The sequence below is a fragment of the Synchiropus splendidus genome, chromosome 5 (assembly GCF_027744825.2).
Source record: "Synchiropus splendidus isolate RoL2022-P1 chromosome 5, RoL_Sspl_1.0, whole genome shotgun sequence".
NCBI lineage: Eukaryota > Metazoa > Chordata > Actinopteri > Syngnathiformes > Callionymidae > Synchiropus > Synchiropus splendidus.
Window position 1 is genome coordinate 24,711,924 of NC_071338.1, and position 65,083 is coordinate 24,777,006.

The window sequence follows — 65,083 nt, forward strand, 5'->3', positions numbered from 1 at the left end:
TTTGGGCACTTTTGAAAACTACACAAGTTTATTTGATGGATATTTTGGTCTGGTTTTATTTTTGTCAACAATTCAACACTAGTCATACATTATAATGTGATTTAATTTGACTTTAATGCATATTTCATTATGAATATTCTCAGCTTTCCAAGCGCCCTCCTGTAGAAACGTGAATCTCCCAGCACTCACACCAGCTGCGTGTCTCAGAAGAGTATCTGATGCGGCGAGTAAACCATTACTCGCTGGTATTCAGGTATGACATTGTGTCCGTTGAGCTGCTGTGATTCCACGTTGAGCTTCTGTGATCTCCGGCTATGAATGGCATGTCGGTCTGGCTGTGAACACATGGTGGGACGACCACCCGGTGACAGCTGCCTGTTCTTTAAAAAAAAAAAGCCTCTCAGCAGCACCGGGATCCGGCCAGACCACCACTGAGGTTGGGAGCATGACTCATATATGAAGCAGAATCTGCGCTGGGTCCAGAAGCTTTTCCAGCTCCTCAGAGAGCTCCTCTGGTTCTTCGTTCCTTTGAGGGACTTGTGGTCAGTTCCTGCCACAAAGGGACCAAAATAGTGGAGGAAATCCAGCACCCTTATTCTGAGAAGGTGGGAGGGGGTGATGGGGTCCAGCAGGTGGTCTTCAAGTGGAGGACTCCCAAAAATAGAGAAGAATAAGAGAAGAGAGGAGGAGTAGCTCGCTGGATGATGTGGTGTGAGTGGACTGGAGTTTGCGTTGTAGAGGAACACAAATGAACGTAGTGGTCGGAGACCTTAGTGAGCTGGTGGGAAAAAGTCAGAGACTCGGAGCAGATCCAGTGTGACTGAGATCGAGTGTGAGGATGTTTGGGGAAGAAAGTTGCTGCTGTGAATGTGTTTGTGAACCTTGTATCGCTGTACTTGTGAAGTCCCTTTGATTTTGTGGGGACAGTTAGCTGGACCCCACAAGTTTAAGTCTCAATTAGGGGATAAAAACCTCAAAATAACTTTTAGAATTACCTTTATTTTGAGGGTGAGAGACTCGGGAAAGCGTTATGTAAATGAGCGGTCCCCACAAAGATGAAGATAACAACACGTGTGTGTTTTAGTGCACATGCTTAACTGCAATTGTGTGTACTTGTCTGCATGTATGTGAGGATGTGTTTCAAAGAAGCACGCTTAAGGGTTGGAATGCCAGTGCTACTGGATCTCTGCGCACGCACACACACACACACGGATGAGGATCTCAGTTTCGGGCATTAGCAGCGCGAGGGTCGAACAAGGCTGATGAGCTCATCACAGACACACAGATGACTGAAGCCTGGACATGAAACTGTGAGGATGACATGATCCCTGGAAGACGGACGTGTCCCTCGGAGTCGTGTCCTCGGGGAACTTTCACGCGGGATTATCCAATCAGATATTTATTCCTCCGCAGTGAAGGCCTGGATTACACAAGGGGGCTGTAATAGCCTGCTGACCTCCGGTGACCTCTGTCACTGCCGTGCTTCAACAGCTTGTTGAAGAAACTTACTAACAATATACTGGTTACAATAAAGTTTCAGACTCCAGTTTTCAAAATACATTGATGTTGAGTGAAACATAAAAATTATGTTTGTCAGTTGAATTGCAGAGTTGCATTTTCTCAACAAAATTATAAAATAAAAGGAAAAATAAAACTGATGTTTTTGTGTCAGTGTTCTCTCAAGTGGTTCTTGAAAATCACGTTTTCTCATACATCGAAGAAAATTATTTAAATAAACTTTGTGCTTCGTTGCCGGAAATATTGATTTAAAACTGACTATTTTCTGAACTTTGACGTAAAAAAATAAATCATAACTGAAATTTAAGCTTTTTAAATTTTTATTTAACAAGTTGCCATTTTTCAATTTAGAAACAAGTGGAAAAACCTTGAAAGTAGGTAGAAATCTGAAATATTTTAGACCGAATACTGCTTTAAATATTTTTCTTTCTCGGTGATAGAACCATTAGTCCGATCCCAACCAAAACGTCACAATTACACTGTTGAAACGGCATAAATACACCTTTTTGTGAAATTGTGCATGTCACAGCCGCAAATATTTCTAAAGAATTGAAGCGTAATATTAGTTTAGTTCCGCTCGCTTCAGGACTTAAGTGGGTCATTCGATCCTCAGTGTTGGGAGCCCACTCCTCAGCTCCTCCGACGGGGGGTGACTCTTGTCTTGACACTTCCTCCTGAGACTTGAAGGGTGTTAGAAATAGGAGAGGACGCTGTGGTGTCGGGGGTGTGTCCTCCTGTCCCCCATCTTTAGTCACTGAAGTGGTCAAATGTCGCGTGGCAGCGAATCACTGGCGACTTTCAGGAAAAAGAAAGGCCCCGCGTTGGCGAGCGGCAGCTGTTGTGTCCAAAAAAGTATTGGGTGTCCAGTGACTGAGGGGCCAAAATACATATTTGACTGAGTGGAGGCGCAGCGAGCTCGCACTCCAGCTTGGTGATCAGTGTGGTTCAGACGCTCCGGTCCCCGCAGCCCCCTTTCTCTGTTTTGATTTCTCCTGTGTGCGGACACTCACCGACACTAAGCAGCCATGGATGCCATCAAGAAGAAGATGCAGATGCTCAAGCTCGACAAGGAAAACGCCTTGGACAGAGCTGAGCAGGCCGAGTCAGACAAGAAGGCAGCTGAGGACAGAAGCAAGCAGGTCTGCCTCGTGCGCTTTTACGCGCCGGTGCCAAACGGCGCCGCTCTCTTCCGCCGCTTTCTCAGCTTTACCAGACTCTTTATTGTTGCCGTTTGGATTGTACACGGATGCAGATTGTTGTTTAATATTGAAATACGCAAAGGATATTTTCATCTTGATTCAATTTTTCCATTTATTCCAGTTAAAAATTTGATCGATTAGAGAACACTAGATTTTTGTCACCGTTATTTAAGGGTATTACACACATCGTGCTGCTTAATAAAATGTTTTCAATACTTACGATTACTAGTATATATTCAGAACAAGAACTGGAAACATTTTTGTTTTGCTTTTCACTTAATAATAATCAACAGAAACAATAAAATAGAGAACTTCAATCTATTCCTCTGCTAAATTTAATGATGAAATTGAACGAGATGAGTTATTAATAAATAAAATGTAAAAGTTACATAATGATGATAAAACATTATCGTAATGATGTTGACACAATATCTCATGAGATAATTGAGATGAAGTGCCTCAGGATTCCGTGCGGCTGAACACGTCTTCATCTCCCTCCCGCAGCTTGAGGATGACCTGGTGGCTCTGCAGAAGAAGCTGAAGGCCACTGAGGATGAGTTGGACAAGTACTCTGAAGCCCTGAAGGATGCCCAGGAGAAGCTGGAGCTGGCTGAGAAGAAGGCTACTGATGTGAGTGTGTGGGCAGAGGGGCCCCCAAGTGTGGGTCCAAGGAACTAATAGTCACATGACGCATTAATCAATCACATCCGCCCGGAGGGTGGCAGAGTGTGGAACGTTAAAATTAGCTCTCGTGCTGTATATGGCAAGGTCACAGCTCACTGGCTTCATGGTGCATTCCGGGACAAATCTGAGGGCAAGTGTTGGGTTTCACTCCCACAATTTACAAGCATATTGGCCCTGTAAAGCTCCTTGACAGGTTAGTGGGCCTGAAGGTGTCCGGCTTCACCCGGCAACACGGATGAGGTGGCGCTTTTTATTGACTTTATGAAGAAATCATCAACACCTTCAGACACAGTCATGACAGGAACAATGTTTCTGAAGAATGACTAGGTCTCACACTCATGAAGTGGACTACCAGCCATGTTTATTGAGCTTAGAACTCAGAGACAGATGTTGTAAAACTAAGGTTCTAAAAAAATATATGTCCATATGAAAAAAACATATATAAAACAACATGCCTTTGACTGATAATTGTATACGTAGCAAAAATGGCAGTTAACTTAAATTAATGTCAATCATGTTAATATAAAATTCAGGGAGGATTCTAGCATCACAGGTTTAATGTTATATTTCATATGTTTTAATGCAATGCTGAGCTGTCTTTTCCAATTATTCTGACTATTTATTTATTTGAGACTCAGACCAAACCATTAGATGTGGAAAAATAATATTGAATAAAACAAGAAATTATATATTTTTTTTTCTAGGTAGAAAAAACACTTCAGATTTTATTACTCAAAATTGGAGACGTATTTATTTATTTACTCAAACGTAATATCCAATCCACCAACAAGCTCGAAAAATGTCAACATCATTGAAAGTACACAGTACCATGAAAGTACTGTAGTGAACAGCCACCGTACTCTGAGCGCAGTAGTGGTGTAAGTACCCAGACTGGTTATATTCTGCCGTTCAAACGACAGTCCAGGGTCCATTTTTTCTCTTGCAAGATGTGGCTTGTGGGCCACATCTGGTCCTCAGCCTGTGTTTATCCGGCCCTCATGAGGTCAGAGTGGAAGTGAACATGCAGAGGTTCCATAGTTTTATATTCTTAACAGGTTCCGCTGTGCTATTGATAACTGTCCACCTCATGTTTTTTTCTGACTTCTATTGTTATTTGATTTATTATCAATCTACAGACTGTTGATACCCATTTAAAACTAATTTAATATTTATCTAAATATGTTTATTTGACTTCTGTTTTAATTACTTTTGTTATTTAAATATTTAAAATAAATAAACCTTTTCTAATGTTCTACTTAAATATACATTTGACAATTACTATTACTATTATAACTGATTTGTAATTAAAGTATTATGTTTAATAGAGCTTTATATGTAGTTACTTCTTCGTTTTCTGATCATATTAAAACATACTGCATATTTTCTTCGTAAATCCCTTTCATATGTATCTATTTAAAAAAGGATATACTGTGTTTAATGTCTTTAACCTTTTATGTTCATTTCAAAATAATTTCCTATCGCACTTTTTTCCACAGTATTGACAGACAGTGTTTAGGCGTTGCATGTCACCAGTAGGGGGTGCTCTTCTTAACAAAACGCTCTTTATGCCTTTATATATTTTTTGAGATTTTAGTATTCTATGATCCAGAATTGACCGGCAGCAGCTTATTCGTTTGTGTGAATCATTTTCGCCTTGTTTAAAAAATGAATGCAGCGAGGTGAGCGGAGGCACTTCCGGTGAGGCGAGGCTCGTCATCGGCAGCTTGATTACCGGCGGGTGGGGGCGGAGATCAATCGAGCGGCATCGTCAAGTTGGACGTCGTCGCTGCGGCCCGCTGCTCTCGCTCGCTGCACACGGACCACTAGCTTAGCGGAGACGACTGTTGCGCGCGACCATGGCCGGTGTGAACTCTCTGGAAGCGGTGAAGAAGAAGATCAAGTCGCTGCAGGAGCAGGCGGATGTGGCGGAGGAGCGCGCGGCGGCGCTGCAGCGCGAGCTGAACCTGGAGCGGAGCGCGAGGGAAGCCGTAAGCCGCTGCTAATGGTTTAAGGCAATTAGGAGTCAGTCCGGCTGCCGACGGCATTAGCCGCAAATCTGCTCAGAAAGCGCGCTGTGTTTGGCCAGACGGCTCGGAATCAGGGCCCATGTTGTGGGGACGGAGCCCACGGTGGGATGGAGGATGGAGGAGAGGACCCACCCTGCAGGAGTAAACAAACACAGGCCACTACGGACGACAGAAGTCGCCTCCCCCGAGTCTGCTGCGGAAGTGTCCGCCGAGCCGAGACAGGACACCTGTAGTTAACGGTGCTGCACGGCAGAACACCTGCGAGGGCGACAGGACCTTTAACATGAAATCACTGTCGTATGTCTGTGCTTAACTGCATCACAGTCAAGCGCCTGTCAGCCATTCAATCCTCGTTTCTACTGTCCTTTAAAGTACTTTTTAGTCCTGGTCAAACCATAAAAAAGGTGTTTTCAAGTGGAGTTTGCTGAGCTAGTTCCAGTTCTGATCCAAAGCAAGAGGGAATCTTTAGAGCGCGCCGTGCTTCTGTGTCACTTTTGTCCTCGAGTTCTGTTGCTCTCTTGTTCGGTTTGTGCAAATGAACAGAGCTCAGTGTTGGCAGCGCAAGTGCTCAGCAGCTCTTTGTCTTCTTAAGCCTCTGTCAGGGCCGATATCTAGTTTTCAGCCGTCGATAACACTGGTCAGTAGGTTGGTGACCTCAACTGCCCTCCGTTCCTGCCGTCTTGATCAGTGTTGACACTGATGCTTGAGAACGTTGGCACTTCTGATGAATATTTTGTCCTCTGTACAGTATGACAGAATGTAAAAAAGGTTTAGAATCAGTTCACATATGTTATAATATTAGCAGTTTAGATGAAAATATTAATGTATTTTCATTGGTGATTTGAAGCCCACATGTATGTTATCAGTACCTTAATGAAAAGTAGTATTTCTCAGGCAAAAAAAAAAAAAAAAACGCAAAAATTATTCTTCACTAACTTAATATAGTACTTTAAAAATCCTGTTCAAATAAGTCAAACTATACAGAGACCCATGCAATTGTGACAACAACAAAAACACTAAACTGAGCTGCCATGTTTGTTTAGTTTTATACATTTCAATCTTCATGATAGAAATGTTTCCTGTTGATACGTTGCATTTCACAAACATTCTACTGTGTCATGTCTGATATTTGCGCTTATTCCTTGTGTGAAACCTGTTTTGAGAAATAACTTGAGTCTCGAGGTTGAGCAATATTGATCTTGTCTGCCTCCCTCGCAGGCTGAGGGCGATGTGGCCTCCCTGAACAGACGTATCCAGCTGGTTGAGGAGGAGTTGGACCGTGCTCAGGAGCGTCTGGCCACAGCCCTGACCAAGCTGGAGGAGGCTGAGAAGGCTGCTGATGAGAGCGAGAGGTGGGGTTGCAGGAAATATCTCTTTAAAAATTCATGCTTTACTGAGGCCTTTAGTTAATGGTGAGATGGACGGTGTTAGTGACCCGGCCACTCCCATCTGTCTGCTCAAGGCCGCCCCTACTGGCCTCAGGGGGAATTGCTGCTCTGTAGCGTGATACTCGACGTGATGACGGAGAAATATTTTTCACTGATGTCTATTTGTATAAGAGCTTGAGCGAGTTATTCAGCAACTGTAACTGACTAAAGGGCTGTGGAATTTATCTGCTCATGATATCAACTCTCTCTCTCCTCAGAGGCATGAAGGTTATTGAGAACAGAGCGATGAAGGATGAGGAGAAGATGGAGTTGCAGGAGATCCAGCTGAAAGAGGCCAAGCACATTGCTGAGGAGGCTGACCGCAAGTATGAGGAGGTGAGTGTGTTTCTGTGACCAGGCCGCCTCCACTTGACTGTAGCACTGACGCTGCTTTTGGCTGCAGGTGGCTCGTAAACTGGTGATCATTGAGAGTGACCTGGAACGTACAGAGGAGCGCGCTGAGCTGTCTGAGAGGTGACTACTTCCTACCTCCCTTGCTTCCTGTCTTCATGTCTCCTTTGATCTGGAGCTGACAAAATGGCCTATGATGGAGCCAAAAAAAAACACAGGCTTCTTCTTGCAATTGTAACTACAGTTCATCTTGTGTCTATATCACATGTGTATTTTAGGAGAAAATACACACGGAGAAAACTATGAGACAGAATAGAATGATCATGTTATTAGTTTATATTTTTTATAAATAATCACTTTTATTCATTTTAGTCATGACCTGTCGGCCATCAGAGGCCATTTTGCTCTTAGGATTGCTGGGATGCTCAAACCCTCCCTGATTTTAAGTATAAAAATATGTTTATTGATTTAGGTTTTGAGTGTGAGATGTCAAGTTCTCTTGTGATGTGAGGTCCAGACGTCTCTCATATCTGTCTCCTCTCTAAAACCTCAGCAAGTGCTCAGAGCTGGAGGAGGAGCTGAAGACCGTGCAGAACAACCTGAAGTCTCTGGAGGCTCAGGCTGAGAAGGTAAACCCCTCAACAGATGTCTCATCCAGAGGGTCAATGGTTGGACGGTGTGTGACCTTGGTCTCTGTCTGCACCCACAGTACTCACAGAAGGAGGACAAGTACGAGGAGGAGATCAAGGTTCTGACAGACAAGCTGAAGGAGGTGAGGCCCTTTCTTTTCATTCTCTCTTTATCTGGTGATGATAATGAGGCTTCATGAAGCGGTGTCCTCTTTAAAGTTCAATAGGTGGCACTCTCGGTTTAAAATGATTTGAGGTTTAATTTAAATAGTTGTTCTAATCCAAAGACTCTAGGGCAGAGAGTGCCTTCTAGACGGAGGACACTGTTTCATGAAGCCTCATAAGCCAGGCCATCAAGTACTGTGACCACATGGTTATGTTTTATTGTGCTTATTTTGACCTGCCAAATACAAATATACTTGTCTTACGTGTCACACTGAGTCACAGATATATGTGACCATGCATGAGTGTGACTCGGAATGGTCTCCTTTTAGCTGTCACTGCTGCTTTGTATTCTCTTTGAAAAAGATTTGAAAAAAAACATTTGGGTGTTTTTACACTGGTTTTATTGCACATGAAGACATATTTTACATGAACATTCAACACATGAATACAAAGACACACACAGAGGAAATAAATCAAATAAAATAATGTAAGTTGAGTTACAGTAATCTGACAAGTTATAATCAGCAGAAATGAAATGAAGTACTGTAAATACTCCACACTCTATTCTTCTTATAAAAAAGTTAAGAATAAATATGTATTTATTTGTGCAAGGACCACCATTAAATATAAATCACGGTGTGATGTTTGATTAACTTGATACGTTTTTTTATGAATGTGTTGCGTTATTCAACATTTGTCTCCTTCCTCGACTGGTGGTGATGAATAAAGTTAGACTTCCGTTCCTTCAAACATGGTGATGTGATGACCAACACCTATGGAGTAGTTAGCTGCTTTGTCTGGTTCATAAGCATGACATCTTCATCATCATCATCATCATCATCATCATTGATAATGTTGAGAACAGCTCTGTTGACTGCAACGTGAAACCTCATCTGCAGTGTCTGCACTGATACAGTTGCCAGTTTAAGGACTGTCTCAGTCATTGTTTTAGTGCGATGCTGACCTGCGACTGTCTCTCTCCTCTCAGGCTGAGACCCGTGCTGAGTTCGCTGAGAGATCAGTGGCCAAGCTTGAGAAGACCATCGACGACCTGGAGGGTATGAATCTGTTTTTTTTTTTCATTCTGATTTTCAGCATCATCGGGTGCATCTATCGGCTCTGTATAAGCCCAGCGGGCCTCAACAATCCCCGCAGTCATCCTCCTCTGAGGGCTGCGTGATTGTTATTCACGCCGGCAGCGGTGTTTCTCACCTCGCCGCTGCGTGGCATTCCAGCGAGCCGCCAGCTGGTTCGGAGCTTCCCGAGGGTCACGGAACATGTTCCTCAGTGACTCCTGCGGAATCTGCCGGGACCACAGCAGCTGTCACAAACGCCTATTTCTGTCCTGCCTCTTTTCTTGACGTGTCTTTTCCTTTCTGCCTGCGCTGTCTGACGTGTCCTCTCCTCCCCCTCCACCTGTTGCTGCACAATAACCGCCACACTCTAGACGAGCTGTACGCCCAGAAACTCAAGTACAAGGCCATCAGCGAGGAGCTGGACCACGCCCTCAACGACATGACCTCCATGTAAATCACCGCAGCCTTGGGTTTGCAGTGTGCTAGCGCCTTAAAGTAGAATAGCGCCCTCTGGTGCCACGTTTCATTAATACATTAAAATAAGTTTCAGCAGATCCCCACTAACACCCTTCAAAAATAACCTCCCCCTCTTTATTGCTCCCCATCCAGTGTTTTTTTTTTTGTTCATCCTTCTTATTTTCTGTTCAACAGCTAAACGTTTCACACCCCTTCACCTCCAACGCCACCCGCTGGTCCAGCGCCATCACCTCCTCTCCTGTGCAGCAGCGCGGCCTGATCTTTTTCCCGTCTTTCCTCTCTCTGTGCTTCCTCGCTGCCTCCGCTGTTCCTCAGGCCGCTGCTGCTGCTGCCGCCGCCGTCCCTTTCTTCATCTCTCCTTCAGATTGAGCCATGTTGCTGTCTGTCTAATAAACATTCTTCCATCCATGCCAGCCCACCCCCCCTTCTCCTGCCATCTTTCTTCATTTCCATCTTTATTTTTATTTTTATTTTCCTCTATGTCTTAACTTATTTTGTTCAGTAGTTTTGAATAAACTCTGAAGCTCCCTTCCCTTCGCCGTTCCCTTCATTGACAGGGAGGTCAGTCAGCGGTCCCGGCTTCTCTCGGAACAATGCAGCCGAGTGAAGCCCAGGACCTTCAAGTAAACTCTTAATCCATTCACAATGACAAAGTAAAGTTAAGAGATTACGAGTAATCTCGTTAGTAATGATGTCAAGTGATTTTCATTGTGTCTGTGTAGCTTTGCAATAGAACTGTTCAGGTGTCAGGGGTTTAGTTCGGCGGCCAGAATTTTATGATCACAGTTCTGGTGTCCAGTTGTCCCATGAGAAGAACAAATACCACTCACTCATTTAGATCCACACAGTGATGACCTTTTAGCCCAATGGCAAAACTGTCCGCCAAACGGCTTCATATATTTCGCGTGCAATTATACCAGACGGCCAGCAGATGGCAGTATTGCTCTGGTGCTGCCTCCCTATGTTAACTGACTCTTTATTGAAAGAATTCCTGAATCATTTGTTCCTTGAGCCATTTCACACATTTGCTGAAAATCTCAACCAATTTCGTCCATCAAGGAAAAATAACCCCCTCGCGGCAGTAATAACTCACCCAAATATTAGACATATCTTTTAGTTGTAAATGCTTGGGTGAACAGAGGTGCTGTAGGTCAACTTCCATGTGACTACTGTGCAACATACAAACCAAAACCTAGCAAAACATGAAAGTAACAAGCAGAAAATGTTTACTGTACCATTTTGAGAGTGATGTAGTTCATTAGGAATTGTGGTCTACTGTGCCACTCAGCCGCCATTGTGTTGAGGATCTCAGCTGCAGAGGCGGATACAGGAAGAGGAGTCTCTTCCTAGTGGCCGATGTCATAACTTCAACCTGTTTTCATTTGTCTCTTCTCATTTTCTACTACCAGTCATTTTGCGTTTTAAAAATGTTGTAGCAGATAGAGGAAAGGCGTGGAAAGGCTAAATAAAATGCACGTTTTGTTTAGTGTAAGGAATGAAATAATGGCTGGAAGCGAGACACTCGCCGAGCAGGAACAGAGATGCTGGTTTCATGATGATAACAGGATCATGCAGTCAAAAGAGGTGCACATCGTCACAAGGTATTAATGAGGTTAATATTCAATTCGTCTATTATATTACACAACTGGACCCTCGATTTCTTGGGCAGCTCCCATCTCATGCTTCTTTTTCTTCCTGATTCCCCCACTGGATATGTGTATTTACTATTCTCTCTTGGAAATGTTTATCCCTTTATATTCAGGAATTTTTACTCAGGCTTTTTGTGTCCCGCACTAAATGCTTTTCGCGGTGCAGTCATTATTCTTCTTCTTCTTATTAACTTAACATTTGGTTTGGGTTCTCATGTTTGCTCTGTTTTTCATTTACATGGCTGGTTAAAAACACCTGCCACTCCCAGACCGGCAAAACTGGTTTGGATGAATTGCTTTCGGTCTGGCACTTGGCAACCAGACCTGTTGACATCAGTGCCAGTCTTTGTTTGAAGTGTAGGCTTGTTCGTTTCATTTCTGAGTGAAGATATTGACATTTTATCATCACTAGAAATCAAGTGACACAAACCAGAGCCAGTTCTTGACACTGTGGGAACATATGCACTAAATATCCACACGGCTGCTACGAAGCTAAATGCAGTTGGTGGTTGTTCTCATGAAGTATGTGGAGCTTCCTGTCTGACTGGTGAAGGAGTGAGTCATCAGACTAGGCTTCAAGTCAGCTCATAAATCTGAGCAGAATGATCTTCTCCATGTCTCAACACTGGCTGGGCTGATGTCATCTGGACCTCTCTCACTCTGAGGACCTTCTTGTGGAACTAAATGCTCCTGTGTCTTTGTCCTCTTTACTAACACTTGTCTCTTCTTTTCCCTTCCCTGGCCTCCGACTGTCCAGACCATCTTTACAAGCAGCTTGAGAAAAACCGCCTCCTCACCAACGAGCTCAGAGTAGCCCTAAACGAGGCCTGAGTCGCCGACACTTGTTGTCCGACCTGTCGCCTACCGTGAAGACGACTGTCTGACTCGGAACCAAAACCTTTTTACCATCAGGGACATGCATGTCGAGAGAAGTCACCAGGTCTGCGGGTGGATTTTAGGGTTAAAACGTTTGGCCGTCAAGGTCGGGGCTGTTATGACTGTTGTGCTCAGCTGAAGATTCCATCCTGTAGACCTTCTGTAGCTCTTCATCTGAAACTGTTGGTGTGGTGTGCGATCACGCTGCCTTCAACTCACTCTTCTGTTCTCCATTAAACCACCTGGTGTGACTGAAAGTTTCCCATGCGGCCACCGACTGTGAGTGAAGAGTTTGAACCCTCTGTAGTGTCTGGAGTCCACACAGACTCATGAGTGACTGCAGACATGTAGAAAGTGAAGCGTAGCCATGTCCGTATTTAGCATGTCGTTCACCCTCTGCTCCTCTTTGGTTTGACTTGTAACGTCTGCGCTGCTGTATTAACAGATGAACTCACTCGTCTTAAAGCGGAGAACCTGAGCGTAAAGCAGATGCTGGATCAGACGCTCATGGAGATGTGTAACATTTGATCTGACGCCGCCCGCTGGCGCCGTCTCGCCCTGAAGAAGACACAAGGTCCAGCTCACGTCGAAGCACTGGGAGCTGTTGCTCACTAACTTGACAGGAACTCTGCGGCTCTTTTTCTGTTGGGAGAATTTGCACTTTTCTTGGGATGTACGGAGCATCATGAATAAAACATTGTTTTGTACTTTGTGCAAAATTTGTCTTGATTTTTAAACTACAGTCTCGTCATTGCAGCTCTGCGCTTTTTCTTTAACACAAATTGTTGCTCTGGTTTTAACTTGAATATGTAAAATAAATGAGTCATAATATAACTTTGTTTCAGTTTTATTTGTGTGTTCTCTACAAACGTTACCCACCGATGGACGTGAGGGGCTTGACATTGTCAGTGTTTATAATTATATACGCTATACAGAAACCTATGCTTCTTTTTCTTATTTGTCTTCTCTCTAGAAAAAGTTTGACCCTTTCAACTGATGATTGTTACTTGTTCTTGTCTAAATGGGGCAGTGTGCATGTATCTTTTGTTCATCGTGTTTCATATCCTAATATTTCCAGTTATTTCTAAAAAGAGTATCACAAAAATTAAATTGTATCTTAGCAAAAGTAAGAAGTTACTACCCATCAAAGGACGCCTCGTATAAATATCCTGAAACTGATAAAGACTGAAAGAAGACTTGCTGGGTGTGTTCATGGAGAAGTCTACTTTCAGTCTGTACCTGTTTAATCAATACCAACCTCTGGGGTTTGGCAGAAAGGCATCATTCTTTGAACCTGAATTTCAATATGAGAAGGCATGTCCATCTTAACCGTCATTTTTGACTGGGTGATATAACAGCAGAGATCAGAGGCCCAACAAAAGGCTGGATGCAAGCACTGTTTCCTCCTGCTCAGTACATAGATAATGTTAAATCAAGTAAGAGGCAGACAGAATGTGGAGTGCCTCAGGGTTCAGTGCTAGGACCCAAATAGTTTACACTGTATGTTAATAGCTGTGAGATGTCGGAACAAATTAACCACACGCTGTCTGTAGACGACACTAAACAGCAGAGTGGATCATGAAAATGCATGAAAGATTACATGAGAAGATACTTCAATGATCAGCACACAACATACAACATGAAGGGCCTCACACAGACATGCAGAGCCACTGTCCGAGGAATAAAGAGGCAGAAATTATAACCACTGTTCTGCACTCTGACCTTGTCAATCTCTGTATCATAACCCTGTCTGTCATGTTCATTTCTCCTCACAGAAACATGCTCAAGCCAATAATGCAGGATGCAATGGTCATATTTGGTGAGGTGGTGGCTCTTGAGCAAAAAAAAAAAAGAGCCTTTAAAAAGCATTTTCCCTTCATATTAAAAAAAAAAAAAAGCATCAAACAGTAGGTTCCTTGCAATCAAATACAGAGGGGGACCACCTGGATGTTAAGGTGATGCTGCTGATCACTGTCAAGTTCAGTGCTGACCTCCACCACGCGCCCCTGAGGGGAGTCAAGCTGAAAGCAAAAGTAGGGACGGAAACACGAGAATAAATATGATGAGGCTGATCTGGTGCTCAGTCTTCAGCTCGAGGCATCAACGTCACTGGCATCACGCTAGCCCGCGATCTACAAATACCCATCTCGCCAGCCCACAAAAAAAAAACATGCGCGTCTATTTGTGCCGATACGGTAGCGACTCCGTAAGCGCCAGTAAAGGGTAGTTGTGTGTTACGGAGATGATAAATATTATTAAATATTATATAAAATATATTATATAAATAAATATGATTAAGAACACATATTACAAAAACCACAAGAGGTGAGTTTGGAGTGTTTTTACTGTAGAATTCTGAAATAAATTGACTTTATGTACTGTAATAACATGTATATTATAAAAAAATATTTATAAAAAAAACTACAAGAGGTTAGTGAAATCTTTCACTGGATTCCTGTTCAGGGAGCTCTACTCTACTATCTCTGTGAGTTTGAAGAGTTTTTACTGTAGTATTATGAAATAAATTGACTTTATGTACTGTAATAACATGTATATTATAAAAGAAATTATATAAAATAAACCAAAAGAGGTTAGTGAAATCTTTCACAGCATTCCTGTTCAGGGTGGTCTACTTTACTATCCCTGTGAGTTTGGAGTGTTTTTACTGTAGAATTCTGAAATAAATTGACTTTATGTACTGTAATAACATGTATATTATAAAAGAAATTATATAAAATAAACCAAAAGAGGTTAGTGAAATCTTTCACTGGATTCCTGTTCAGGGAGCTTTACTATTCCTGTGAGTTTGAAGAGTTTTTACTGTAGAATTATAAAATAAATCCACTTTATGTACTGTAATAACAAGTATATTATGAAAAAATTATATTTAAAAAACTCCAAGAGGTTAGTGAAATCTTTCACTGGATTCCTGTTCAGGGAGCTCTGCTCTACTATCCCTGTGAGTTTGGAGTGTTTTTACTGTAGAATTCTGAAATAAATTGACTTTATGTACTGTATTAACATGTATATTATAAAAAAAATTTATAAAAAAAACTACAAGAGGTTAGTGAAATCTTTCACTGGATTCCTGTTCATGGTGGTCTACTCTACTATCCCTGTGAGTTTGAAGAGTTTTTACTGTAGAATTATGAAATAAATTAACTATGTATTGCAATAACAAGTATATTATGAAAAAATTATATAAAAAAAAACTACATGAGGTTAGTGAAATCTTTCACCGGATTCCTGTTCAGGGAGCTCTACTCTACTATCCCTGTGAGTTTGGAGCGTTTTAATTTGTAATTACAAAATAATTACACCTTATGTCATAATAACACGTGCATAAAAAAAGGGCCTAGTGAAATGTCACTGGATTCGTAAGTGAGAGGTAAGTTGTGTTTGGGAGTAGTCATTTTTCCGTTTTTTGGAACCAACAGTGAAAACAATTAAAAAAAGTCACTGCAAGAATTGCAAAGTAAAAAGTACACAAATTCCGTGGGCGAGTAGCCAAGCACTTCCTAAACATGAATCCAGTGAAAAAAAATTGACTTGCCTCTTGTGGTTTTCTTAAATGACTTTCTTTAGTGACTCTGGTTTTCTTAAATGACTCCTAATGTGCATGTTGCTACATGACATAATGTGTTTTACAAACTCTTGAAACTCACAGGGAAAGTAGAGAATAGCACCTTGAACACGAATCCAGTGACATTTCACTAAGCCCTTTTTTATGCACGTGTTATTATGACATAAGGTGTAATTATTTTGTAATTACAAATTAAAACGCTCCAAACTCACAGGGATAGTAGAGTAGACCACCATGAACAGGAATCCAGTGAAAGATTTCACTAACCTCTTGTAGTTTTTTTAATATAATTTTTTCATTGTATACATGTTATTACAGTACATAAAGTCAATTTATTTCATAATTCTACAGTAAAAACACTCCAAACTCACAGGAATAGTTGAGTAAAGCTCCCTGAACAGGAATCCAGTGAAAGATTTCACTAACCTCTTTTGGTTTATTTTATATAATTTCTTTTATAATATACATGTTATTACAGTACATAAAGTAAATTTATTTCATAATACTACAGTAAAAACTCTTCAAACTCACAGGGATAGTAGAGTAGAGCTCCCTGATCAGGAATCCGGTGAAAGATTTCACTAACCTCTTTTAGTTTATTTTATATATATTTTTTTTCATAATATACTTGTTATTACAATACATAAAGTCAATTTATTTTATAATTCTACAGTAAAAACTCTTCAAACTCACAGGGATAGTAGAGTAGACCACCATGAACAGGAATCCAGTGAAAGATTTCACTAACCTCTTGTAGTTTTTTTAATATAATTTTTTCATTGTATACATGTTATTACAGTACATAAAGTCAATTTATTTCATAATTCTACAGTAAAAACACTCCAAACTCACAGGAATAGTTGAGTAAAGCTCCCTGAACAGGAATCCAGTGAAAGATTTCACTAACCTCTTTTGGTTTATTTTATATAATTTCTTTTATAATATACATGTTATTACAGTACATAAAGTAAATTTATTTCATAATACTACAGTAAAAACTCTTCAAACTCACAGGGATAGTAGAGTAGAGCTCCCTGAACAGGAATGCAGTGAAAGATTTCACTAACCTCTTGTGGTCTTTTTTTAATAATATCCATATTTTTACAGTGTTTAAGCTGTATTTTTGTTTTAAAAAACGTTGAAGACACTTTCTTGAAATACATAACGTCTATTTATCATCTCCGTAACACACAACTACTCTTTACTGGAGCTTACGGAGTCGCTACCGTAACGGCACAAATAGACGCTCATACTTTTTTTTGAGTGGGCTGGCGAGATGGGTATTTGTAGCTCGCGGGCTAGCGTGATGCCAGTATCAACGTCTGGGTTGAGCAAAGACGGCTCCACTTCATGGGCGGGTTTTAATTCATCTGATCTTCCTCCGTTCTCCCCGGAGGAGCGTGTGAGCAAGTTAGTTTCGTTTCTCGTCTACTGAGTTCAGTCGTCATCGTTAAGATCTACGATGGGACTCTTCCTTATTTTGGCTCTTTTGGGGATTAATGGCGCAGATGCAGGTAAAAGTCAGTTTCTGACCTCAACCCGCTGACGCTCGTATTTAATTCTCGCCTCTTCGAAATCGAATTGTCATGAACTACAACGTTAAAATGATTACAAATTGTGACAGATGTGTTGTAATCCACACGCCACGGGTGAGCGAAACGACAACACCGTGGAATAATAATATAATCATGTCATAAGAAAACACGGTATTTCTCCCGATCACTTCTTGAATCATTCAAATGCCAATTCTTTACTAAAAGCGTTTTGATATATAAAACTATGATGTTGGTTTGCTGCATATTCATGTTGTTTTCGAACTCGCTCTGTGGATGATCTGCTCCTCCTCCTTCCGCTGCTGCGACACAATTGAAGTCAAACTGAAAACCATGGCCCTGTTGAATTATATTTTCTCTCACAAGAAAACCTTATGTTCTCAGTTGGTGATGTGAATGTGTGTGTTTGGAACTATATCCTGCGGTAAATTCATGAACTATATGATTTGTTAAAATACATAGAGCACTCGCATTCAGATAAAATAATAATAATAACAGTAATAAAAAACTATCCCCCCTAGGACTCGCACACAAGTTTAAAAGTTTTACTCATGGTATTACTTATTATTACAGCACAAGAGACTGAGAGGCACAGTACCACAATAGGGAACTGAATGCTAATTTCATTTTTTTTTCCAGACTAGATATTAAGAAATATGGAAAATAGTCTTGTTTACTTTTCGTGTATAAAAGTGAAGTGCTGTTGAACAGTGTGGAGCTGAGGGAGGACGCAACAAAACATTTTTGTTTACACTTTCCACAACACTGCATCACGGGGCCGAACAACAAGAATCAGTGAGAATGAAACAACAAGATATTTTTACAACATTGAACAATTCATTGTCATAAAAAATATAAAAAATCCCATTACAATTAAAATCCAGTTTCTAATGACGTCATCAGTTTGGAATCTTTGAATCATCCCTGCAGAGAAAACGGTGAGACGCTGCTGTTCTCGTCTAAAGTTTACTTTCTCCTTCTCTTCAGCACGCCACTCCCTCACCTACATTACAACTGCATCATCTGGAGTTCCAAACTTCCCAGAGTATGTGGTGGTTGGTTTGGTGAACAATGTTACGTTCACTCACTGCGACAGTCATGGCAGGAGTGTGGAACCCAAACAGGACTGGATGACTCGACTCACTCATGATGATCCGGAATATTTACAGAGAAACACAGAGACGTGTTTGACAAATTGGCTGGTGAGCAAGGACAACATTAAAGTTGCGAAAAAAAGATTCAACCAGACTGGAGGTTTGTTTGTACACACACACATGCAACAAATGTCTCTTGGCTTTTGCACACATTTACATGGACTAATTCCTGAGTGGGTCAGTGCTTTTGGTAGGTGTCCTGACTGTGTGGTGTGGGTCAGTGGGGAATGTGGTGTGTTTGGAGCAGTGTTGACAATGTGTATTGGTTAGTATGTGTCAGAGCTCACTGTCACCTGCTGCAGCTTCTGTCCCTCTCTCTCAGGGGTCCACATGTTTCAGGTGATGCACGGCTGTGAGTGGGACGATGAGACTGGAGAGGTCAGAGGTCATTATCAGCTCGCTTACGATGGACAAGACTTTCTATCGTGGGACCTGAAGACTCTGACATGGGTCGCAGCCAAACCACAGGCTGTCATTACCAAACACCAGTGGGACAATAATGAAGGTTGGAACAAATATCTACAGAACTACCTGAAGACCCAGTATCCTATGTGGCTCAAGAAGCTTCTGGAATACGGGAAGAGCTCCCTCCTCAGAACAGGTAGAGTCACATGACTTGACAGGAAGTAACTTATTTATGTCCTGACTGTCCAACATCTGTCCGTGTGTGAGTGACCTGCCCATGGTGTCTCCAACCTCTCACCCAGTATCTACTGACCCAGTGACCCTGGATAGCTGTGATGAGTGCAGAAGGAGAGGGATCTGTTTTTAGTTCATTTATTCTCTCCATCATCAACTCAGCAGCGGTCATGTGACCCTCCAGCTCTGGTGTCTCCTCATGTTGTGATCTCTCAGATTTCCTGCAGGATTCTGAGCTCAGTCCAGAAACGAAGCCAATATCAGTGACCAACCAACTTTGTGTGTCTTCACCAGAGCTTCCATCAGTGTCTCTCCTCCAGAAGACTCCGTCCTCTCCCATCATCTGCCACGCTACAGGCTTCTACCCTCCACGAGCCAAGTTGTTCTGGACCAAAGACGGAGAGGAGCTTCACGATAATGTTGATATTGAAGAGGTCCTCCCCAACCCTGATGGAACCTACCAGATGATGGCTGAGCTGAAACTACCAGACCCGTCTGAAGACTGGGAGAGGTTCACCTGTGTGTTCCAGCTTGAAGGTGTAGAGGAAGCCTTGCACACCAACCTGGACAAAGAGGCCATTTTAACCAACTGTGAGATTTAACTGTTTTATGACTGACTTTGCTGCATCAAGAGCTTTGTCTTCAAGTCACCTGACCCCCTTGATCCAGAACAGGAGGTTTGATTCCGTGTAGAACATCAGTGTTTAACATGAGTGTTTAAAAATTCATTTGAGATTAATGTTCTGATGGTTCTGATTATGTCTGACCAGGGAAGAAAGACCAGACCGTCCCCATCGCTGTCTCAGTGGCTGTTCTTGTTCTGCTCGTCGCTGCTGCTGCTGTTATTGGAGTGGTCATGAGGAGAAGAGCAGGTGAGAAGACAGGAGCAGACTTGAGTTGACTTTGATCAAATCATCCAGAAACAGAAGGTGACAAAGATCCAGAGACACAATGTTCTACCACAAGCTTGAGGCTTCACACAACACAAAAAACAATCTGGTCAAACTTCAGTGAAGGTCCATCAACGTTGTGATGTTCAAAGTTGTTATTTTGTTTTTCAGGCCAAAGTACAGAAACTGGTGAGTAAACCATGTTTCCTTTCATCTTCTGACATCATCAACAAGAATCATCTGAGACTTGACTCTCATGATGTTGATGAGGATGTGAGCTGAGAGTGATTCTCATGTTTCAGACTCCAACAGTTCTGAGAAAGAGCTTCTTCCAGACTATACGTGTTCAGACACATCGGGGCATCTTCTGCATGAAGCTCCTGCGCGAGGTGAGGGGTGACTTGAGGCTGAGCAGCCGTTTGTTCGGGAAAGAGTTGAATCAACTGAACTGACTCTGATGGACTCTAGTGGACTAGAACAGACTCGTGCCACATGACAGACATGAACAGGCCTGAACACTGGTTCCAACAGACTCTCTTGAATTCAAACATCATCTCTCAGGACCTCACTGAACTCATGTCTTCATTTCAGTGACTCAACCCATGAGTACTTCTATCTAATGGTCTCCGTTCAGCTGTGACTCGTAGTTTACTCGACTGAACTCCAATAGACGACTGAAATGACTCACATGTGTGCTGATCAAGACTAAAGTTTAGCTGTAACTCTCAAGTTGGTCTTCATCAGCAGGACTGTTGCCATGGTGATATTCAACATGAAGAAATGTTTAGTTTGACTGCAGCAGAGTCACAGATGATTCTGTGAGGATTTCTCTTCTCACTCAAATCCATCCTCTCTTCATTTTCAGCATGAAGGAGTGTCGCAGGGAAAGAGTGGAGCCGCAAAGTCAAAGTGCACCTTCACCAGATGGGACGAACCGCTACTGTTTTGCTGTTGCTTTATTTTTGTTTTATTTTGATTTTATTTGTTTGGTTCCGCTTCGTTTTGTCCAGTTTTGTTTTTGTCCTTTTCTTTATTTCCCTTTTTGGTTGTGTCCATTTTGGTTCATTTTGTTTTCGTGACTTGCTTTGTTTTCTTGTTTTTGTATTGCTTTACATTAGTAAGACGGGGTTTTTACTTTGCATGCGTTTAGTTTCTTGAGACTGGTTCATGTTGGGTTTTGTTAGATGTTCTTCTGCTATTAGTTCATTTTTGATTTAGTCTGTCATTTTGTGTCATTTCCCTGTGTGACCTGGTCACCTAGTTACTGCAGCCCTGTCTCATGTCTCTCGACCAAGTGCTTGCGTGTCTTTAGTGTAATCATTATTTGGAGAGAATTTTTTGGAGAGTTTTCACTGTTGAATTATGAAATAAAGGGTTAGGGTTAAACTTTTTTTTCATAGACATGTCATTACTTTACATAATATCTATCGATTTCATAATTCAACATTAAAAACTCCCCAAATTCACAAATGAATGCAGAACATTAATCCAGTAAAACATTTCACTTAACTGTTTTGGTATTTTTCATCCGATTTTGAAAAATATGCATGACAGGAGGTGTATTAATTTGTAAAAAATGTTGAAGTCATATTCTTACAATACATAACGCCTATTTATTAACACAGCTCAATCATCTCAGTAACTTTCAACAAACATAGCAGCTATTTTCGACATGTCAAACACTTCGCATGAGCTTACTGCGTTGTTAGCGTAACTGTTTTTTTTTTTTTTTTTTTGCGGGCTAGTTTGCATTGCAGTTTGTAGTTTCGTAGGCTGGCAGAAGTTTGTGTCAGCGATCTCATAATCCTGACCCCCAGATGATGACGATGAGACTCCATATTTTGTGCTACTCCTGAGACTTCATTAATCGAACCGTTCACCACGTTCGGTTGTTGTTCTATTTCATATGTGCTCCGCCCTCTAACGGACTTCGCTATTGGTTGAACCACTCCGAGGGTCCGCCTCTTGGCTTAACTCTCTGCCCAGGTAGGCACCACCTCTCCCAATAAATCCCCCTGTTCAGCACCATTCGTCTCCTTCTGTCACTCAGCCCGTTGAATTGTTTTTCTGTTGTTTGGATTATCGCCATCAGGCGCTATGGCGGCTACTTGTGCTTCCTGCCATATTTTTTTGGAGGATGGAGACACCCATGACTGCTGCTTCAATTGTCTGGGGCACAGCACGTGTTGGAGTACGACTCCTATCCTGAGTGTGTCGACCTCCCTGTGGACGAGCGGCGGAAGAGAGAGGCGCTCCGCTCTTGGTTCGGTGGCCTGGTGGAGCAGACCAAGCCGCCGTCGAAGTCAAAGGACAAAGGCAAGGGCAAGCAACCCAAGATGAAGCCATGGGACCTCTACGACGAGAGCATTGAAGTCTGGGTCTTCATGGAAGAACACCCGGAGCTTCTTTTTGCCAATGTCTCAGCTTAGGGTCTGACCGGAGAGAACGAGTCGAGTGGGGATGAGGATGAGAGTGTAGAGGACCAGAGACGGGAGCTGCCGTGGACCAACGACCAGGAGGAGAGGGAGCCGAGACCAGGCGCCTCCAGCAATGGTGCTCCGCGGAGAGACGAGGCGAGAGGCCCTGTTTGTGCCAGGTTGGGCCCCTTCAGACACCATCCTTGCACAGCTCCGTCCTCTGATGTTTGTTTCAATAAAAAAAAAAAAAAAAACAGAGAAATATTCTCTGTCTGGTGATTCATGTACTGTCAATAGTAATGTTTCATTGTGTGGCGAGATTTCACATGGCTCCACGGTTCTGTCATCATCTGTGCGGTCTAATACTAGTGATGTTTTTAAGAGGGCTGTCGTTTGACAGACGCATATTTCCATGTTCCCATTCTATTGCGGCACAGAATGTACCTACGATTTGCAGTGGGGGGCGAAGCTTTTCAATACAACCGACTGCTTTTCAGGTACTCACTGGCTCCACAAACATTCTCCAAGTTCATGGATGCAGCTCTGGAATCCTTATGGAGGCGGGGGTTCAGACTGCTGATGTATCTGGACAACTGGCTCCTTCTAGGTTCGTCGGAGCGGGACTCAGTGACACAAACAGACACGGTTTTACTTCACAGCAAACAGTTGGTTTTGTGGTGAACAAGCAGAAGAGTGTTTTGCAGATCAAGTATCTGGGGATCTGGCTCGACTCCGACCTGATGTCGGTGCGCTTGTCAGACGAGTGCATTGCGAGATTGCTCGATCAGATATAGAGGGTCAGAGACACCCCTCGAGTGAGAGCCGGCGATGTCATGTCGCTGTTGGGGCTCATGTTAGCAGCACATCTTAGCGACATTGGGTCTGCTGAAATGAGAAGGATGTAGAGGTGGTTCAGCCGCTTAAAGCTGGATCCTGCAAAGAACAAGAATTGCCGAGTGGTGCTGTCTGGCCAGGCAGGTGGGGATCTGATATTCTGATGAAGGGTGTGCTGATCGGATGTGTCCCACTGTATCTTCACCTTTTCGCGGACGCGTCCCTGTTGGGCTTGGGCGGGAACTGTCCTGCTGGACTGAAACAGTGTGGGCTACGCCATATAAATGTTTTGGAGTTGATGGCGGTGGACCCAGTACTAGTACCACTTTGCTCCTCTCATCAGAGGGAATCAGGTCGGAAAACCCGTCTGCTGTAGCGTACCTGAACACCCAGGGGGTGTCAGGTCACCCGCTCTTCACAAGGTGGCAGCTTCCATCTTAGTTTGGGCAGACAAAGAGTGGGAGCTCTCCTCGAATTCTATCATCTGTTTGGAACCGGTTTGGTTTACCGGTTGCAGATCTGTTCGCTAAAAACACCGAATGCAAAATGTCCCGCCTGCTTCTCCTTGAGGGCGTCGGACTGCCCCCCACTGAAGGTGGACGCTCTGGCATATCCTCGCTGGGCTCCTGTATGCTTTTCCCTTGTTGAGTCTAATGATGCCGCTGCTGCAGCGAATAAGGGACCAGAAACCGTCAGTTGTGGTGGTGGCCCTGGATAGTCCGGGCACCAGGTGGTTTCCGAATCTGGTCGAGTTGGCAGTGGGGGGAACATGCCTTGGGCTCTGACACAGGCGGTGGGGACAATCTCGTCTCGTCCTGTCCTGGGACGTCCGCTCAAGGTTTGGTTGCTGAGAGGATGAGACTGGCCAACCTGGGTCTGTGGTTTCTTCGATTCGGAGTGCTCGTGCTCTGGCTACCAACGGAGCCTATGCCTCGAGATGGCGGGTTTTTGACAGAAAAAAAGGGTCTGGTTGCAGTGTATTGTCCCATGTCTGGGGTTCTGGGCTTCCTGGGAGAAAACCCATCCCTACGGACTTCGCCGAGCTGTTAAACCAATAGCATTCGCACGTATTCATAGAACTGAATTATTTATTCCCTCTGTTCTTATTCGTCTATTTTGAAATGGGAGAGAACCTTCTATATTCCCCATCTGTGACAGCCATTGGTATCTCTCATGAGTCAGCAAATACTGGGGTGTGACTTGAAGTGAAGACTGACGTTGGGCAAATATTAGAATAAACAGTACATCCACATGCAAAGGACTCTGAGAAGGAATTTAACTAACTTTGAAATGAATAAATAAGAGGCTCAGAATAAAAAAAAAATGCATTGTTCATTGTCTTGATTATTATTGTATTGCAACTTTGTTTCAAGCGTTCTCAATTATTCTGTGCGAACTGAGTACACATTTTAAAACCACGTACTCTGTAATTTGAGTGAAAGAAAGACAGGAGTATCTGTTATGTCCACAAAGATTCAAGACTTTGATAAAATAACGTGCAGTAATAAAATGTTACCACACGATGGTGCCATAAAGACAGTCTACATTACGTTACTACGTTCGTTGCTTATTTTTTTATGATCATTTTACAGATAAAAATGACTCCTCGAGTATACAGTTAGTGACGATGAGTGAAGATAAATGCTATTTTTTTCTTTGTGATCGTTTTCATGACTCTTCTATGTAGTGGACAGACCGTGGGCGGAGCTCAACGTTGGGTATCTTGACCCAAGATGGACGTGGCTCCTCGTCTGTGAGCAGTCCGTTATGTGAAACTACTGTTTCCAAAAGATGGTGCGGATGACGACGAAACTCTTTTTTGCCGTTGGGTGGATATATGGCGTGAATGCTGGTAAATGTCGAACTTCATTTCACTGTTGTCACGTGTCTTTTGACGAATGTTTTTCATAATCACTTCCTTGTTGTTGTCATCGTCGCTGTTATTATGTCGCAATGTTATTATGAGGAGTAGCTTCGCCCCGAAATAGAAAACATAAGTGTTCGGATTTACTCCGTTATGTTTCGTAAATGTTTACGAAATCGCTCTGAAGAGCTGTTTTTTCAATAGGTCGTTTAACTAGTGGGATTATGACGCATCGTCAGTTTCCATCAGTTCACACCCTCCTGTACTTTTAATACTAGTTTATAATGAATAGTATATCATGTACTATGTAGTACTATGCCACACAAGACAAACAGCAGGTCGATATTAACAATGTAGGGTCAGTATGACTATGCAATTATCAGTGAGTGGTGTGTTGTTTTCCCTGCAGCTTGAACACAAGTCAACAGCCTCTAAAATGTCAGGATTAGTTTGGATCACAGTTTACTCAGGGAGTCAGGTGAGACAAGCAGTATGTGTAAATGTCAAAATGTTGGATCAATGAAATTGCGCTGTGTTGTGCAACCCTGATTTACGTTAAACTCATATGTGTCCGAATGTGATATGTGTTTCTTTCAAACACCTCGCTGCAGGTTTTTATACTTTCACACCTGCACAGTTGATGTGACTCTGTAGCAGGTAAATAATGTGAGAAAACCAGAAGTTGCGAGTTGCCTTTCTTAAAATAAGGGTTTTTAGGTCAACAAAGTTGTTTTGCAACTGTTGTCACCAGGTCTTTGCTCTGCTCATTTCTTAAACTTTGCCTGTTAAAAGTCTGATCGAGGTGCAAACATGGTGTGCTATTATCAACAGCCACACTGGCTCCTCCACTGCTTCGGAAAAACGTTGGTTTGTGATTTTTGTTGTCTCCATAGTGGAAGAAAAGCCAAGGACTTGACTAAGATGAATAGCCTGGATGGTAGCCACCCAAACATCATAGTAATGGAACAGCGGCACTTGCGTTTGCATATTTAGATCAAGGCAACAAGCAGAGGCAGAAGATCATTGATCATCTCTCCTCAGTCACTGGAGATTTATTTTGAGTTTGTGGGATGCTTTAGTCAGAAATTTGACCAAAGCCTGTGTTATGCGGGCATAAGTAGCATCGATCAAAGTTGGAGCCGACCACCTTTCTAAAGAAACAAGTCATTTGGTTGTTGACACGGTGACTGCGGCCCACAATGCATTGAGAAATGCATTATATGTTGTAATTTACATTTGATTTGATCTTCATGACATGCATTTCACAGAGATTGAAAAGCAGCAGAGTGAGGAACAGTTCTTCCGACTCGCCCTCTTTTCCCCAGCAGTGGCTGAGTGTAAGCCTGTGTTTGTCTGCGGCCTTCATGTTGCGTGTTACAGTCCGTCAGTTCCTTCTGAGCTTTGCCGTCAATATCCCAGGCTAATTTAGTAGTTTACGTGTCACATACATGCATTTCCATGAAAACAGTCCAGTTGTGCAGGTTTTTAAATTCCCTTTGTCACCAAGTTCCACATTTTCACTTCCACTGATCCAGTGTACATTTGTCTCAGAGTCACTCCAGGATACGGTTGGTGGAAGCTGCGTCTTCTTCTCTGCTGTTTCCATGTGAGGTGCATGTGTGTACTGAGCCATGAGCCCAGACATCTTATCTCTGATGCTCCATCTCAGACTTCCATTTCCGTGTTCTCAAATGTTTTTAGAGCCTCTCCACTGTTGATAAATTTATTGACGCCCTGTTCATCACATAATATGAACAATATGGCTCCCTGAACCATAAGCTCAAACCACCTTTATCAATTATTTTGTAAATCAAGTCAGGTTTTCATGTTTTTTCCCCTTATTTCAATTATTTAATCAAAAGTAAAAAATATGTCAGAGTTAAATTCAGCATGTTCTGTTAACCGACTGATAAACATGTGGTCTGACCGCAACCTACTAGCACACTAGATGAAGAGGAAATGCAAAAGAAAAAATTATTTATTTTTTTATGTATTTCGTAACACAAAAAAAATATTTGGATGTGCAGCACTTCACTCCAGTGTGAGCTTCCTGTCCACTTTAGAATCCACTTTAAGATTTCATTGATAACTTTTAACGCTTGTCTTGGCCTGACTTGACTACATTGTAGAACTGCTGACCCCACACGAGTCAATCAGGTCCCTCAGATCCTCAGGTGGGTCTCAGCTAGTTGTCCCCAAGTCTAGACTTAAATCTCGAGGTCTGCCAGAGGAGATCTCAAACGCAGCGTGTACGGCCATCTTTAAATTTCTGCTAAAACCCTACTCTTCTGTATTTAGTTTCGGTCGTCTGAACTTCTCCTTACTTCTATCCCAGTGAGACATTACGGCCACATTCATGCCTCTGCATATTTCTACATGTGTAGACAGTCTATTCGTTGCACATTCTTGTTGTTATACGCTGAATGGGTGAGACTTGGGAGCCCTGACAACCTAAGAAAAGTCTCGATCGAGTCACAGGAAATGGAGTCATGCCTTGTCAGAAGATTAGCATGGCGGTAAATGCTATAAACAAGCGACCAGTCTAATGGATTATTTGAATAGATTTACTCACTTTTGGATTCATACAGTCTATGAGAGCTCGCTCATGCAACTAAAAGCACACATATATTTATGTTTTGAACTGGCCAGTCAGACTCAGAACACAGCGACCTTTGGTGGACATTTATAGCGCTTTCATTTTTAGCATATACATTTTTTTTGTCTTTGTGTGTGTGTATGTGTTTTGGTTACACGCCTTCTTGAGGGGACCTTTTACTATTTGGAACTATTTGTGGGGACCTTTTGCAGATCACCATGAGGTTAAGCCTCAGTTTGAGGATTAAAACTTCAAAATAATTATAATGCCATTTAAATTTGGTTCAGAGTCAGTATGGCATGTTGCCATACTTGTAGATAGATTGTGCTTTGTGAGGACATTTTGGCCTGTCCTCACAAGGTTTAGAGGGTTAAAATGTCAGTGAAGAAGTTTATTATAATTAGGTTCAGATGGTTGCGGTTAGCCATTTGTTTTGGATGGTTAGGTTTCGGGTGAGAGGCTGGGCCAAGCATTGTCAATGAGAGGTCCTCATAAAAGTAGCAAAACAAGCATGTGCCTGTGTGTTTCTTGGAATATCTATTGCTTTCTCGCAAATAAAGCATATATTCTTAAAATCATTCCAGCCTGGAGCTTCCTTTAGACTTCCTTTTCCTGACGCTTGTTCTTATGAGCTAATTTGCAAAGATTCTCATTTCCCGTCATATACCTTTCACTGTTTTTTATCTAAATAAGCTGCAAAATTTGGCATTTGGCCACATAAAAAAGTCAGTGAAATCCTGGAGTGACTGGTAAATGAGGTGCCGGTGCAATAGTCCAGTCCATAAGGGTGGATTTTAGATTTAGATTTTACTACTTTCATTTATGACAATAATGCAGCTCACAAAACCAGGAACTGAATTAAATAAAAGTGATAGCTGAAGTCAAAGTTTGTTCATGAAGTGACTCCTCAGGCCTCAGTAATGATGGCTTGATGAGGTTTCATGAAACAGTGTCCTGATTTTCAGAGGCCACCAGATGGCACTGTCTGCTGTAACATGTTTGGACTTGTACAACTAATTCAATGAAACTAAAAAATGTGTGCAATATCACCATTTCACATGCAACACCGCACTGAAAACAACACTCTGCCGGACTGGGAAACACCCAGCCGCGACGGAGGCAAACATCTAGAATGTGCAGTGAGGCTACATCCACATGGAGCTCACATTTTCCTGTCTGAGCATTTTTTGTACCTAATAACAGCCTAATAATTGCACGCACAGCGCACGTATGTGAGTGTTCTTGCTCTTATTTTCTGAACATGACAAGTCAGTACTAACTCACCACACACTCATGAACACAATAATGACTGACTTTTTACTTTTTCACCATCACTATTGAGAACGAGTGAGATTCTGTGTTTTGTGGTTTAAAATGGACTTTCTTCTTCTCTGCAGGGATTCACTCTCTCACCTATCAAGCAACTGCATCATCTGGGGTTCATCACTTCCCGGAGTATGTGGAGGTTGGTTTGGTGGACGATGTTGTGTTCATACACTACGACAGCAACAGCAGGAGAGTCAAACCCAAACAGGACTGGATGACCCGACTCACTGATGATGATCCGGAATATTTCGAGAGAGAAACACAGAGGTGCAGGAATGACCAGTGGACCAGCAAGAACCTCATGAGAGACATTCAACAAAGATTCAACTTGACTGGAGGTTTGTTTTCGCATGCACGCATTTGTCTGGCTATTTTTATGAGGACCTCTTATTGTGATAGTGCCATCACCAGCCTCTCACCCATAACTTTACCATCCAAAACAAATGGCTAACATTAACCAGGACTCTGGACAAATTTAAACCCAGTTATAGTGACCTAGTTATTTTGATATTATAATCTTCCTGAGGAAGGAAGTTTAACCTTGTTAAGACTGGCAAAAATTGGTCCGAACAAGAATAGATAGACAAATCACACACCAAGGCTGGACTGGCAATGACTGGTATGAATCCATACAGTCTATGAGCACTCACTCATGCAACAATTAAAATTGCACGTGTGTTTTGATCTGGCAAGTCTTCATCAGTCAGACTCAGAACACAGCGTCCTGTGGTGGACATTAAGGAGGAGTGTACCCAAGAAGCTGGGTAGTTGGTTATTAATCTAGAAAAGGGAAGCTGATCATCAAGATCAGCCAGAAATTTTCCAAGATCATTGTTAGAGCTGTCATTTTTAGCATTTGCAATTTTTGTTTTGTGTGTGTGTTTGGGCTTGTTTACTCCCTGTTGGGAGTTGAAGTGTCACGTCCTACAGACAAAATTATAGTAGTTGGATTTTTGCACCGTAAGGGGAGCTGAAATAGTCTGGGAGAATCTCTCTACCCTCTCTCACATGCTGATCCATGATGTGCCCATCTGCAGGAACAGTTGTTTTGATATGTTGGAGTGAAGCTGTTTTTGCCACACTATTGTCAAGAGAGCTCAGAAAAGTGGAGGAAATAAATTAACACTCCCAAGGAGAATGACATCTGCAATGAAAGACCTAGTCAAAGTGATGGCACCTGTTACAGTAGTGACCACTACCATGTGTGAAGAACAATGAAAACTCCTCGAACGCTTTGATGTATCTGATGAAGACACGGCACTCATCTCTGAGATGAAGAAGGTGTTTCACAGTGACTGTGAGAAGCGGTACACACACCTCCATGAACTCCTCCAGGTGTCATCTGCTCTGGACCCTTGCTTTCAAACACTCCGCTTCTTTAGTGACCATGATGCCGAGAAGATCTTCACAAGTCTGTCAGCTGAAGCTGCAGCCAGCAGCCAGGCAGGACAAGGTAAACCAACAGCAAACATACCCATTCACTTCAATATACAATATACTCATATGATGAATTAGAACATTTTGCTCTCAAAATACTGCTTTAAGTTTGAGTCATGTTGGCTGGCTCGCCCATTCCCATTGAGGACTCCTTCTGCTTCCTGGGAATCACCATCACCGAGGACCTCAAGTGGGAGCCAACCATCAGGTCCCTCATCAGGAAGGCCCAGCAGAGAATAGTAGAGAGAAAAGTTGCTTGTGGAGTTCTGCACGGCCATCATCCAGTCCATCCTCACCTCCTCCATCACCGTCTGGTACAACAGTGCTACCTCCAGGGCCAAGAGCAGACTGCAGCGCATCGTACGTTCTGCTGAGAAGGTGATCGGTTGCAGCCTGCCACCTCTTCAGGAACGTTATGAAGACGTGCAGGTTGGATCAGAGCCGATCCTTCTCATCTGGTCATGGACTGTTTGTCCCTCTTCCCCCTGGCAGGAGGCTGTAGTCCATCCAGACCAGAACCTCCCGTCACAGGAACAGCTTCTTCCCCTCTGCCGTCAGACTGTTGAACTGTTGAATTCGTGATCAGCCCTTGTTGTTTGTGGGTTATTTATGTATTAGTTACTTCTATAATTAATGTTTATTTGTACTCAATTTTATTTTATGTTTTTGTTCATGTTTGCACATTATTCCAAAGCACTTTCATTGTTGGTGGGATCCCCACTGACCATGGCAATAAAGCTGATTCTGATTCTAATGTTGTATTCACATTTTGGTAGCTGTATTTATACGATCACAAGGAAGCAGAGAGTACCAACAATCAAGGACATCCAGTTCAGACAGCTCCATTGCAGACCGATCCTGCTCAGAGGGATGGTGCACATGGAGATCAAGACAACAGCACAAGTTCTCCCTGGACTCTTGGTGAGCAAAATGGTGGGTTGTTTTTTAAATCTTCTCTGAGGTATAGGTTAATTAATAAACACCTAATATTGAAGTGACAGAAATATAATAAGAAATATATATATATACATTTCAGATAGATAAAAGGAAAAAGAAAAGTGCAGCACTTGGACAGCTGTTAGGAGAAATATTCAATGTGAACACAGCAGCAGCAAAATCTTCCAAAGCCAAAGCCAATGAGGGAATCGTGAGGTACAGGGACTGCATTCCTTTGCCACTAAATGACAACCCACTGCTGAGGTGGCAAGCATAGACCTGCGTACCAGCCACCAGCGTGGCATCAGACAGAGTATTCAGCACTGCAGGAGACGCTGTTTCTGCACAACACACTGTCCTGTGACGTGACGATGTTCGATTAATTTTCCTCAAAAGAACATGACAAGCATAGAGATGTCTGAATTTTCGGTTACTTTACAAGTTATATTTTTCACAATAATAGTACAAGGAAAGTGAGTGTTAAAGGTGGATGCGTTGTGTGTGTTTCGTCTGGAATTAGACTTGCTGTGCAGCAGTGGAAAACTTGGGTCTAATGTGCTCCAGCTCTATTTTATTTGCTGTAGTTCGTTGTGATTGTGCAGTGTTGCTCTGTGGTGTGTGGAATGGCCATGTTGTGTATGTGTCTGCGGAGTGTTTGTGTGTGTTAGACCCGCAGCTTCTGTCTCTCTCTCTCAGGTGTCCACACGCTTCAGGTGATGCACGGCTGTGAGTGGGACGATGAGACTGGAGAGGTCAGCGGTCATTATCGGCTTGGTTATGATGGAGAAGACTTCACAGCATTGGACCTGAAGACTTTGACATGGATTGCTGAGAATCAACTGGCTAACATCACCAAACACCAGTGGGACAATGATGAAGGTCGTAACAAATATCTGCGGTACTACCTGAAGACCCAGTGTCCTGAGCAGCTGAAGAAGCTTCTGCACTACGGGAACAGCTCCCTCCTCAGAACAGGTAGAGTCACATGACCTGACAGGAAGTGGCCTCTTTATTTCCTGACATCTTTCCATGTGTGAGTGACCTGTCCATGGTGTCTCCCACCTCTCACTCTCTCTCATCTACTGGCTCTGACCCAGTGACCCTGGATAGCTGGGACAAGTGCAGAAGGAGAGAGAATCTGTTTGTGAGAATAAATGGGATATTTATTTTCACCATATTTGTTTGTTTTATTGGACGGCAAATATTAAGGTGGCATTTTCTTGGAGATGAAAATGAATCTGGCACTGCTCAGTGTCGGATATAGTTCTTCATTACACCAGGAACCGAACTTTTGAAAATGGAGTCTGGAGAGGGAACTTGCAGCATTGAGACCGACTGTGTTGATATGTAGTGATTTGTGACTCACAATGACAGTATAAGGAGCCATAAACCTGCAAAGGTTTGGCCAGCAGGAACCACGTCTCACACATGTTTAAAATCTCTCTGTTTTCTCGCGACAACATGAACTTGTTGTGTTTGTCCTGATGCCACTGTGCTGTGTTCATTCTGTGCTGATGTGCTCGAACAAAGTGTGTCTCATTTGGCGCTTCACCTCTGGCGATGCAGCTCCATTACATCATACATCATTGTCATTCATCAGAGGTTTTTTATAGGTATTTCATAAAATGATGTATTAAACAGCACTGCAACACTCTGGCACTGCGCTGTAGTTCATTAGGGGGAGCCAGTGAACAACAGCCTTGTGTTTGCTGGCGAGAAAAACTTCATCACAAGAGGAAGTCAGTCCTACTTCAGCAACGAGGTGGTAGTACAGAGTTGGTGCGAGTGCGGGTTCAGACTCTAGAGCACCATTTTTTATTTTTATTAGAACAGTGATACATTACTAAGGCAAACATATACAAAACTGAATTAGAAAAATGAACTGGTGACTGATGTTTTTATTGCCTATTTCTATTAGCCCACATCACACAATTCAGAAACACAAGCAGCAGTTGTACGTCTGCATTTATAATTTACATGTATGAGTGAAATGTGGCGTCTCTATGTGCTACATGGAGGATATATGGAGGATCCCCATCTGTCATCCGCACCTTCGACAGGTGAGAGGTGGACTGAGGTGAGGTGAACTGTACCCTGAAGCATTGCAGCACTCGGTGTGGCCCCTCTCCTTTCTCCGGTTCTTCTGAGTTAGAGTTGTGTGTTTCACCTGCTCCTGAGTAATGTGCCTGTCTGTGCCAGCGTGGAAAAAAAATGCGCTGCCATCCTTTTTTCTTACGGGATCCATGTGCTGTGTCTAAAACCGACACTGTCCAGAGGTCCAAGTGGTCCCTCTGAGTTCCAACCTGAGATCATTAGAAGAATTCTGTCGGTTCAGTGTTGACTAATGATGCTGTGGGGAGAGGTGGAGCCGAAGATGTCATGTCAAGACTCATGTGTCCATCAACACAGCAGTGCTCTGGTCTCCCCTCATCTTGTGATCTCTCAGATTTCCCGCAGGATTGTGAGCTCAGTCCAGAAATGAAGCAGAAATATCAGTGACCATCCAACTGTGTGTGTCTTCACCAGAGCTTCCATCAGTGTCTCTCCTCCAGAAGACTCCGTCCTCTCCCATCGTCTGCCACGCTACGGGCTTCTACCCTCCACGAGCCATTCTGTTCTGGACCAAAGACGGAGAGGAGCTTCTCGATGATGTTGATATTGGAGAGGTCCTACCCAACCCAGATGGTACCTTCCAGATGAGGACTGAGCTGAAACTACGAGACCCGTCTGAAGCCTGGGAGAGGTTCACCTGTGTGTTCTACCTTGCTGGCGTTGTGGAAGCCTTGCACACCAGCCTGGACAAAGAGGCCATTTTGACCAAGAGTAAGATTTCTCTTCTTTTTCATGACTGACTTTGCTGCATCAAGAGCTTATGTCTGACCAGGGAAGAAAGACCAGACCATCCCCATCGCTGTCTCAGTGGCTGCTCTTGTTCTGCTCGTCGCTGCTGCTGCTGTTATTGGAGTGGTCATGAGGAGAAGAGCAGGTGAGAAGAGAGGAGCAGACTTGAGTTGACTTTGATCAAATCATTCAGAAACAGAAGGTGACAAAGATCCAGAGACACAATGTTCCACCACAAGCTTGAGGCTTCACACGTTGAACACAAAAACCAGTCTGGTTAAACTTCAGTGAAGGTCCATCACCGTTGTGATGTTCAAAGTTGTTATTTTGTTTTTCAGGCAAAAGTACAGAAACTGGTGAGTAAATCATGTTTCCTTTCATCTTCTGACGTCATCAACAAGAATCATCTCAGACTTGACTCTCATGATGTTGATGTGGATGTGAGCTGAGAGTGATTCTCATGTTTCAGTCACCAACATCTCTGAGGGCCATACGCTGGCACTGAATCCACTGACTGAAGATCCTGCACACGGTGAGTCACTGAGGAACATTCTTAAAGAGACCAGAGAAGAAAAACTGCTTTGACTCTCCTGTTAGTGAAGAAGAGAGTGCAGGCAGGGTGGAGTACCTGGAGGAGTGTTTGAGTGACTTATTATTACTTATTGCATGACCTAAGTACAGTAGGAATTCTGGCTCTCACAGACCTGTTAGTTCTTCTATAAGAAACCCTCCTGTTCACGACTCATCACCTGTATCACCTGTTTACACCTTCAATGACCACACACTCCATCAAACAAACTCCAAAGGTGGGTGGTGGCTGGGTCTCCCAGCATGAAAATGACCCAGAACTCACAGCCAGGGCAACTGAGAAGGGTCTCTGTAGAAAACTGGAGCTCATGTCTACACTTGAAAGAGTTGAATCAACTGAACTGACTATAGTGGACTGGAACAGACTCGTGTCAGACAGATGTGAACAGGCCTGAACACTGGTTCCAACAGACTCTCATGAATTCTAACATCTTCTCTCAGGACCTCACTGAACTCATGTCTTCATTTCAATGACTGAACTCATGAGGACTTCTATCTAATGGTGATATTCAACAAGAAGACCATTTTAGTTTGACTGAAACAAAGTCAGAGATGATTCAGTGAGGATTTCTCTTTTCACTCAAATCCATCTTCTCTTCACTTTCTGCATGAACGCGTGTCGCAGGGAAAGAAGAGTGGAGATGAATTTCTTCTATCACCAGGATTGTGTTGCTGGAGTTATCAACTGTTAATGTCACGAGTGTTGTTGAATGAACAAGGTTTTTGGTTTTCTGATCTTAGGCACAAACAATGTTGGGACTAATCCACACCCGGATACCGATCCAGGTGTGGGATTCCTATTGTGGATATATTGTCATTATTTTTCTTTTTTAGCTGTAAAAGACCAGGGAAATATTGTAGTGGCGTTGAACTACTACTGTTCTAATGTCTACTAATGTAATGTCAAATGTCTAAAGTACTAATGTACTAATGGCGAGGTATGTTGTGGAAGACATGGTACCTATCGCAACTGTGGAGTTGTCACTGCAGTTCATGTTTCCAGTTGTTATAGTTGCTGTTGAGATGATCATCAGCATCGGTGTTGCACTATTGTTTGTTCCTGCTACCAACAAGTGTTCTGTAAAAAGATTTGATTTTTTTGCACTGCTAAAAGTATAGTTTCTAATGTAAATGATAACAATAAATATGCCCATCAAAAGTTTCAATGTTGTCATTCATTCACTTGCACTCTCACTGCCATTGCACCTGAGTGGCGACTCTGTAATAGGATTGCGCTTGAAGTGACTTAGAGCTTATAGATGATAGTGAGAGCCTTTATCACCTGACTGTCTAGTTCTGCAGGCCACACAAATGTCCATAATGGGGCAGATTCTGACCCAATGTTGCTGGTTCCCCACACAGCCCGATGACCGTGACTGTTCTAAGATGATTATGCTTGAGCTCTGCTGTAAAATACACTTTAAAAAAGTTACTTTCTCCAGTAACTAGTTACTTTGAAAGTAATGAGTAACTTGAAGTAACAAAGTTACTTTTGAACAAGGTAAATGAAATGGACTTAATATATGATTAACAATTATTATAACAAATCACATAAGGGTTTACTGACAAACGTAGAATCACTTAAATTCCAAGTTTCAAATTGTGTACAGAACAAACAGGCACATTTTTAATGACACAACTGGCAACAGCAGTAACTGAGTGTGAAGAATGTACAGTATCAGGTGAATTGATCGGCAACATCAACTGACACCATCAAAGAGTCTCACTGCTGTAGTCAAGCTACTTTACTGACGCCACTTCTCTGAGCCATGAGTGATCTTGAGCAGCGTGACGTGAACCAACATGAGCTAACAGGTTCATAACAGGAGCCCTCAGCCAGTTTGACTGCGGGTTATTTATCTATGTACAAACATTCAAAATAAAATGAAGCGCCAAACCAGTACAACAACATCTACTTTACCACCTTCCAAATGGTTTCACAGCCTCCACATCCTTCCATCCACTTGTTAAAATACTCTATAAACCACTTCCTCTCTGAAGAATCATTCACCATCAGCTTTTAAACACAGAAGAATCCAACCTCTATGCAAGAAACGCAGTCTTCATTCTAATGATCTGAATAACAAGAAATCTCTTAGCTTCCATCTGAGCTTAAGTCTTGGAAAAGGTAGAGGAGATCTTTCAGCGTGAATCTCTGCTAAACTTTCGCTGGGATTGTTCTGAAGTGTCATGGGATTATTTGGGGTCACCACTTCGGGGTGCTCTGGTTTTGTGGTGCTGGGTTTCCATCAAGCGTTGTAGAAGTTGGAACTGACAATAAACCGGCTGTATTGATGCCTCCAGTGAGTTTTTCTTTCAGCTTTCAACTATCACAGGGATCCTCCACAACTCTCTCGCCTCAGAGGTGAGCACAGTGTGGTGAATGGACAGTTGTTGTTGAAAACAGAAAACGCTTTAAGACAAGACATTCTGAAAGGAAGGTCAAATAAGATGATGAAAAAGAAGGGCCAGACACCTGAATAAATAACAGCATGAAGCCTGAATCATGTGATGTGAAACGTGTCTAATGCACAGGGCAGACAAAAGGACCAATGGTAGCACAAGCTCAAATCCATTGCACACACAGTCCAATGGAGAGGATGGTGAAGGTGGCACTTTCTCAAGCTGCTCAAAAAGTCTGCAGACAGTGGGTCAGATCCACAGCTTGCGCTCCTTACCACTACCACTAGATGGCGACCTTTCAACCGCTCAGCTTTTGATGAATCGCTCCAGCAGGTGCTGCAGAACAAAGCAAACACTTTATTTATCTATTATTTTATTTTAATTTCTCATTGTGTGCTACTCCTGAGACTTCATCAACCGATCACCACGTTCGGTTGTTGTTCTTGTTGGTCTAAAGTCAGATTGTAATGAACCGAAATTGAAGATTGTTCTCCAGTGTCCAGTTGTCCCATGAGAAAAACAAATACCAGTTACTCACTTAGATCCACACAGTGATGACCTTTTAGCCCAGTGGCAAAATTGTCGGCCACTTACTTCATATATTTCGCGTGCAATTATATCAAACGGACAGCAGATGGCAGTAGCGCTCCGTTGCTTCCTCCCAATGTTAACAGAATAATTTTTTTTTATAAGAATTCCTGAATCATTTGCTTCTTGACCCATTTCACACATTTCCTAAAAATATCCTAGAAAAAGAAAAAAAAACAAAAAACAAAAAACATCACCATGGCAAAATGACCCCTTCAGCGCAGTAATGACTCACCCAAATATTAGACATAGGTTATAGTGGTAAATGCTTGGGTGAACAGAGGTGCTGTAGGTCAACTTCCATGTGACTACTGTGTAACATACAAACCAAAACCTAGTGAAACATGAAAGTATCAAGCAGAAAATGCTTAGTTTTTCTGTACCATTTTGAGAGTGATGTAGTTCATTAGGAATTGTGGTCTACTGTGTTCAGGACCTCTGCTACAGAGGTGCATACAGGAGGAGGAGGCTCCTCCTTCAACCTGTTTTGATTTGACTAGGTCTAAAACGACCTTTTAGTAGCAGATAGAGATGGTGTGCAAATGCAGGTTTCAGAATCATAACAGGATCATTCAATCAAAAGATGCGCTGACCCTATTAATGAGGTCAATATTCAATGAGTCCATTATATTAGGACATAACTGGACCCTCGATTTCTTTAGCAGCTCCCACCTCATGCTTCTGTTTCTTCTTGATTCCCCCACTGGATATGTGTATTACTATTCTCTAATGTTTAACCCTTTCCGCTGGTGGTTGTGACGGTCACTTGCTCCTTTCACTTCAACTCAATAAATCAGTGGGGCAGTGTAATTTATTCAATTATTTAAAAAGACTATTTCAATGTTCATGTGTTTGTGCTGAACTAGTGAAGCACATCGGCTCAGCAGCTTCAGCCCACTCCAAATCACAGGCTCTAACAGCTGCTTGCTCAATATTATAAATGTGAAATATAGAATACAGTCGTCATGAATTTATGTGTCGTTACGTAGGATTATTCATTGGCTTATCTGAAGCCTGGACTCTGGACCAGGGAAAGGTGTAAGGAATTTTAGTTCAGTTTAGCGGTCATTATTCTTATTATTTTTTGCTTGACATTTGGTTTGGGTTCTCAGGTTTGCTCTGTTTTTCATTTACATGGCTGGTTAATAGCACCTGCCACTCTCAGGCAAAAGGCAAAACTGGTTTGGATGAATTGCTGATGTTTTTGGTGGCCACCAGCCAACCAGATTGTTGAAATCAGTGCCAGTCTTTGTTTGAAGTGTAGGATTGTTCTTTTCATTTCTGAGTTAAGATATTGACATTTTATCATCACTAGAAATCGAGTGACACAAACCAGAGCCAGTTCTTGACACTGTGGGAACATATGCACTAAATATCCACACGGCTGCGACTGAGCTAAATGCACTTGGTGGTTGTTCTCATGAAGTATGTGGAGCTTCCTGCCTGACTGGTGAAGCAGCGAGTCATCAGACTGGGCTTCAAGTCAGCTCCTAAATCTGAGCAGAATGATCTTCTCCATGTCTCAACGCTCGCTGGGCTGATGTCATCTGGACCTCTCTCATGCCCCATGACATTGTCAGTGTTTAAAAGTATATACGTTATACAGAAATCTTTGCTTTTTTTCTTATTTAGTGGGGCAGTGTGCATGTTTCTTTTTTAATATTCTTTTGTTACGTATCCTTATATTTGCTTTTTTTTATGAAGAATATCACTAAATTAAATTGTATCTTAGCAAAAGTAAGAACTTTTACCTCATATAAGCCTCATATAATACATTAAAACTGATAAAGACTGAAAGAAGACTTGCTGGGTGTGTTCATGAGGTCTACTTTCAGTCTGTGTTTGAGTTTAATCAATACCAACCTCTAGGGTTTGGCAGAAAGGCATCATTCTTTGAACCTGAATTTCAATCTGAGAAGGCATGGCCATCTTAAACGGTCTATTTTTGACTGGGTGATATAACAGCAGAGATCAGAGGCCCAACAAAAGGCTGGATGTAAATGTTTTCTCCTGCTCAGTACATAGATAATGCTAAACCAAGTAAGAGGCAGACAGATGTGGTGTGCCTCAGGGTTCAGTGCTAGGACCCAAATAGTTAGAACAAATGAACCACATGCTGTTTGTAGACAACACTAAACAGCAGAGAGGATCTAAAAACATGAATGGAGAACATGGAAATGGTGATGAAGAGAATTACAAATTGGCTAGATATAAAACAGACTCATAAATGCTGATAAGGCTCATAAATGCAAAAAATTAAGAACTAAATTTACAGTCTTTTCTATTCGTGGACGGTGACTTGTGCTTGAGGTGAAATGACTGTTTAGACGAGCCGCTCATGGAGGCAGCACAACAAACAGCAGAATGAAAATATCCAGGCAGTCTATGTACTGTACTCTGATGTGTTCACACTTGAAATGAAAAAAACAAGAGATTTGCTGATCCCTACCAAGTTGCAGTGCAGACCTCGACCACTCGCCACAGAGTAGAGTCAAACTGAAAGCAAAAGTATGGACAAAAACACACTAATAAATGTGATGAGACTGAGTTGGCACTTAGTCAAAACTTCAAGTCTGTCGAAACTTGGCATTTGATCTAGGCCAGTTCCAGATCATGGGTGGGTTTTTAACTGATCCATTTCCTGGAGGCAAGTGTGAGCAGGTTAGTTTTGTTTCTTGTTCACAGTTCACACTCGTCCAATGTCTCACGGTCAGGATCTAAGATGGGACTCTTCCTTCTTTTGGCTCTTTTGGGGATTGATGGCGCAAATGCAGGTAAAATCTGTTTCTGACCTCTCACCCATGCGAACGTGGAAGAAACGACGGGCAATTGAAGTCAAACTGAAAACCGTGGCTCTATTGAATGACATTTGCTGACACAAAACAAAACAACCTGATGTTCTCAGTTGGTGTTGTGAATGTGTGTTTGGAACTATCTCCTGCGGTAAATTCATGTACTATATCATTTGTTAAAATCCATGTAGCGCTCGCATTCAAATGAAATAATAATAATAAAAAAGTAGTTCTGGTGCACAAGTTTAAAAGTTTTTTCTTATCGTTCATGATGTCAACAGCACAAGTGACTGAGAAGTACAGCACCACAATATGGAACCAAATACTAATTTCTGGTCTTCCCAGAGCAGAAATCAAGAAAGAAAATAGTCTTGGTTACTTTTCATGTATAAAATTAAAGTGCTGTTGAACAGTGTGGAGCTGAGGGAAGACGCAGTAGAACATTTTTGTTTACACATTACACAACACTGCATCACAGGGCTGAACAACAAGTATCAGTGAGAATGAAATGGCCACTATTTGCATTGTCGAAAAAAATATATAAAAATCCAATTAAAAGTCGAATAAAGTCCTTGATGGGGGAAGGTGTGACTTACATAACCATTGGTCAGGTCAAACTTCCTCGTGGTTCAGAGATGCAGACTCAATTTCAAATCATTCCCTGGTGGGGAAACAACAGCAGATTGTGGAACCAAAGCCAGTAATTTGCCAGTAATCGGTGTGGGAGCTCATCCTTGCCTGGTAAAAAGTCACCAGAAGAAAAAGAAGATCGAAGCTGCTGAAGTGTGGGGAAAAAAACAACCTCCACACTGGTAAAAAGCTTGTTCGTGCTAATTATGTATCGTTTTTTTTTTTTTTTTTTGTCAACGTCAAATCTAAATGGTTTGGGGAAAATATTGAATTGCAATTTTTTTTTTGACAATATTGTGATTTGTGTTGCAACATGTGTTTTTTTTTGGGTGGTGGATTTTCTTCATTGTTGACTGTACACAAGCAATAACATGGAATCTACCAGAATCAACATATAAACACTTGTCAGCCAGGTCTTGTGTGTCATGTAACAATTCCAATTTGGTCTCCAGAACATCTCTACCGCCGGTTCAAACAAACAAAGCGACACTGATGACTTCCAAAGCTGCCTTTAGACCCAGTTTCACATTCAAAATCCAGTGTAGGCTTGAGATTTTTCTTACCAAATAACTGGCTCAGGTAGTCTCAGGCGATTAGTCTCCCTTGTAATTGATTCCAAGAGCCATTTCCTCTGAAAGGGCAAGGATCTTGTGCTACTATGACAGATAAGACCCTGCGGCTTTAAGTGAAATCTGTATTTTGATTTATTTCCCTCATGTAGTTTCCATGTTATTTTGCCGACTGGCAGCTTCCTTAACTTCTATCCAGTTTGTCCATCGAGTTCAGATCTATTCAGATTAGATTAGTATTACGTGATTCCAAGAGGTCCTATCACTGTCTCAGTTATGATGACTTCCCATGATGCCCTGCAGCGCTGTCAACCAATCACAGTTGTTGACCACTTTAATGTGGATTTGTTCGGCAAACAAGCTTAATGCTGCTGAGCCATGTCACACCAGACCAGTGGAATTACAGGCGTTGTATTTACGTTAAAGTGCATTGTTTGACTGGACTGCAAAGCATCACGAGAACTTTTTAAGTTTAAGTCACAGTAACTGAGTTTCTTGTTGAGAGTGAGGTAAAAGTAATTATTTAATCGACTAATACAAAGAACAAATTAAACTATGTTTCACATCTTTAAAATATATACACATATTTAAATAACAGAAAGTACAGAAAGATGTATATTTTTTGGATGGGATGTGAGCGGATAGAACAATAAATATTCATTTAAAAAAGAAACGCAGAGAAATACATAATATTATTTTATATAATACAAGACTTTGGTTCATTGGATCCAGTCATGCATCTGAGCACAAGGAGAGTCACTTGTGTCTTCACACTGATCAGCTGCAGTGTGCCCCACCTTTTGTGCTGTGGCTTGGAGCTGACAAAGTTTAAACTGAGATCTAAGAATAATATAAATAAAAGAATAAAAGAATAGAACGACATGCATTCAATGTGCTGTGTGTTAGTTTGGACCCAAAGTACACGAAGAGTAGAAACGGGATGGTTGTGGATGTGTTCACCTTCGTCTCCCTCACACACTCGATAAGCGACACAAGTTCAGAGGAACAGATCTTGATGCAACGTTCAGAGTCAGAATCACTGTGATATTGTTGGAGATGCTTAAGAGACAAATGACAATTTATAACCGAACAGAGTGTAACAGAGTTGAAAATTCATAATTTTATTTCAAACCTGCGGCTCCAGAGACTTCTAGTTGTGGCTCCCTTCAAGCGTTGACTCGTGTTTAGCTGGTCACTACTGACATGGCAAGTAAAGCACAAGTACAAGTAAAGCTGCATTCATGTCTTGAAAGTATCGGTTTGAAAACGTCCTCGATTGTGTGCGACACCAACAATGTTATAGAGCAAGGGTTTTTACTTGTGTTCGGTGAAAGCATTTATAAACGTGAGATTTGGTTCTTTGTCACTCAAAGTTACTTTTTATTTTTAAATGGTCCTCACAGTTTCTTCTTCCCTGCAGGGATTCACTCTCTCATCTATCAAGCAACTGCATCATCTGGAGTTCATCACTTCCCAGAGTATGTGGAGGTTGGTTTGGTGGACGATGTTGTGTTCAGTCACTACGACAGCAACAGCAGGAGAGTTGAACCCAAACAGGACTGGATGACCCGACTCACTGATGATGATCCGGAATATTTAGAAAGAGAGACACGGAGGTGCAGGGATGACCAGAGGAGCAGAAAGAACCTCATGAGGGAGGTTCAAAAAAGATTCAACCAGACTGGAGGTTTGTTTGGACTCACACATTATTGGTCAGTTCATACTTTGCATCTGCTGTGAAATTTGCTGTCAAGCTCCTTGTTTGAGCAATCTGTGAAAAAGTACTGAATCATTGAACAATGGACATGTGGGTCAAAAGGTCTCATGAAGGTCACATGTATTGGTTATGGTTTAGAGCTCTATAAACACAAAATGCACTCACCACATTTTTGGCTACTTTGAGATTTGTGGCTTCAAGGTCAAAGCGATGCTCACCACGGTGAACAATATGGACAAATTTTCAAGCAAGTTATTCAATACCAAGACAATGCTGCATGACTGTGGATTGCGTGAAAACCACATTAAAATCCATAAATAAAATCATTATGATACGCAGGATGTAGAAAGTGTGATGTTCCTGGCTGGCTTTAACCATCCTTCAACAGCAAGCAGGGAGCGACCTTGTTTAAATTTGAGATTGTTGATTTAGCGATATTAAGTATTCGAGAGCTCAGTTTGATTCGTGAGGAGTCAATTTCTTAAGATGGTGGAGGAGAAGTGAAGTCCTTTTCAACAGTGGATTTATTGACCCTTGGATTTGTCTTTCAGTTCTGAAAGTGAGGCAATAAACATGACCAACAATACAATCACATTTCACATCAATCATACTATCATACTATCAAATTCTGCACTCTCATATAGATACATCTCCTGAGTCACTATAATTTGCACTTTCTCCGACATCCAATAGAATCGTGTGGTTCAACACTGACCTTTGCTTGACGACTAGGGTGCAAATCTGAATCAGAATCGGAATCATATTTTATTATAATTTATTTGGAATAAAGTGCTGACAGAAAAAAATAAAATAAAATAAAATAAACAACAAAGGCTGTTCACAAATTCAACAGCACTAAAGTAATCACAGTATATTTAAATGAAGTGAAACAACGTACCACGATAACATTGCACACGTAATGCACACACCTACGGACGGTTGTACGACTACAACTTGGACTCACTCTCTTCGGAAACTGCAAATCCCGAGCACCAACCCCAACACACGTTGAACAAAAATACTCAGCACACTGACGCGACACTACACCCTGATCTTGGATGCAACAACTGATGCTGCGCAGCTCTGCAAGGTTGCTGATGTGAATCTTAGTTGCCATCATCTTCAATTGTAGTCGTCTTCCAGTAGCAAGTGGAAAGGGGCGTGTGCAACGCTTCAAAATAAAAGCCTTTTCATCATTAATGTTGATGTTGAATTTCCCCACTGGGTTACTAAAACAAGCCATCTGATCTAATCTAACATCTTAAAAGTTCATATATCGAAATAGACGCGATAACGCAATATCATTATATCTTTCAGTTCAGTCCATCTTGAGATACCATCCTTTTCACACCTCACTAAAAAATGTCTCTCCCTCAGGTGTCCACACACTTCAGGTGACACACAGCTGTGAGAGGGACAATGAGACTGGAGAGGTCAGAGGTCATTATCAGTACGCTTACGATGGACAAGACTTTCTATCGTGGGACCTCAAGACTTTGACATGGATCGCAGCGAATCAACAGGCTGTCGACACCAAACACCAATGGGACAACGATGAAGGTCGTAACAAATATCTACAGTACTACCTGAAGACCCACTGTCCTGCGCATTTGAAGAAGCTTCTGGACTATGGGAAGAGCTCCATCCAGAGAACAGGTAGTCACATGACCTGACAGGAAGTTACCTCTTTATTCCTGACTGTCCAACATCTGTCCATGCGTGAGTGACCTGCCCATAGTGTCTCCCACCTCTCACCCAGTCTCTCCTGGCTCTGACCCAGTTACCCTGGATAGCTGGGACGAGTGCCAAAGGAGAGATAATCTGTTTTTAATTCATGTACTCCCTCTGTCTTTCCATGTTCCGTTTATCATTCAGTTGAATTTATCAAATGCCAGCTGAATCATGTGACCATCAACTCAGCAGCGGTCATGTGACCCTCCAGCTCTGGTGTCTCCTCATGTTGTGATCTCTCATATTTCCTGCAGGATTCTGTGCTCAGTCCAGAAATGAAGCAGAAATATCACTGACCATCCAACTGTGTGTGTCTTCACCAGAGCTTCCATCAGTGTCTCTCCTCCAGAAGACTCCGTCCTCTCCCATCGTCTGCCACGCTACAGGCTTCTACCCTCCACGAGCCAAGTTGTTCTGGACCAAAGACGGAGAGGAGCTTCACCGAGGTGTTACAATTGAAGAGGTCCTCCCCAACCCTGATGGAACCTACCAGATGAGGGCCCAGCTGAAACTGCCAGACCCGTCTGAAGACTGGGAGAGGTTCACCTGTGTGTTCCACCTTGAAGGTGTAGAGGAAGCCTTGCTCACCAAACTGGACAAAGAGGCCATTTTAACCAACGGTAAACTTTAACTCTTTCATGACTGAGCTTTGCTGCATCAAGTGTTTTCTTCTCATGTCACCTGACCCCCTTGATCCCGAGCAATCTTTTAAGTGCTAGAACTTTGGTCTACTGTCTCTAAGGTTTGGCAAATGTTTGAATTCATGATAAAGCAGTGGAAAGATGTAGGCCCTTACATTGTTTTGGAAAATTGAGCTTCAAGCTGCTCACCACAGAGATCGAAAAATGTGAAAATGAGGTACATTTGCTCATACAGTTGAGCCACATTATTTAAGAGCAGAGTGAAGTACTGTGATTTATCAACACTGAAATGAATGACTCTAAAATCAGTTTTGATTCAGGACATGGACCATGAAACCAAGCCCTAGTGGTGACTGTTGGATACATGTATTGTACTGACTACAACAGGTGGATTATTCATCATAGCCTGTAACACGTCTTCTCCGCATACATTGCTGCTACTGAAAACTGAAACAATTGTGGTTGTGTTTGTAGTAGTACTGGGGTGATTGACAGTACTTGTATTATAGAGTGCTGGAAAAGTGCTTGAACTTGACATGTGAAAAGGTGCGTGAACCCTGAGAACAGGAGGTGACAGGTTTGTCTCTAGAGGGCGTCGACCATAGTCTTGATTGATGAAATAATTTTTGTCCCAGCTAGCCAGGGTGTTGATTCAAAACTGAATCTGTGATTCAACATCCATTCAACTAATTTTAAGTGTTTCAAAAATGAACATCCCACCTCATTCCAATCCATGTGACCTTGGCTCCAAACTAAACCCTCATGTTTTATGTTCCACACCAGGGAAGCCAGAGGACCAGACCGTCCCCATCGTTGTCTCAGTGGCAGCTGTTCTCATCATCTTCACTGTTATTGGTCTTTATTATTGTTCTCTTGCTTCTGTTGGAACGGACCGGTCCACAAGAGCAGGTGAGAAGACAGGAGCAGACTTGAGTGACGTTGACCAAATCATTCACAAACAGAAGGCAACAAAGATCCAGAGACACAATGTTCCACCACAAGCTTGATGGCTTCACACGTCGAACACAAAAACCAGTCTGGTTGAACTTCAGTGAAGGTCCATCAACGTTGTGATGTTCAAAGTTGTTGTTTTCTTTTTCAGGCAAAAGACAAAGAATTGGTGAGTAAATCATGTTTCCTTTCATCTTCTGACATCATCAACAAGAATCATCTCAGATGAGACTCTTATGATGTTGATGAGGATGTGAGCTGAGAGTGATTCTCATGTTGCAGACTCCAACAGTTCTGCGATAGAGTTGCTTTCAGACAACTAGCATTCAGTCTCATTGGGGCGTCTGCAGCAAGAAGGTCCTGCGTGAGGTGAGTGGTGACTTGATGTTGTGCAGCTGTTTGTTCTCAGAATGTTGGAGACACAATGTGGACTGAGTGAAGCAGATCAAGAGAGTGACTCCCAGTAGAAACCTGGAGTTCATGTCTACACTGCAAAGAGTTGAATCAACTGAACTGACTCTGATGGACTTGAACAGACTCGTGTCTCATGACAGACATGAACAGTCCTTAACACTGGTTCCAACAGACTCTCGTGAATTCAAACATCTTCTCTCAGGACCTCACTGAACTCATGTCTTCATTTCAGTGACTCAACCCATGAGTACGTCTATCTAATGGTCTCCGTTCAGCTGTGACTCGTCGTTTACTCGACTGAACTCTAATGTTCTCTAGATGACTGAATCGACTGTGTGTCCTGATAAGTTTCATAGAACTTAAGTTCAACTGTAACTCTCAAGTTGATCTTCATCAGCAGGACTGTTGCCATGGTGATATTCAACATGAAGAAATGTTTAGTTTGACTGCAGCAGAGTCACAGATGATTCTGTGAGGATTTCTCTTCTCACTCAAATCCATCCTCTCTTCACTTTCAGCTTGAAGGAGTGTCACAGGGAAAGAAGAGTGGAGACATCCGTTTTCAAAACTAGAACTAGAGGATTGCTAGAAGTGATCTTCATGCATTTTCTGTGGCACAGACAGCAACAGTGCACCCGCGGCTTATAGACCGGTGAGGCTTATGTCCGAAAAAAATCTATTTTCCTACTTAGATTTCATGGGTGTGGCTAATATCCCGGTGCGCTTTATCGTCAGGAAAATACTGTATATTTTTTTATTCACCATATTTTTATGCTGGCGTTGTGTTTGAGTTGTCATATCTTTGCTTTGTACACCAGTCTGTGTCAGGCTGTTGCACTACCTCCATTCCTGCTGCAACAGACCAGTAACAAAACAGGTTTTATTGGATTCAAGCACAAAATGCAAAGTTTGGGGTCGAGATGTAATTTTTTGGGATAAAATGTTTGTGATGATCACCTTGTTCCAGACTGCTTTGATCTTATGGCATTACCATATACAAAGGAACAACATACCTCTCGGTATACCACATTTAATACAGGTATCAGGTAAACTTGTGCAATTTGAATGTGTTTTTTGTATGAGATTCCCTCTCTCTCACGCCCCCTGCTGGTTCTTCAAACTGTAGTTTGCAGACAGTGGATCAGACCCACAGCTTGCGCTCCTTACCACTACCACTAGATGGCGGCCTTTCAACCCCTGAGCTATTGGTGAATCTCTCCAGCAGGTGCTGCAGAACACAGCAAACATCCTCTACTAAATTAAAAATATTAAAGTAATATTGTCTCATTGTATTATATACAGAAAGGATGTGATAATCATTAGTGTTTCTTCAGTGACCACTAGGTGTCAGTGTTGTTTTAGATACTATGGATAATGACCTACAGGTAAGGACAGGTGGGCGGAGCTCAAGGTGGGCGGAGCTGAACCTTGGCACTTGTACACACACACAGTAAAACGTTCCGAGTCCGCTGACAGTAGTTTGTGTCTGCGGTCTCGTACTCCTGACTGACCCTGAGATGATGATGACAATGAGACTGGTTATTTTGGTACTTTGGGGAATACATGGCGCGACTGTAGGTAAATGATCATTTTATTTATCTATTTTTTTATTTTAATTTCTCATTGTGTGCTACTCCTTCATCAACCGATCACCACGTTCGGTTGTTGTTCTTGTTGGTCTAAAGTCAGATTGTAATGAACAGAAATTGAAGATTGTTCTCCAGTGTCCAGTTGTCCCATGAGAAAAACAAATACCAGTTACTCATTTAGATCCACACAGTGATCACCTTTTAGCCCAGTGGCAAAATTGTCAGCCACTTACTTCATATATTTCGCGTGCAATTATACCAAACGGACAGCAGATGGCAGTAGCGCTCCGTTGCTTCCTCCCAATGTTACCATAAGATTTTTTTTTTATAAGAATTCCTGACTCATTTGTTTCTTGACCCATTTCACACATTTCCTAAAAATAAAATAAAAATATCATAGAAAAAGAACAAAAAAAAAAAAACATCACCATGGCAAAATAACCCCTTCAGTGCAGTAATAACTCACCCAAATATTAGACATAGGTTTTAGTTGTGAACAGAGGTGCTGTAGGTCAACTTCCATGTGAGTACTGTGTAACATACAAACCAAAACCTAGTGAAACATGAAAGTATCAAGCAGAAAATGTTTAGTTTTACTGTAACAATTTGAGAGTGATGTAGTTCATTAGGAATTGTGGTCTACTGTGTCGCACAGCCACCAGTGTTCAGGACCTCTGCTACAGAGGTGCATACAGGAGGAGGAGGCTCCTCCTTCAACCTGTATTGATTTGTCTTGGTCTAAAACGACCTTTTAGCAGCAGATAGAGATGGTGTGGAAATGTGGGTTTCATAATCATAGCAGTATCATTCAATCAAAAGATGCACTGACCCTATTAATGAGGTCAATATTCAATGAGTCTATTATATTAGGACATAACTGGACCCTCGATTTCTTTAGCAGCTCCCATCTCATGCTTCTTTTTCTTCTTGATTCCCCCACTGGATATGTGTATTACTATTCTCTAATGTTTAACCCTTTCCACTGGTGGTTGTGACGGTCACTTGCTCCTTTCACTTCAACTCAATAAATCAGTGGGGCAGTGTAATTTATTCAATTATTTAAAAAGACTATTTCAATGTTCATGTGTTTGTGCTGAACTAGTGAAGCACATCGGCTCAGCAGCTTCAGCCCTCTCCAAATCATAGGCTCTAACAGCTGCTTGCTCAATATTATAAATATGAAATACAGAATACAGTCGCCATGAATTTATCTGTCGTTACGTAGGATTATTCATTGGCTTATCTGAAGCTTCGACTCTGGACCAGGGAAAGGTGTCAGGAATTTTAGTGGTGAGGTGAAGCTTTTTGTGTCTCACACTAAATGCTTTCGAGGTGCAGTCATTATTCTTATTATTATTAACTTAACATTTGGTTTGTGTTCTCATGTTTGCTCTGTTTTTCATTTACATGGCTGGTTAAAAGCACGTGCCACTCCCTGACCAGCAAAACTGGTTTGAACGAATTGCTGATGTTTTTGGTGGCCACCAGCCAACCAGATTGTTGACATCAGTGCCAGCCTTTGTTTCAAGTGTAGGATTGTTCTTTTCATTTCTGAGACATTTTATCATCACTAGAAATCGAGTGACACAAACCAGAGGCAGGTCTCGACACTGTGGGAATATATGCTCTAAATATCCACACGGCTGAGCAGAATGATCTTCTCCATGTCTCAACACTCGCTGGGCTGATGTCATCTGGACCTCTTTCACTCTGAGGACCTTCTTGTGGAACTAAATGCTCCTGTGTCTTTGTCCTCTTTACTAACACCTGTCTCTTCTTTTCCCTTCCCTGGCCTCCGACTGTCCAGACCATCTTTACAAGCAGCTCTCTTCTTTACTTTCCAGATTCAGTCGTTTCAATTTCAGTTGTGTGCTGAACGTTACCCACTGATGGACGTGAGGGGCTTGACATTGTCAGTGCTTAAAATTGTTTAAAACACATGTGATCCAGAAATCTTTTCCTCTTTTTCTATTTTCTTTTTGTTCTCCAGAGAACAAGTTTCACCCTTTCTACTGATGATTGTCGTTTGCTCCTGTGTGTGCATGTATCTTTTGTTCATCACGTTGCATATCCTGCTATTTCCAGTTATTTTCAAAAAGAGTATCGCAAAAACAGCAAAAAACGAAAGGTTGACTGCAAATACTGTCTCCTCCTGCTCAGTACGTAGATAATGTTAAACCAAGAAAGAGGCAGACAGAATGTGCAGCGCCTCAGGGTTCAGTGCTAGGACCCAAATAGTTTGAACAAATGAACCACTTGCTGTTTGTAGATGACACTAAACCGAAGGGAAGAGCTAAAAACATTGAACACGGAAATGGTAATGAAGAGAATTCAAAATTGGTTAGATATAAATAGATGCTCATAAATGCCGAAAAGAACTTAAATTGAAGGTCTTTTCTAATTGAAATGTGGACGGTAACCTGTGGTTGACAATTAATAGAAAGAGCCCAGATCAAGTATCAGAGGTGAAATGACTGTTTAGACGAGCCACTCATGGTGGCAGCACATACAGTAATAAATAATGAAGACAGTCGTGTATGAACAAGTACAAATACGACTTGAATGAAAGAGTGTTGAGAACAGTGTACTGTACTCTGATACACTGCTACAAAATGAGGGATTTCAAGAAAATGCATCTGACACAGAAAGTGCTGGATTACTCCTGAGTTGGTCCGGCTCCAGATCATGGGCGGATTTGAACTGATCTGATCTTCCTCGTTCCCCGGAGCAAGTTAGTCTCGTTTCTCGTTTATTGTCAGGATCTTCGATGGGACTCTCCCTTATTTTGGTTCTTTTGGGGATTAATGGCGCAAATGCAGGTAAAATCTCTTTCTGACCTCAGCTTGCTGATAATGATTTAATTCCCGCTGCTTCGAAATTTAATTGTAATGAACTAAAAGAAAATGAATGATCAAGTTATGGTCGATGCCGCGTTGTAATCCACACACGATGGATAAACGCTAACACATAATATAATACTGTCTTCAGAAAATACTTTTCTTCCTCTATCACTTCCTGAATTATTAAAATGCCAAAGTTTTGCTCAAAGACTGTTAATGTTCAAGCTTTGAGGTGGTGTTCTCCCTTCTTCCGTACTCTAAATGCTTTCGCCACCAAGATGGCGCTGACCCATTCGAACATAGAAACAGACTCAACTCTCTGCCCAGTAAACCACATGTAAGTCCCTTTGTCTCCCATTACTCTGTCGTGACAGCCGAGTTGTTTTTAAACCTGATGGGCCTCTGACACCATCACAACGGAATACTGGAGTGTTCCTTGTCGGTCCAACGGCTAACGGCTAAAGTGACGTTTACCTTGTGAGCTTTATTGACGATTGTAGATCATCAAAGTTTAGATTTAAAAGTTGGCTAAAAACTAAATGATTAGGGAAGAGTCACTGTTGCTATGAAGCTAGCTGAGGCATAGAATGTTAAAGATTTGTCTTGAAAATGCCCAAACTAGAATAAAATCATGCAAATGAGATTGTGATAGACTTAAAACAGCTATTTAAAATAATAAATAAATCCTGATATATTTTTCCATATTGCCCACCCATCTATAAAGACATCTATAAAAAATACATTTTCTGCCATTTGTTTGTGCAAATAACATGCCAAAATAGCCCAGAGTCAGAAACTACAATTTTTCACAAATTAAAAAGGATTTTCTTCAGGATTTTTGACGAAGGACAACTGCGAGGTTCCTTTGGTGGTGTGCCATGGCTTAAAAATGGTTGAAAAACACTGAGTTACACAATATTACATCAATTGGTTGAACTACAATAATCTGTGACAATGAAACAACAACTATTTGTCAATTATTACTTGTCATTAAAAATCTAAAAATCCCATTAACAGTCAAATCCAGTCCTTGAAAAGGGGAGATGTCAGTCATGTTTGTCATAACCTTCAGGCAGCTCAAACTTCCTCATGGTCCAGGGATTCAAACTCAGTTCAAATCTTTCCCGGAGGGGAAATGTCAGTAAATTAAGTACCAGAGCAAATAATTTTCCATGCATCCATGCATATGGAAGCTCATGCCTGCCTGGCAAAAAACTCAGAAGAGGAGTGGAATCGTTTTCTATTATTCACCAAACACAATCAATAAATCATTCTATACATGGCCAACATGACGTCTGATACAATCAACATCAAAAGACTTCAGCCATGTTATGATGGAATTAAATTACGTGATGCATACATATCTTGATTTCACATAGTCATTTTACATTATTTTTGAATGTTTTGTTTAGTTATTTTTCAATGGTCATCAATGTTTCCTCTTCTCTGCAGTGTTTCACTCACTGAAATTCATCAGAACTGCATCATCTGGAGTTAAAAATGTCCCAGAGTTCATGGAGGTTGGTTTGGTGGACGATGTTGTGTTCAGTCACTACGACAGCAACAGCAGGAGAGTCAAACCCAAACAGGACTGGATGACCCAACTCACTGATGATGATCTGGAATATTTCGAGATAGAAACATGGAGGTGCAGGAATGGCCAGTGGACCAGCAGGAACCTCATGAGAGTTGTTCAAGAAAGATTCAACCAGACTGGAGGTTTGTTCACAAACACACGCACTGAAACCTCTTTGTCGATACCTGTATCAACACCTGCTGTGAACAGGCTTTTAGCGAGGAGTTTGAGACAGACTGTCCCTATTTTGTATATGGTGACTATATATGGCACAGCTGTCGCCCTCTGGGGGGCGGGGTCTAGGGCCAGGCCACCAGACGACCCACCAATAACAGCAGCCTTCCATGCCGTGGCGACCAATCAAATGCATGACTCATGAGAGGCGGATAACTGCAAGATTTCTCCTGAAAACAAATATGGCCCCGCAATGGTAAAGCTGTGGGTCCACGAATGCATGAGAGTCAGTGGATTAGGGTGTAATTCAGGGAAATTACCAGGAAGAAACTTAAACAGGAGTGTTTGCACTGAATTCAATTAGGTGCTACAGCAGTTCAAGACAGAGTATCGGTCAGGAATCATGATACAGGAGGAGGTTGAAGAGTTGAGGAGGATGGTCCTGATTCAATGTTCTTTATTCGCAGCACTCAGTAAAGCATCAATATTAGTCTGTAATAAAGTAAGAAATCACAACTCACGTCAGGTTAATAACACTAGTTAACAATGATGCAGACATTTCTAAATCCACACACTAACACAAGTAACACAGATTTATAAACAGTATAATGTCGACACAAAGCGACCAACATGGAACTACACACTAGTCGGACTCGGTGACATTTCGACACACATAAACTACGACCGAACGTGCGTCCACACAACATCATGCTTAATATGAGTAAGACTCAACTTACTTCCACTCAGTTACTTAAATGCTTGAGTGTTGCTGAACCAGGACGCGATGTGAACTGTGACCGAACACTAACTCCACACCCAGGGAAAAAGGAAAGATGGGAAAGGATGTAACGTAAAATGCAAATGAGCAACGGGCTCTAAAAGTGACAGACTCATTATTATGAGCCTTTTATACAAAACTTTATACAAAACAAAACCAGAGTGATGGCACTGTGATTAGAGCAGAGTGATCGGAAATGTATTTTTCTTACAGACGCCCCTCTGGCTACAAGTCTGACTGTGAATTCTGCTCTCATGCTGCATGTTAGAGTGCGGTTTATGAAAAGAGTGATGAATCTGAATTTCACAGTGTGTGTGTGTGTTTCAGGTGTCCACATACTTCAGGTGATGTCCAGCTGTGAGTGGGACGATGAGACTGGAGAGGTCAGAGGTCATCATGAGTACACTTATGATGGAGAAGACTTTCTATCGTTGGACCTGAAGACTCTGACGTGGATCGCTAGAACTCCACAGGCTGTCGACACCAAACACCAGTGGGACAATAATGAAGGTTATAACAGATATCTACGGTTCTACCTGACGACCCAGTGTCCTCAGCGCTTGAAGAAGCTTCTGCACTACGGGAGCAGTTCCCTCCTGAGACCAGGTAGAGTCACATGACCTGACAGGGAGGTTGTCTGGTGTTCTATTTTCATTAGAGATGCACTGATCATAGTTTTCTGGCCACTCAGCTATTTTTGAAAAGCTTGACCTGCCCATACCCTTTTCTTTTTTTTCCCTTACAGACAGGATACACTTTCAATATTTGAAACTTGTTTTTTTTGAAAAACAAAACAGTATTTTGTTTTAAAGAATTCATTGTAAGTGATGTTATATAATGGAAAGAAATTATCACAATTTATTAGGGAATAATGAGATAAATATTAATTCATAAAGCAACTGAGGCAGTAACTAAAATAAAATTTTCTGAACAAAAACAAAACAACACATATAAGGTGTGCTGAGTTTCCTATCAGGCTGCAAATGCATCTAACAAGTATCTCTGGCTCTGCATATCATATTACATATACTTACACACCGCGACCCTATGCAGCTCCACACTGACAATGTTGTCATGAACTGACACTTGTGTTTCCTACGGTCCTGGAATGCATCACAACTGGGATTTCATGTGATGACTTTAGGTGGAGCTGCTTGTGTGTGTTGGTTAGCAGCGTGTCTGTCTGCTCTTTAACTTTGTAATCTGGTTCATGCATCGCTACAATACATGTGTTGTGGAGCATGTAGCAGGTGACCTTGGGTGATGAGGCCAGTAGATACGATCGGCTTGTGAAAAATTAATCTGCAGATCCAGCGTCCTGCACATTAAGGATATTGGCAGCGGTTGGTCGTTGCTACCCTGATGTTAATACTGTTGCTCTGTGAGTTTGACTATTTTTCTGTCCTGTATGAGATTGTGCTGGATTTGGATTCTTCACTTCAAGTGTTCCTTCAGTGACCAGATCAGTCATATTTGTTAGTCCAGTTCTATTTCATATGTGCTCCGTCCTCTAACGGCCTTCGCTATTGGTTAATCCGCATCGAGGCACTGGTCTCGGCCTGAGACTTTGATTGATTGGCTCTCCGCCCAGGAAGGCACCACCCACCACGTATAACTCTCCCCTGCTCCCGCCGCTCTGCTCCTTTTTCCACTCAGCCTGCGACTACAACCATCAGGTTAACATCGGACAAGCATGACGCCTGTGTCGTCTACTTGGGCCATGACCACCTGAGACTGCTTGACACGTGCCCCGACTGTGTGGCTCTTCCAGGAGAGGAGCGCCGCAGGCGGGCGGGCCTAGCACGCTGGAAGGGAGTCAACCAGGAGTCGGCCTCTCTTCCAGCGACTCAACCTCTTCAACCCGCTCCCACACCACCAGGAGGAGGCCCACCTGAAAATTTTCCCGGACGACGACGACGACCAGGGAGTGGTGGGCGAGAGTGACAGTACTCCAGCGGGCCTAGCCAGAGCAGGTACCCGATGGATGAAATGCCCCAACGTTTCCGTGAGGCAGCGTAGACACTAGGAGTGTCCCTCCCTGTCCAGACGAACCGGAGGAGGAGGATTTTTCGGTGCCTATGTACTTGCGCGCCTCCCCATCCCGGCAGTGGGGGGGAGTGGGGCGGAAGACTGGGGGTCTTGCGCCACACGTGGCAGAGGCGGTCTGGGCTTGCTAGCTGGTGCGCAGCGAGACAGCTTTCGCCGTCTAACTGGTCTGTGGCGGAGGTCTTGTCCTTCCTGCAGGAGCTGTTGGACAAGGGCCGGGCAGCGTCTACAGTCAACGTGTTTGCGGCTGCCATTTCGGCTGGGCACCAAGGCTTTGGCCGGGTCTCGGTGAGGAATCACCCGATCATTAAGACATTTCTTCTTGGTGCTCAGCGCATTAGGCCTCCGGTGAGGAGCCTAATTCTGCCCTGGAGTTTGCAGGTGGTTCTAGAAGGGCTCTGTAGGACCGCTGGCGGCCCCTTCGTTGGATATTCTGTCCTTGAAGACGGCTCTTCTTCTGGCCTTAGCTTCGGCTAAGAGAGTGAGCGATCTGACAGCCTTGTCTGTGAGCTCACGATGTATGTCTTTTGGTGAGGGTCTGACCTCTGTGACCCTTCATCCAAACCCGGCTTTTAGACCGAAGGTCATTATGACTTCTTATCGGTCTCAAGTCCTGATGTTGAGGGCCTTTTATTCCCCACCTCATCAGACTGATCAGGAGGCTAGGATGCACCGGTTGTGTCCCTAGCTTGCTATGTGGACAGGACAAAAGACTTTCGTCTGACCGACCGGAAGCCTGAAGGGCAAAGCTGTCACTTCACAGCGTCTTGCCCACTGGGTTTGTATGGCCATTTATGCGGCATACAAGGCTCTGTGGCCCCGGAGGGCCTCAGAGCTCATTCAACTAGGGCCATTTCCTCATCTGCTGCGCTTTTCGGTGGTGCTTCCATGGAAGACATCTGTAAAGCTGCTTCTTGGTCTTCTGCTTCAACCTTTGCCCAGAACTATCTGAGAGACATGACGGACACTTCAGTGGCTCACACTGTTTTGTCTGTCCAAGGATCTTCGACCATGGCTGGACCCTCTGGTTGTTGAAGTTTGTTCTTTCCTTGTCAGGTCTTCTGTAAGGCCATGCTGGGAGTGAACTAATGCCTACGGCCTTCGCCGTGGTTTTTAACCAATAGCGAAGGCCGTTAGAGGGCGGAGCACATATGAAAATGAAATGATGGTTACTCATGTAACCCAGGTTCTATGAATATGTGCGTAGCCCTCTAACTGGCTCTAGCAGGCCTGTTTCCGCTGAGTTCCAAAAGGAGCAGAGCGGCGGGAGCAGGGGAGAGTTATACGTGGTGGGTGGTGCCTTCCTGGGTGGAGAGCCAATCAATCGAAGTCTCAGCCCGAGGCCAGTGCCTCGATGTGGATTAACCAATAGCGAAGGCCGTTAGAGGGCTACGCACATATTCATAGAACCTGGGTTACATGAGTAACCATCATTTTGACTGATGAGGCTGTGAGAAGAGGTGCAACAGAAGATAGCAGATTCAGACTGTGCAGTGGTCATGTGACCCTCCAGCTCTGGTCTCTCCTCATGTTGTGATCTCTCTGATTTCCTGTAGGATTCTGTGCTCAGTCCAGAAATGAAGCCAATATCAGTGACCAACCAACTGTGTGTGTCTTCACCAGAGCTTCCATCAGTGTCTCTCCTCCAGAAGACTCCGTCCTCTCCCATCGTCTGCCACGCTACATGGTTCTACCCTCCAAAAGCGAAGTTGTTCTGGACCAAAGACGGAGAGGAGCTTCGCAAAGATGTTGATATTGGAGAGGTCCTCCCCAACCCTGATGGAACCTTGCATAAGATGGCTGAACTGAAACTGTCAGACCCGCCTGAAGCCTGTGAGAAATTCAGCTGTGTGTTTCAACTTGAAGGCAAAAACGTCTTGCTCACCAACCTGGACGAAGATTTGTCCATTTTACCCAAATGTAAGATTTATCATACATTCTATTTTAGTGCATTTTAATACAAGGTATTCAACAATGATGTCAGCAGTTACTGAGACTCTAAGTCAGTCTTTGTTTTATTGGAGCGAGACTCAAATGAGTGACAGATTCACACATTGAAGGGTTAAAAAGCACATCCCAGAACTTTCTAGTCCCTTAGACCTTGGCCCCAAAACACTCAAGTTTTGTGTTCCACACCAGGTGAGCCAAAGGACTGGACCGTCCCCATTGTTGTCTCAGTGGCTGCTGTTGTTCGGCTTGTTACTGTTGCTGCTGCTATAATTGGAGTAATCAAGAGGAGAAGAGCAGGTGAGAAGACAGGAGCAGACTTGAGTTGACTTTGATCAAACCATCCAGAAACTGAAGGTGACAAAGATCCAGAGACACAATGTTCCACCACAAGCTTGATGGCTTCGCACGTTGAACACAGAAACCAGTCTGGTTAAACTTCAGTGAAGGTCCATTAATGTTGTGATGTTCAAAGTTGTTGTTTTCTTTTTCCGGCCAAAGTACAGAAACTGGTGAGTAAATCAGGTTTCCTTTCATCTTCTGGCATCATCAACAAGCGTAATCTTAGACTTGACTGTCGTGATGTTGATGAGGATGTGAGCTGATAGTGATTCTCATATTTCAGTCACCAACAGTTCGAAGGAGGATCTGAATCCACTGGATCCCCCGACTGAAGCTTCTGCACACGGTGAGTCACTGAGGAACATTCTAAAAGAGTCCAGAGAAGAAAAGCTGCTTTGACTCTCCTGTTAGTGAAGAAGAGAGTGCAGGAGCGGTGGAGTACCTGGAGGAGTGTTTGAGTGACAGCAGACACACCAGGATTTAGGGCACAGAGAGACCATCCTCTTCTCTCCTGAGACGTCTTTGTCATGGAGTCTGGTAGGAGGAGTCAAGGTCAGAGAGGAGTCAGCTGCAGAGACATTATGATGGGATGCATGAGGAGAAGAAGAGGGAAGGCGGAGGTGCAGGAGAGGTGAACATGAAGGTGGTCCATGTGAAGGAGGAGGAGGTTCAGGACACAGAGTTGAGTTGATGTTGTGCCCCCTAGAGGAAGAAGAGGCTGAGAGGAGAGGAAGGACCTGCAGGAGGTGAGTGAGGATGAGCAGAGGGAAGGTGGACCTGCTGTAGTGACCCTGAGAGAGAGAAGCTGGACAAGGGGATCATCATCATCATGTGTCATGTTCTTGTTCTGCCTCCACCAGTGGGTCTCCAGGTTCAATCCCAGTGTTTCCTTATTTCAGGCATCGGACCTTCGGAGTTGGTGGATCTCCTGGAGGAAGCTAATGCGTGAGGTGAATGGCGACTTTATGTTGAGCAGCTGTTCTCAGAATGTTGGAGACACAATGTGGACTGAGTGAAGCAGATCAAGAGTGTGACTCCCAGTAGAAACCTGGAGTTCATGTCTACACTGCAAAGAGTTGAATCAACTGAACAGACTCTAGTGGACTGGAACAGACTCGTGCCACATGACAGATGTGAACAGGCCTGAACACTGGTTCTAACAGACTCTCGTGAATTCTAACATCATCTCTCAGGACCTCACTGAACTCATGTCTTCATTTCAGTGACTCAACCCATGAGTACTTCTATCTAATGGTCTCGACTGTACTCTAATAGACGAATGAATCGACTTGTGTGTGTCCGAATCAGTTTCATAGAACTTAAGTTCAACTGTAACTCATAAGTTGATCTTCATCAGCAGGACTGTTGCCATGATGATATTCAACATGAAGAAATGTTTAGTTTGACTGCAGCAGAGTCATAGACGATTCAGCGAGGATTTCTCTTCTCATTCAAATCCATCCTCTCTTCACTTTCAGCATGAAGAAGTGTCGCAGGGAAAGAAGTATGGAGCTGTAACAGTGCATCAGCAGACGGGAAGAACCATTGCTGTTTTGTTGTCACTTTATTTTTGTTTTATTTCATTTGATTCTGCTTACTTTTGTCTGGTTTTGTTTTTGTCCTCTTTTCGTTTCCTTGTTTGGTTGTGTCGGTTTTGGTTCATTTTGTTTTTGTGATTTGCCTTGTTGCCTTGTTCTTGTATTGCTTTACATTAGTACGACAGAGTTGTTACTTCGCGCGCGGGTTTAGTTTCTTGTGATTTGTTCATGTTGGGGTTTGTTAGATGTTCTTCTGCTATTAGTTCATTTTTGATTTTGTCTGTCATTTTGTTTGTTCAGTTCCCCGTGTGACCTGGTCACCGAGTTACTCTGTGGCAGAGACTAACCACATTACCTTCATTTAGCTGCTGGGGCCCAGTGGTACTACACTTCCACAGGTTTGTGCAGCTGCACATGTTCGACTTGGTACATTTGTTGTTGTTTGTTAGGATTCAATGCCTTGGATCCTGTCCTCCATCCCAGTCAACCCCACCTCCACTCAAGTCTCTTTTCTTTTATTCATGATTTTGTCAGTGCTGGGTACACACTGTATTTGTATCAATAAATTATATTCATATTTATCTGTAACTGGAACCCTGTCTCATGTCTCTGAAGTAAGTGCTTGCGTGTCCTTAGTTTAATCATTCTTTGGGTGAAATTCCCAAAGTGGTGTTGTTGGACTATTTTCCTAATGTTGCTGCATTCTGTTACCCCTAGCTACCGTTACACCCGCTTTTTTTATATATATATAGGATGTGATAATAATGTTTCTTTAGTGACCACTTTGTGTCAGTGTTGTTTTACAGTTGACACTATTGACGGTTACTGACTTACAGGTAAGGGCAGAGTATTGGAGGTCAAGGTGGGCGGAGCTCAACGTTTACACTTGTGTCAGTTAACCCCTCGTCTGCTGACAGTAGTTTGTGTCTGCGATCTCAGTCTCCTGACCCCCAGATGGTGATGACGATGAGACTCGTCATTTTGGTACTTTGGGGAATACATGCCGCGACTGCAGGTAAATGGTCATATTATTTATTCATTTTCATTTCTTTCATTGCCACTCCTCCTGAGACTTCAACTTCAACACAAGAACACAAATTCTGTTTTGACCAAGAAATGAACCAAAAAACTTCAGTCCTTCACGCTCCATCATCTGGATTTGTCATACACATTATGCATATTATTGATGTGCTTTATCCTTTCTCTGCCAACAGATGATTCTGTCCCTATGGTTTGTCATGTTTTTTCTTATTTAGTTCGATTCGTTCATTGTGAAACCTAGAATTTATTTGAACCCATGTTTGGCCACTGGCTTGTTTGGAATGCCGTCCCAAGAGTCACATGTGTGTTTGAATCGCCAGTGTGAGGTTTCGATGTTTTCAGATCAGGTGAGCAGGAGTTCCGTAACTGCATTCCATTGAGCAGGTGTGGTAGTGTCAGAGTAGAGGTGTGTTCTGTTTGACCGTAATGTACTTTGGTTCATCATAAATACTGTATGTCTAGTCCACTAGTTGCGATACATTTGCCACGTATGGTGGCAGTAGTGTGTCACTGAATTGACTTGACAGCTGCAAATCTGTGACAGTTACCAACTATGTAGAAGTTCTTGAAGGGAAAAAATGATGAAGACAGTGATGGAGCCCCCCCAACAATATAAAATGTTCATGAAAGCAACTGCTGAAGGTTGGCAGAGGTTGTCCTGAGATGCCTCTACAGTGTTACACATTGACAGACCTTCCGATGCTTCTTTCATTTTTATGGCCCTTATTGGTGGAACCTACTGCCCGATGACCGAGGGTGGTCTGTAGTGTTGACATTTCTAAAAGTAAACACTTGTTGCACACTGCAATCTATTCTATTCCCGCTCACCAACACTAAAAATATCTGAAAAGTCCAACCTCTCTTTTTGTGGTTTCTTCTTCTCTGCAGGGATTCACTCTCTCACCTATCAGGCAACTGCATCATCTGGAGTTCATCACTTCCCGGAGTATGTGGAGGTTGGTTTGGTGGACGATGTTGTGTTCATTCACTACAACAGCGACAGCAGGAGAGTCGAACCCAAACAGGACTGGATGACCCAACTCACTGATGATGATCCACAATATTTAGCGAGAGAAACACAGAGGTGCAAGAATGACCAGCGGACCAGCAGGAACCTCATGAGAGAGATTCAAGAGGGATTCACCCAGACTGGAGGTTTGTTTGGACTCACACACCTGCAGATGCACCTCATCAGGATCGACCCACAGTTCGTAAAATGAGTGAAAAGAGACATTCGTGAGAATAAACGTGTTGTAATTGACAACTCAACAATTAACCAACATTAAGAAAAATAATAATACTATTATTATTATTATTATTTACTATTATACAGGGTTAGGTCTGCTCTGAGAGTCCTGTTTTGTTTAGTCCGCTATAGTTGCCACAAGAGTCAATTGGTAAATTATTTATTATTTTAATACATAAATGTTACCAAATACTTTGAAATTTGAACCGACATAAAAACTTACTTACATTTTCACATTTTTAAGACTTTTGAAATTTTGATTTAAGATATTTTAATGCCTATTAAGGCCTTGCTTTTGGATTCATGAATTTAATGCCTTTCATGACTTTTCAAGGATCCGCAGGAGCCCTCAATGAGACTGATATATAGAAAGCTGTCAAAGCTGTGCAGGTGTCTGGAGAGTGTGAGTGACCTCCAGCTTTTGTATCTCCCTCAGGTGTCCACACACTTCAGGTGATGTCCAGCTGTGAGTGGGATGATGAGACTGGAGTGGCCAGAGGTCATTATCAGCTCGCTTACGATGGAGAAGACTTTCTATCATTCAATCTGAAGGCCCTACCGTGGGCCACTAGAAATCCTGATATAACTGAAGGTTAAATATCCACAGTCCTACCTGACCCAGGAATGTCCTGAGCGTCTGAAGAAGCTTCTGCACTACGGGAACAGCTCCCTCCTCAGAACAGGTAGAGTCACATGACCTGACAGGAAGTGACCACTTAATTTCCTGACTGTCCAACATCTGTCCATGTGTGAGTGACTTGTCCATGGTGACACCATTCACTCACCTGACATTGGATATAACACAGTGTCTCTTTAGCAAAAATACCAATATCAGTGTTTATGTGGACAATATAACTCATAAAGAATTCTCTGGATGTTGAAGGTTTGGGCATGCAGAACCATGTGTTTAGTAAAATGAGTCACAAGCAGGGTTTTCATGACACTTTTTACATTTGCAAAAATAAAATGATTTTTTTATTATGATGAAGTGAAAATGTTTGCACTATAACACAATTTGCCAACATAAGCAGCACAGGAAACAGAAGGAACATGAAAATAACAAAATAAAAACACAAACAGAAATAGAAGACAATCAAGCCCAGCTGAATCTTAAAGCTCATGTTGGCTCCTTATTAATACTGGCACCTTATCAATGAAGTTATGCTGCAGCTGAGTTTCAGTTTTATCACGAGATGGATTTTAAAAGGCTCCAATAACGCTTGCTTTGCTCACCAGAGAATATTGACTGGATCATCCCCCTCCTTGGCCTGGTGCTTCTTCTTGTACTTACCAGCACTGCTTTTGTTCTCATCGTCCTTGCTGGTGTTGTTAGATTGGTCGAGTACACAAGAAGAGGTGAGAAGACTGGAGCAGACTTTAGTCGTCCAAATCAAATGATGTGTTACAGAGGGCTGTGTGTTTGTCATGTCATGAGGAGAACACTTTTCTTGATGTCTCAGGTAGTGATGCATGCAGAGCTATGCATGAAAAGTTATGGCCAGCAAGGGCCGTCAAACGTTGGCTAGAGTTGTTGCTTGACTGTGTGATATTGTTTTGCTATTTAAAGTCAGCTAGATCGATATTTGACACCGTTTTCCTTCCTTCCTTCTGGAGTTACTTTGTTCATGAAGGGAGCTGTTCATTTTTCTGTTGGACTGCGAATTTTAACTGAGTGACCTAAAACTTGGCACTATCTGATTGACCCCTTAAAATTATGCTTCTTATTACAATATATTGCTGAACTTACAGGATCACAGTGTATCGTATGGCCACGCCTGTAGCGGGATGCATATAATAATAATAGTTGGCTTGATAGTTGCCTTCAGTAATTCTCAGATAAAGAAAAAGGAATCCGCATGAGACGTAGTTCAAGTTGCTAGTCAGTTACCAAAACTTGAATTTCAAGAATGTAACATGAAAATCTAATCTTATCAAATTTACAGCTGAGAGTCAGTCATCCAAACTTGCATCCGTGCTCTTTGTTGATTTCGTCCATATTATGGATACGGACCAAAGGGAGCAGTACCACCAGAAACCACGGGAGCAGTGTTGCTGTTACTAGAAGAAGAAAGAGGGTGAAACAAAAATAGTCTTCCACTCAAACACCACAAAACTGCAACAAAAAAGGTGCTTTGCAAGGAAGGAATCACACTCAAAAACTTGCTGACGACTAATAAGTGGACTTAATAACGCTATACTCAGACTTGAAGACACGGTCATGGACAGATGACAGGTGCGCACAGGACTGAAGAACAGGGGGGCAGACAATAACGGGACAAAGCGGAGACGAGACAAGTCGGACAAGATACAGACAGGAACACGTGCCAAACTCTATCAAAATAAAACAGGAAGTAACTAACCGAAACATAGCTAACATAACTGCCGACGTGTGACACACATATATGGCAGAGCTACAGGTCTCGGTGTTTGATGTGAGGGAAGAAGGCATCCCCTCTGTGGTGGGGAAACCCTGTCCTAGGAAGTTCAGTTTACCCACTGATGCATGTTTGATATCTGTGAGTGAAAATGTTGTTGTGGCATGCTTTTCTTCATGCTTGTATCAGCAATATGTGTGTTGAATGTATGAAGTTGTTGTGCACACCAGGGAAGCTGATCCCGACAGTAGCCATCCCTGCCTTGGTGGCTGCTCTTGTTCTCGCCGTTGCTGCTGCTGCTGCTGTTGAAGCATTCGAGTACAGCAGAGGAGGTGAGAAGACAGCAGCAGACTTCATTTGACCAAATCGTCCAGAACGGAAGGCAAAGTTGATTTCATTACTTTATGTTGATGTGATGT

General features: G+C 42.6%; 5 protein-coding genes across 25 annotated transcripts; all 5 read left to right on the forward strand.

The window, feature by feature from the left end:
- Positions 1-2,466: 2,466 nt before the first annotated feature.
- On the forward strand, positions 2,467-12,785 carry LOC128758852 (tropomyosin alpha-1 chain-like). Of its 10 annotated transcripts, none has more exons than XM_053865270.1 (10): positions 2,472-2,657; positions 3,222-3,347; positions 6,647-6,780; positions 7,074-7,191; positions 7,259-7,329; positions 7,760-7,835; positions 7,916-7,978; positions 8,989-9,058; positions 9,448-9,526; positions 11,960-12,785. In XM_053865270.1, the coding sequence occupies exons 1-10, from the start codon at positions 2,544-2,546 to the stop codon at positions 11,979-11,981; spliced, it is 873 nt and encodes a 290-aa protein (XP_053721245.1). In that variant the 5' UTR covers positions 2,472-2,543; the 3' UTR covers positions 11,982-12,785. The 10 variants fall into 10 exon arrangements, with proteins under 10 accessions (XP_053721243.1, XP_053721246.1, XP_053721245.1 ...); XM_053865273.1 differs by having other exon boundaries at positions 12,524-12,785; XM_053865272.1 differs by lacking the exon at positions 11,960-12,785 and adding an exon at positions 9,728-9,877 and having other exon boundaries at positions 2,475-2,657.
- Positions 12,786-16,966: 4,181 nt separating this feature from the next.
- Positions 16,967-22,382, forward strand: LOC128758851 (class I histocompatibility antigen, F10 alpha chain-like). 2 transcript variants are annotated; one of them, XR_008414551.1, is made up of 9 exons: positions 16,967-17,175; positions 18,202-18,468; positions 18,691-18,969; positions 19,302-19,598; positions 19,778-19,879; positions 20,069-20,086; positions 20,200-20,286; positions 20,763-21,883; positions 21,990-22,382. XR_008414551.1 is itself a non-coding variant. In XM_053865267.1 (8 exons), the coding sequence occupies exons 1-8, from the start codon at positions 17,124-17,126 to the stop codon at positions 20,765-20,767; spliced, it is 1,107 nt and encodes a 368-aa protein (XP_053721242.1). In that variant the 5' UTR covers positions 16,967-17,123; the 3' UTR covers positions 20,768-21,925. The 2 variants fall into 2 exon arrangements, 1 of the variants encoding a protein (XP_053721242.1); XM_053865267.1 differs by lacking the exon at positions 21,990-22,382 and having other exon boundaries at positions 20,763-21,925.
- A 2,472-nt stretch (positions 22,383-24,854) lies between these two features.
- LOC128759476 (major histocompatibility complex class I-related gene protein-like) lies at positions 24,855-36,289 on the forward strand. Of its 6 annotated transcripts, none has more exons than XM_053866462.1 (8): positions 24,855-25,000; positions 29,006-29,272; positions 32,004-32,282; positions 33,834-34,130; positions 34,192-34,293; positions 34,487-34,504; positions 34,618-34,680; positions 35,178-36,279. In XM_053866462.1, the coding sequence occupies exons 1-8, from the start codon at positions 24,940-24,942 to the stop codon at positions 35,186-35,188; spliced, it is 1,098 nt and encodes a 365-aa protein (XP_053722437.1). In that variant the 5' UTR covers positions 24,855-24,939; the 3' UTR covers positions 35,189-36,279. The 6 variants fall into 6 exon arrangements, with proteins under 6 accessions (XP_053722437.1, XP_053722435.1, XP_053722434.1 ...); XM_053866460.1 differs by having other exon boundaries at positions 35,362-36,276; XM_053866464.1 differs by lacking the exon at positions 24,855-25,000 and adding exons at positions 30,270-30,387; positions 31,148-31,304 and having other exon boundaries at positions 29,130-29,272; positions 34,618-36,288.
- A 4,038-nt stretch (positions 36,290-40,327) lies between these two features.
- On the forward strand, positions 40,328-48,417 carry LOC128759658 (H-2 class I histocompatibility antigen, Q9 alpha chain-like). Of its 2 annotated transcripts, XM_053866790.1 has the most exons (8): positions 40,330-40,501; positions 43,139-43,405; positions 44,813-45,091; positions 45,490-45,786; positions 46,591-46,716; positions 46,910-46,927; positions 47,041-47,127; positions 47,691-48,417. In XM_053866790.1, the coding sequence occupies exons 1-7, from the start codon at positions 40,450-40,452 to the stop codon at positions 47,079-47,081; spliced, it is 1,080 nt and encodes a 359-aa protein (XP_053722765.1). In that variant the 5' UTR covers positions 40,330-40,449; the 3' UTR covers positions 47,082-47,127; positions 47,691-48,417. The 2 variants fall into 2 exon arrangements, 1 of the variants encoding a protein (XP_053722765.1); XR_008414608.1 differs by having other exon boundaries at positions 40,328-40,501; positions 46,591-46,927; positions 47,041-48,417.
- A 139-nt stretch (positions 48,418-48,556) lies between these two features.
- LOC128759657 (major histocompatibility complex class I-related gene protein-like) lies at positions 48,557-60,587 on the forward strand. Of its 5 annotated transcripts, none has more exons than XM_053866785.1 (8): positions 48,557-48,750; positions 53,054-53,320; positions 54,457-54,735; positions 57,799-58,095; positions 58,315-58,422; positions 58,748-58,810; positions 59,364-59,414; positions 59,943-60,587. In XM_053866785.1, the coding sequence occupies exons 1-7, from the start codon at positions 48,690-48,692 to the stop codon at positions 59,411-59,413; spliced, it is 1,125 nt and encodes a 374-aa protein (XP_053722760.1). In that variant the 5' UTR covers positions 48,557-48,689; the 3' UTR covers position 59,414; positions 59,943-60,587. The 5 variants fall into 5 exon arrangements, 4 of the variants coding, with proteins under 4 accessions (XP_053722760.1, XP_053722763.1, XP_053722764.1 ...); XM_053866786.1 differs by lacking the exon at positions 48,557-48,750 and adding an exon at positions 50,720-51,580; XM_053866788.1 differs by lacking the exon at positions 58,315-58,422 and having other exon boundaries at positions 48,558-48,750.
- Positions 60,588-65,083: the final 4,496 nt, after the last annotated feature.

Bases quoted from the DNA above. Each gene is read 5' to 3' on its own strand.
- LOC128758852 (XM_053865268.1), top strand. From the start codon at position 2,544: ATGGATGCCATCAAGAAGAAGATGCAGATGCTCAAGCTCGACAAGGAA. The intron at 3,348-6,646 runs GTGAGTGTGTGG...CCTCCCTCGCAG, and splicing joins CTGAGAAGAAGGCTACTGAT to GCTGAGGGCGATGTGGCCTC. The intron at 7,330-7,759 runs GTGACTACTTCC...CTAAAACCTCAG, and splicing joins CGCGCTGAGCTGTCTGAGAG to CAAGTGCTCAGAGCTGGAGG.
- LOC128758851 (XM_053865267.1), top strand. From the start codon at position 17,124: ATGGGACTCTTCCTTATTTTGGCTCTTTTGGGGATTAATGGCGCAGAT. The intron at 17,176-18,201 runs GTAAAAGTCAGT...CCTTCTCTTCAG, and splicing joins GATTAATGGCGCAGATGCAG to CACGCCACTCCCTCACCTAC. The intron at 19,599-19,777 runs GTGAGATTTAAC...ATGTCTGACCAG, and splicing joins AGAGGCCATTTTAACCAACT to GGAAGAAAGACCAGACCGTC.
- LOC128759476 (XM_053866459.1), top strand. From the start codon at position 24,940: ATGGTGCGGATGACGACGAAACTCTTTTTTGCCGTTGGGTGGATATAT. The intron at 25,001-29,005 runs GTAAATGTCGAA...TCTTCTCTGCAG, and splicing joins GATATATGGCGTGAATGCTG to GGATTCACTCTCTCACCTAT. The intron at 32,283-33,833 runs GTAGAGTCACAT...TGTCTTCACCAG, and splicing joins CAGCTCCCTCCTCAGAACAG to AGCTTCCATCAGTGTCTCTC.
- LOC128759658 (XM_053866790.1), top strand. From the start codon at position 40,450: ATGGGACTCTTCCTTCTTTTGGCTCTTTTGGGGATTGATGGCGCAAAT. The intron at 43,406-44,812 runs GTTTGTTTGGAC...TCTCTCCCTCAG, and splicing joins AAGATTCAACCAGACTGGAG to GTGTCCACACACTTCAGGTG. The intron at 45,787-46,590 runs GTAAACTTTAAC...GTTCCACACCAG, and splicing joins AGAGGCCATTTTAACCAACG to GGAAGCCAGAGGACCAGACC.
- LOC128759657 (XM_053866785.1), top strand. From the start codon at position 48,690: ATGATGATGACAATGAGACTGGTTATTTTGGTACTTTGGGGAATACAT. The intron at 48,751-53,053 runs GTAAATGATCAT...TCTTCTCTGCAG, and splicing joins AATACATGGCGCGACTGTAG to TGTTTCACTCACTGAAATTC. The intron at 58,423-58,747 runs GTGAGAAGACAG...CTCATATTTCAG, and splicing joins AATCAAGAGGAGAAGAGCAG to TCACCAACAGTTCGAAGGAG.